Here is a 72089-nt window from a genome sequence, read left to right as displayed (position 1 = left end):
CATTAAGTCTCTGTCCCTCATCTCCAATATGCAAAATTACCATCATCTCCCTCCTCTGGTCTAAAGCTAATCTAAAGCTGAAGCTACCTGTGGTCTGAATTTTATCCCTTTCTGCCTCCTCATGGGCCTTACTACATCAGTGAACTCTTTGGTATCATTAATGTCTCCCTCTTGACTTACACCTCAGAAGCTTCTATACCAAGTAGGTCTTTGTTCCCTAGACTTTTGCCTCACCTGGGAAATATCCACTCGGAGCATCACTTCAGGTTGGCATTGTTAAAATAAGAAAGTCAGAAAAGGGGAAGTATTTTTAGGAACAGCTATTTGGGCCTTTAGGGGTCTTGTTTTGTCTTGTTTAAGATTTTATTTGAGAGAGAGCATGAGCAGCAGGGCAGAGGGAGAAGGACAAGCAGACTCCCCTCTGAGCACGGAGCCCAATGCAGGGCTTGATGCAGGGCTTGATCCCAGGACCCCGAGATCATGACCTAAGCCGAAGTCAGATGTTTAACTGGCTGAGTCATCCAGGTGCTCCTAGGGCTTTACTTTTTAGTACAGAGTTTGATGGGCTATTCCAGTAGAAATGTAAAGTAGGAGGTTTGGAGATGCACACATATATCTTTAGGAGAGAGATCAATCCTAGATATCCAACTTTCTTCCTTGCTCTGACACATTGAGGGCAAATAACTGTCCATTAACTTGGATAGGACAGGGATGGGGCTTATCCCAAAGTACTTCTTTTCCTAGTATTTTTCTACAAAGGGCCTCTAGATTTTGGCATATTAAGATATTTATTTTAAAGATATGTTCATGGTGTTGAAAACCCAGATGTTACAACTTTGAATTTCATCTCAATCTCCAGATATGGAATCCATAAAAATTTCTCTAGTCATAGAGCAGAAAATGACAGTGTAACTCTGGATCCTTATTAGGATTTCTTACATTTTTTGTATAACTGAGGAAACCCATAGAGTCAATATGCAGCCATGTTTATTAAAAGAAAGGCTCCCCAAACTCTTATTAGAGAATGACTTTACTGGGACACCTAGCTGGCTCAGTCAGTAGAGCATGCAACTTTCTTCTTTTTTTAAGATTTTATTTATTTATTTGACAGAGAGAGAGTGAGCACAAACGGGGGGACAGTAGGCAGAGGAAGAAGGAGAAGCAGAAGCAGCCTCTCTGCTAAGCAAGAGCCTGACTTGGGGCTCAATCCCAGGACCCCTGGAGTCATGACCTGAGCTGAAGGCAGAGGCTTAACCATCCGAGACACCCAGGTGCCCCAAGCATGCAACTCTTGATCTCAGGGTTGTGAGTTCAAGCCCCACATTGGGTGTGGAGTGTACTTAAAAAAATAATAAAGCAGGATTTCCTTCCTTCCTTCCTTCCTTCTTTCCTTCCTCTAGGGCTTGCTTTAAAAAAAAGAAAAAAAGAAAAAGAAAATGACTTTACTATTTGTCTGGGAGTCAAAGTGAATTATTTTCTAGATGCTTCAGCCTACCACCTCCTAACAGAATATCACCTACATTTAGAGTAGAAGCAAGCAGAAGCTGAGAAATGCTGATGAACTTTGGGTAGCATGTCTTTAGCCTTTGGTTTAACTACTCCTCCGAAGTTTATCGTATTCTAAATTCCCTTTGATAAAATTGAGCTTTCTCTGATGGATAATTGCTGTCAGTATCAATTACCTCACATATATTTAAAAATTATATCATGCTGCTTTGAACTAACATAATCAACAGACTTTTCTGATGACAACACACTGGTTATAAATGGTTATAAATACCATAACATGCAGAGAAAGGGGAACCCTGCTACACTGTTGGTGGGAATGCAAGCTGGTGCAACCACTCTGGAAAACAGCATGGAGTTTCCTCAAAAAGGTGAAAATAGAGTTACCCTACGACCCAGCGATCGCACTACTGGGTATTTGCCCTAAAGATACAAATGTAGTGATCCGAAGGGGCGCGTGCATCTGAATGTTTATAGCAGCAATGTCCACAATAGCCAAACTATGGAAAGAACCTAGATGTCCATCAACAGATGAATGGATAAAGAAGATGTGGTATATATACACAATGGGATACTATGCAGCCATCAAAAGAAATGAAATCTTGCCATTTGTGACGACGTGGATGGAACTAGAGAGTATTATGCTTAGCGAAATAAGTCAATCGGAGAAAGACAACTATCATATGATCTACCTGATATGAGGAAGTGGAAATGCAACATGGGGGGTTTTGGGGGTAGAAAAAGAATATATGAAACAAGATGGGATCGGGAGGGAGAAAAGCCATAAGAGACTCTTAATCTCACAAAGCAGGGGGGCAGAGAGAGGGTGTTTGGGTTATGGACATTGGGGAGGGTATGGGCTATGGTGAGTGCTGTGAAGTGTGTAAACCTGGCAATTCACGGACCTGTACCCCTGGGGCTAATAATACATTATATCTTTATTTAAAAAATTATTAAAAATTAAATCAAGTTTCTGTTATTAAAAATAAATAAATATCATCACAAAGTACACTTGAGCATTCATCAGAAACATGAGGATTTATGTGAACTAATAGGATGACATTCACCAATGTGCTTGATAGCTGCAGTGCAGCTCTGCTAAATGGTCATGTCTTCTTTTTGAATCATGGGTCTTATACAGGATTTGGATGGACGAAAACTTAGAAATAAAAATATTAGAATTATAAGACATGAATTATAAGATTAGAAGAGTCTTCTTTTTAAAGGTCACCTATGGTTGAGATGTCAGTTAAGCATCTGCCTTCAGCTCAGGTCATGATCTCAGGGTCCTGGGATGGAGTCCCAGGAGTCCTACATCAGGCTCCTTGCTCAGTGGGGAGCCTGCTTCTCCTTCTGCCAGCTGCTTGTGCTCTTGCTCTCTGACAAACAAATAAATTAAAATAAAATAAATACAAATAATTAATTAAAATAAATAAATCTTTATTTTTTTATTTTATGTTTTTAAAACTTTTTATTTATTTATTTGACAGAGAGAGAGAGATAGCAAGAGAGGGAACACAAGCAGGGGGAGTGGGAGAGAGAGAAGCAGACTTCCTCCTGAGCAGGAAGCCTGATTCGGGGCTTGATCCCAGGACCCTGGGATCACGACTGAGCCACCCAACTGCCCCAAATAAAAATCTTTAAAGAAAAAAAAAAGGTCACCTTACTCTTTCAGGCACTGGACCATAAGTCATTCAGTAGGATGAGATTTTATAATATGTTCTTTTTTTAATTAAAAAAAATTTTAGTAAAATTCTTAAATTCCAGTCTAATTAACATACAGTGTTATCTTCGTTTGAAGTGTACAATATAGGTGATTCAACAATTACTCATTACATTACTCAGTGCTCATCGTGATGAGTGCACTCTTTAATCCCTATCACATTATTTCACCCATCCCCAACCCACCTCCCCTCTGGTAAACCATCAGTTTGTTCTCTATAGTTAAGAGCATGTTTCTTGGTTTATTTCTCTCTTCCTTTTTTTCCCCTTTGCTCATGTTTTTGTTTTGTTTCTTAAATTCCACATATCAGTGAAATCATGTATTTGTCTTTCTCTGACTTATTTCACTTAGCATTATACTCTCTAGCTCCATGTTGTTATAATGGCAAGATTTCATTCTTTTTTATCACCAAGTATTTCACTATATAATTAAAATGGAATATATATATGAATATTTTACACACACACACACACACACACACACACACACACACACACCCCACATTTCCTTTATCCATTCATCAGTTGATGAACACTTGGGTTCCTTCCATATCTTAGCTAGTGTAAATAATGTTGCTATAAACAGGGGTGCATAAATCCCTTTGGATGAGTGTTCTTGCATTCTCTGGGTACATACGCAGTTGTGAGATTGCTGGATCATAGGGTAGTTTCATTTTTAACTTTTTTGAGGAACCTCCATACTCTTTTCCACAGTAACTATGCCAGTTTGCACTTCTACCAACAGTGCACAAGGGTTTCTTTTTCTCTACATCCTCTCCAATACCTGTTTCTTGTGTTTTGATTTTAATCATTCTGACAGGCATGAAGTGATATCTCACTGTAGTTTTGATTTGTATTTTCCTGATGCTGAAAGATATTGAGCATCTTTTCATGTGTCTGTTGGCCATCTGTACACAATATATTCTTATTTCCTTCCCTTTCTTCCTTCCTTTCCTCTCTTCTTCCTTGTCCTCCTCTTTACACAAACATTTACTGAGCACTTACAACATGCTGGGTCCTATGTTAAGTATTACCTAGTATTTAGTATTATTTTAGTGATGAACAATAATCAGTTCCTATCTTTAATACTATCTAGTAGGAAAAAGAGAGAACATGTTACTACATCCAGGAGACTAGGCAGGACATCTATATTCCTTAACTCAACTGAATGACCAGGAAATATTTCTAGGGAGGTTATGCTTAAATTCACCCTTTAAAGGATGAGTAGTAAGTAGCCAAACAAGCAAGGGGGTACAGAAGAGATATGATGAACAGCATCATGGAAGAGTGAGAACACATGGTGAAATTATAAATGGTAACATGTTAAGTGAGCATATTGTGTGAATGTGGGTAAAGGAGTGTCTGGTCACCTATTCTGATGATACTCCAGTGAAAATAAAATTGGGCCTTAATTTTAACCCTCTTCTTTGGCAGAATCCTTTAAGAAACTGGCAAGAATAAAATCTGATTCTATATCATTTAATTAGATGGGCCTTAATATCAGATGTAGGATGAAGAAACTCAAAGGAAATTTTTCATCTCTTCAACTTTTAAGAGTTACTCTTACTAATTGCTGAGGGCAATGGTTATTAATGGGAATAGGCAAGGAGCAATGTCTCAGTTATTCTCAGCCAACCTTCCTGACAGTATTTCATTCAAATCAGAAGGATGTTAATTCTATTTTTCATAAATTAGAGGAGTATGACCAGTTGTAGCAAGCAGAATCCCAGCCTCAAAGAGTCAGTTGGATTAGCCTCAGGAAATCCTGATTTTTATCCAGCGTGGCCCATAAACTCAATTATTATATTCATAAGAGAAGTTCTTTAAGGACTGAATATTAGCTTCATTTTGCATTCAAAGTGATGGAAGTGATAAGCCTTAAAACAGGGTCACATGATTTTTAGAGCTAATGGCACTGAGGTCTCGCTTCATTTCTCCCTCTTGATCTCTAGCCTTTCCTTTTGACCCTCATCCTTCCTCTCTGCTCGCTCTTTCTTTCTTTCTTTTTTGTCTGTCTGTCTGTCTGTCTAAATTTCTTCTCAATTTATGTCTTATGCCTACCAGTGCCTCTTCGGGCATTTAAATTTTTCTGCTAGCGATTTGGGTTTCTAACATTTTACCTAAAAAAAAGATTTCACATAACTCTTTAGACTGCTCACTTGTCAAGGAATGTCCAATAAATTCCTCTTATGATTCCTCACATATTCCCACACCTGACAGAACCACACCTAGAGGAATGGGATTATTATTGTTTCTGTGTCACTCAGGAGCAAGTCTTTTGTGGAGGATCCTGTCATCTTCGGCCCTGCCCTGTTCGGCACTTTTAATAAGGATGTGTATGAAGACATAGATGACAGAATCAGTTTCCGAAATGATCTCAATTGGCTGGAATGCTGGTATGAAATCAGCTAGCTGAAATTTAAATCAGGCCAATGTGAAGTCCAATGTGTTAAATTTAAAGAGAACCAGCAGAAACTCAAGTCCTGACTGGGATTCATTCATTGGACTAGATTGGAGGGTTTTAATTGAATATTAGCTTAATATAAACCCAAAGCATGAAGCAGCTGTTAAAAAGCCTAACATATTATTAGACTGAATTAAAAGTAGGGTCCAGATCAAAGGAAGGAGTTGTCGTATTGTACTCTGGGTTGTCATATCTGAAACTTGATTTTCTATGGTGAGGCAAAACAGGTAAGGTAGATGGAGGGGGAAGGAGAGTGAGAGGTCAGAAAACTAGAAGAGGGTCTATATACTATGTCAGATGAAAGTGGTGGAAAAAACTTGGAAAATAATGAGTAGGAGGAGACTTGCTATCCCAAGGTTCATGTGAGCCAGACAACAACTCAAGAGGAATGTAGTAATAGCTCTGTCCTCCCTGTGCTCCCTGTCTCTGCCCAGTTCCTTTTATCCCTGTGAGTTCTAAAATGAGTTAAGACTTCTTCCATCCCTGGCCCTAGCTCTAGAGCACAGATTTTATCTATCATGACTAAGGTATGGGAGGGGCTGACTTCATGGATATATGATTTGTGCTCTTGCACAAGGCTCTGCACTTAGATGGACCCTGTGCTTGGTTTAATGTTTCCTTGAAATTCATAACAAGTTTCAAATGAGGGACCTGGCATTTTCATTTTCCACTGAGACCCACAAATTATTTAGCCCATCCTGGGTGTCGAAAACACCCTTTTCTTCTTAGACCGATTGGAGTTTCCTAGAAGGAAGATTTGCTGTGAAAATGAGTTAACAAATAATGTCAGCTATACTAATACCTAGAAAAGAATAAAATTGCAGATTACAGGTTAATCCCAAAGTGAACTAGAACTCAACCAAAAAAAAAAAAAAATGTGATAGCATCGTTAAGGGGGTCTATAGCTTCTGGCTCCCTTCCACCTCATTTTTAGTGGCCCTGAATGTTAAATTAAGGTATGTACATGATCTGAAATGGATTTTGGTTTGGCAATAAAACCAAGATGTAAGATCTATAATACAGGGTTTATGCCAGTAATGGACCCTAGGTCACTGCCTTGAGCTTCATTACCACTCATCACTCCCCTGTTTCTTACCTCTTCCTTCTGCCTCTTTCTACCCATTGGAGATTGGAACTCTGGTTTCTTCTTCTTCTTCTTCTTCTTTTTTTCCCCCAGGTTTTATTTATTTATTTGACAGAGAGATAGAGAGCACAAGCATCCAGAGTGGCAGGCAGGCCATCTCCAAGTATGGCTACTAAGGGAGAGGGAGAAGCAGGCTCTCCATTGAGCAGGGAGCCTGATATGGGGCTCCATCCCAGGACCCTAGGTTCATGACCTGAGCCAAAGGCAGCCACTTAACGAACTGAGCCACCCAGGCACACCTAGAACTCTGGCTTCTTAAGTTGGACTCCCTTTACTTTCTGTTTACTAGTCAATTAAAATGGCCATTTACACAAATTGGAGAATCTTGTCTTCCTCACCAATTATTGGCATCATGTAAAGTTGCCAGATTTAGCAAATAAAAGTATAGGATGCCCAGTTGAATTAGAATTTTTAATTAAAAAGTGGATAATTTTTTAGTATGTGTTCCAAATATTGCATGACATATACTTAGAGTAAAAAAATTGTTGTCTTGCTAAAATTCAAATTTATTTGAACATCCTGTGTTTTATCTTGGAACCCTAGCGTCATTGACACCTGTGGACCTTTGGGCTGCCCCAAATATCTGTGATATGCCTACCATCTAATTTCCTTGGAATCCATTGCCATGACTTCAGTTTTTTTGTCTCCTGATCTTGTTTAATGCCAAATCCTCGCTCCTGCATTTTCTGCCTCCTCTCTAATTCCCATGTCAGCAGAGAGTAGAAATGCAGAAATAACTAAGAGATACATCCTTAGTTTATTAAGCAACCACTTATCTTTCCCAATTCATGTTACCAATTCTTCCCATTTACGGAAGCTCTCCTTCATTTCCATCTCCAAGTATGGCTACTAAATTTTGCAACAGAGATTGTGACTGTTCCCCCCAGCAACCCTGGCATCCTTACATGTCCTTCCTCTCTTCATGTTGTAGTGTGAGGGAAAGAATGAGCTATCTGTGGTAGAGTTGGAGTTGAGCAATGCATGATGTTGGCAGGGGGCAGGGGGCAGCAGGAAGATAAAGAGGTACAGGAGAGTGGAGGCAAGATGAGCGATGGGGCTTCTGGGTGGTTTAGTCAGTTAAGCATTGCACTGTTGGTTTTGGCTCAGATCATGATCTTTGGGTCATGAGATTGAGTCCCCCCAACCCTGCCTTCCACCAAACCCTGCATCAGGCTGTGCACTGAGCATAGAGTCTGCTTGAGATTCTCTCTCCCTTTCCCTCTGCCCCCACCCCCACCACATGTGCTCTCTCTCTTTCTCCCTTTCTAAAATAAATAAATAAATAAATAAATAAATAAATAAAAAAGATGAGTGATATCCCTGGGGCTGGGATAGAGAGTGTGTGACAGCTCCAGATGTGTGTATCAGATGTGAAAGCTGAGTAGAGGCAGGGTATGTGATTATACACTCAGTAATATTTAATGTAATATTTCTTTAAATAAAAATTAATGCTTTGGATGCTGAACATGTTTTAAAATTAGAGAATGGTAGGGTGCTGGGTGACACAGTCAGCTGAGTGGCTGAGTCTTGGTTTCTGCTTCGGTCATCATCTCAGGGTCCTGGGATTGAGCCCCTCATTAGGCTCTGTGCTCAGCACAGTCCACTAGAAATTCTCTCCCTCTGCTCCTCCTCTGATCATGCGCTCTCTGTCTTACACTCTCTCTCCAAAATAAAAACAAATAAAATCTTTAAAAAATTAAATTAAATTAGATAACCGTGATGGTGGTATAACTCTATGAATATACTGAAAACCACTGAATTGTACACTTTAAAAGGATGAATGTTATGGTATATGAATTATATCTCAATAAAGCTGTTATTAAAAAATTAATACAAAAAAAAAACCCCATACGACTTCATGATGAACAAAATACCAAAATTTTAATGAAAGTAAGGATCAGGCTGGAACCCACCCAAACCCCAAGAGCACTGGTTTCTAGATCTCAGGACCACCAGTATTGCCTTAAAAAGGTGGAAGAAGGAAAGAAAAGGGCCTGCATACAGCAAGGGGGAACAAATACTTTCTTTTTGTAGTTTCAATTTTTCTTTCCTAAGCCACAAACACTAACTTTCCCTGAATTCTTCTTTGAACAGTCCTCTCCACGTTTGTTCCTTCCCCTTCCTTTCTCTGCTGCATAGCCTACAGTGGAGCACAGGGGAGCACAGGGGAGATGGGGAGAGAAGCAGGCCAGGAGCAAAGTTTGGATGGATTGAGAAAATCAAGGCTATCCTGTTTATTTCAGGACCATCTCTAACTCTGGCAAAAATGTTTGTAATAAAGTGAGAAAAGCATTCAATTAACAAACGGAGGAAAGTACTCAATTAACAGGTTTTTAAAAAAATATTTTATTTATTTATTTGATAGAGATCACAAGTAGGCAGAGAGGCAGGCAGAGAGAGAGCGGAGAGCGCGATGTGGGGCTCGATCCCAGAGATCATGACCTGAGCTGAAGGCAGAGGCTTTAACCTATTGAGCCACCCAGGCATCCCCTCAATTAACAGTTTCTAAGGGAGGAAATGTAAGGAGGGAGAAATGCCTCAGAACTGTTTGGGGTAGAAGATGGGGTCATAAGAGCATGTAGGTCAGCCTGATTGGCAAGCTAAGGAGACCAGCCTTGCTACCAAGTCAAAGAGAAGGATTTGTTTATCTGGAGAGGATGGGTAGCAGCGAGCCAGGACAGAACAGTTGGTTGTGACAGCGGAGGAAAAAGAGGAACCGCTGGGGAATATATGAGGCTGGGTTCAGCGCAGGCTGATTGATCAGGAGAAAGTTCCCCTAAATCAGGACTTTTAAAAACAATATGTAAGGTGGCTTTTAAAAGTTGTTTAATGTGTTCTCTGTGTTGTAAACTCTCCCCTCTATAAGCCCCTGCTCTTAAATAAAATCTATGTGTATGAGTGGGGTTTGTGGGGGAACCAATGAAGAAACTGAATTTTGTGGACAGAGTGACCTGCTCAGAATGGAAAATGGGGCAGAAATAGCCAAAGCCCGGCATGCAGCAAAGACTGAAACGTAAGCCCCCTGCACTGTGCAGAAGAAGAAGTGACACCAATATTGCCTCAACAGATTCAGTTTACATATTTGGGGCCCAATTCTCTAAGGTTCGTCCTTACATTATTACTTGACACATTTCATGGGGTTTTTCACAGTCAAGATATTAGAATCTATATTAAGCTCAAGATCTCAGCTAGATAAACAAATTTCTTATTTTCCTAATAGATGTTCCAACTTAAGGGCAGATATTTGCAATATATACATATATATACACACATAAATATATACATATTTACCTTGTATATATGATTCTTTTCTTTCCACATTAAAAAAGGTTTCCCATTGGGGCACCTGGGTAGCTCAGCCATTAAGCATCTGCCTTCGGTTCAGGTCATGATCCCAGGGTCCTGGGTTCGATCCCCACATCGGGCTTCCTGCTCGGTGGAAGGCCTGCTTCTCCTTCTCCCATTCCCTCTGCTTGTGTTCCCTCTCTCGCTGTGTTTCTCCCGGTCAAATAAATAAAGTCTTAAAAAAAAAAAAAGGTTTCCCATTGAAAACGATAGTTTAATATGAACCATGATAGACCCTGTAGTTTCATAGCACTTAAGAGGCATGAAGATAACTATCTATTGGCTTTTCTTTACTCATTTCTTGTTAATAAGTCACACCCACCCCCCCCCAACCCCACCCCCCAGCCTAGAACTTTCTGACTATAGCCCTATTCTGTTTTACAGTGAACAAGCCTCAAAAAGACTCACTCTAACCCAAATCAGAAATTCTAGAGTTAGGTTTCCAGGCATCAGTACTTTTTGAAAGCTTCTGAGATTTTTCCAATGTTTTGCCTTGGTTGAAAATTATAGGGACTGAATCTTCAGAGGCATATGTATTTTGAAAAATTCTCATCCCCTCCTATCAGTTGAGATTTATTTAATTCTATGGATTGAATAACTAATTATTTAAGACTTACTGTGTTTTTCCCCTCACTATCACTTGTCAAAAGCACAACCTAAGGAATGAGAATTTAGAAACCAAAGTATTAATCATGAAATAGCTTGATTGTTTAGTTCCTAATAATAATTTGAAATACTCCATTGATAATTGATTAATTCATTAATTTGTTCATTAACTCCTGCATTCTTAAGCACCTTTTATGTGCCCATACTCTTCTAAGAACTGGTGATATAAGGGCGCCTGGGTGGCTCAGTGGGTTAAGCCGCTGCCTTCGGCTCAGGTCATGATCTCAGGGTCCTGGGATCGAGTCCCACGTTGGGCTCTCTGCTCAGCGGGAAGCCTGCTTCCTCCTCTCTCTCTGCCTGCCTCTCTGCCTACTTGTGATCTCTCTCTGTCAAATAAGTAAATAAAAAAAAAAAATCTTAAAAAAAATAAATAAAAAAAAAAAAAAAAAAAAAAAAAAAAAAAAAGAACTGGTGATATAAGAGTGAACAAGATTCACTCCCTACCTTCAGGAAAAATTGACAAGTTGATAGGCAATTACAATATAGTGTGATGCATATTAATGAAAGAGTAAATACCTAGAACCCTGGGTGCTCATTGAAGGGCATTTTAATGAAGCTTAAAGGTGAAAAGTTTAGAAAGTACTGCCTAAACTGAGACTCAGTGGATGAGAAGAACTCAGTCTGAATGTAAAGACACATGAGATGAATAGTGCAAAGACCAGTAGAATGAACAAAATGAACCCAACCAAAGAGCTCTCAAAGATCCGCAAGTAGTTGGGCAGGATTGTAGCTTAAAATGAGGCTGAGCACATAAGCAAAATCAGATGATGAAAGACTCTATCCGTCACATTTTGGAGTTTACACTCTATCTAGGTGGGGTGTCACAAAGATTTTTTGAAAGTTGGAATGACTAAAATTGAAAATATTGACAACACCAAGAATTGATAACTTGATATGCAGTAACTGGGGTTCTCATAAAATGCTCTACAACCCAGTAGTAGTTCCACCCTAGGTTACATACGAAAAGAAATGAGTGCATGTGTTAAACAACTGATATACACAAAATGTGGAAACAGTTTTGTTCATATTATCTAAAACCTACAGATGGCCCAAATAGCTATCAACAGGAAAAAGGGTAAATAAATTGAGGTATATTCATAGAATGAATGACTACATAGCAATAAAGAAGAATGAACTACTTATATATGCTACAAACTGGATGAATATCACAGACATTGAGTAAAAGTCTTGTACACAGAAAAGAACCTACTGTATGATTCCATTTATATGAATTTTTAAACTAGACAAAACTCAACTGCGGCGATAGCAGTCAGAATACTAGTTACCTTGGAGGTGGAACATGAGTCAAGTGGGGGCATGAGTCAGCCTTCTGGCATGCCAAATGTTTTGCATCTTGATCTGGTAATCATAACTGAAGATATATCAAGTCATATTTAAGATTTGGGCACTCTACTAGGTTACACTTTGGGCACTTCACAAAGTTAACATCTTTATTAAGTTATAACTCAATAAAAATTAAAAAGGAGAGTGCCATAACAAGATTAGCATTTTGAAGTGGCTGCTCTAGTTGTAGAATGGACTGGAAGCAAGAAGGAAAATGAGCAAAAATATCAGTAAGAGAGTGGTGGCCTGCCATAGGGGATGGATGAATTTTACATGTAAAAGGTAAGGAAGAGGGGCGCCTGGGTGGCTCAGTGGGTTAAAGCCTCTGCCTTTAGCTCGGGTCATGATCCCAGGGTCCTGGGATGGAGACCCACGTCTCGTCTCGGGCTCTCTGCTCAGCAGGGAGCCTACTTCCCCTCCCTCTCTCTGCCTGCCTCTCTGCCTGCTTGGGATCTCTGTCTATCAAATAAATAAATAAAATCTTTTTTTTTTTTTTAAGGTAGGGAAGAAGCAGCTTGGTATTTCTTCTATGTGGTCAATGAGAGAGAAGGAAGTGTTAAGAATGGTTCAGAAGGTTCTGGCTTAGGCAACAGGACAGATGATGATGACATTTCTGAGAGAAAGAGCACAGAGGTGGAGCAAACTTGAGGTCATATTCAGTAAATGAGAAAAGGTCTGGGAAGGAGAACTGGGTGTGACCAAGGCAGGCCATCCACTCTCTCTGACTGGTCTGATGAGAGGGTCATAATCTCGATTTGAGTCACCTGCATTTGGTTAGCACTGGAAGGACAGGCTCCAGCCAGTCAGAGTGGTTGAGGGAGGTATTAGGAGCCTCTATCACCTTGTGAATAGGTATCTGTGGTTTGAAAACAGGCCTGTGAAAAATAAAGATTGATTTAGAGCAATGGGCCTCAAGTTTCCAAAATGTCAGAAAATGAAAAAGTAAGGCAGGTTTTGCCAAAGGAAATAAATATGCAGACCATTTTCACACATGTGGTAAGGAATGCAGATCTTGGGCCTTTGAGAATGAGTTTATGTGGTTGGTTGTGTGGAATGAGGGGTGAGGGGAGGCACTAGTGCTCTGGGGCCCAACAGACATAGGTTCAAACCCCACCTCCACTACTTACTTAGGTTATGACTGAGGGCAAGCCAGTTAAAAATCTATAAGCCTCAATATCTTTATTTAAAAATGTAGCAAATATGAGGCGCCTGGGTGGCTCAGTGGGTTAAAGCCTCTGCCTTCGGCTTGGGTCATGATCCCAGGGTCCTGGGATGGAGACCCACGTCTCCGGCTCTCTGCTCGGCAGGGAGTCTGCTTCCCTTCCTCTCTCTCTGCCTGCCTCTCTGCCTACTTTTGATCTCTGTCAAATAAATAAATAAATAAAATCTTTTAAAAAAAAAATGTAGCAAATAATGAATAATGTCCACACTCTTAACCTGACTTACAAAGTCTTTAAACCCCGAAGCAGGGTGAAAGACTATTGTAGGTTGGGTTCTCCCTGGAAGCTGACTCAGAGATTAGCATGCAGGAAATTTCTTAGGGAGTCCTCTTGGGTACTGTGCTATATCTACGAAGGAGAAGGGGAGAAGTAAGATTGAACAGAGTAGGAAGTTAAACTGTGATGTGGTCACATTGGAGGCCTCAGATACCAATATGTCTCCATCTGAAGCTGGATGACCTGTCAGAATTGTCCTAAATTGGAGCAAGAGAGCTGGGTCTTTATATCCCACAGTGATCATCCATTGGCTATGGGTTCCTGGGAAGAGGACATGACTTTAGATGAGGCCATCCACATATTCTACAACCTCCAAGGCTAATGCCAATCCCTTTATAGAACTTGGACTCAAACTCACCACTCCATGTGCCACACCCTTGCGTATTCAGGACCTCACACTTAATTTTCTCAGCTTACTTACTAATTAATCATGTTCTTCCCTTTCATCCCTTTCTTTATTTGGCTTCTATGACACTGAAGTCTTCTAATTTTCCTCCCACTTCACAGGTTATTCTGTCTCAGTTTTCTGTGTGGGTTAATTCAGTTTGCTAACTTATAAACATCTGAGTCTAAGTGTCTTCGAGTTCAGTCCGTAGGCCTCTTCTTTGTCAATGCTGATGATTTTATCAATCTGTTTGATCAATGCTGATGGCTTTTCAGTCTTGGGATAAGTGGATAGAATGATATTTCAGTATAATTGGCTTCCTTTCTAATACTATAATATTTTACATCTAAAAAAGGGATCCATAAACATCTCTAGATTACCAAGGGGTTCTGTGTCATACAAAAGGCTAAGAACATATACATCATAATTTCATTTAAGCTCATAAAGTTTATTTACATGTAGATGACCCTCAGGTTTATATTTTCAATACTTGGATCTTATCCCAGTTATTTACTGCGGTGTAACAAATTGCCAAAAATCATAGTGGCATAAAACAACAACTGTTCTCTTTCACAATTTGGTAGGTGAAGAATTTGGCATTGACAAAGATTAGCATTCACTTGGCAGATGGCCAGGTCTGGAGACTCTAGGACAGCTTCACTTTGGTAGTAACAGCTGGAAAGTTGAGCTTATCAGAGATCATTGACTGAAATGCCTACTGGAGCCTCTCCAGCATGATGGTCTGAAAGGGTGAGATTTTTTATGTGGAGGATGAGGGCACCCTAGAGTATGTTCCAGTAGGCCTCGGTAGAAATAGCAAGGCTTCTCATGGCCTAAGCTAGGGTGTTCCAAAATGTCACTTGTCTCAATTACGGTCCACATTCAAGAAGGGAGGAATTAGACTCTGTCTCTCAAAGGGAAGGGAAGCAGAGAATCCATGGCCATCTTTAATCTATCACAGATGCCTAATAGGTATCTCACTTGTAACACATCTAAACAAGACTCTTAATTTCCTCTCCAAATCTGTTCCTTATGGTGATCATCATCCCAGTGAATCGGACAACTGTTCACCCAGTTTTCTTAGGCTCTGCATCTTGGAGCCATTCATGACTGTCCTCTTCCTCTCATACTCTATCCTGTTCATTAGCAAATCCTGTTGGCACCACCTTCAAAATACATCCTAAGTCTAACTGCTTGCTCACTTCTCCACTGTTCCTGTTCTCACAGAATCTATTTTTTTTTTAAAAAGATTTTATTTATTTATTTGACAGAGAGAAATCACAAGTAGGCAGAGAGGCAGTCAGAGAGAGAGAGAGAGAGAGAGGAGGAAGCAGGCTTCCCGCTGAGCAGAGAGCCCGATGCGGGACTCGATCCCAGGACCCTGAGATCATGACCTGAGCCGAAGGCAGCGGCTTAACCCACTGAGCCACCCAGGCGCCCTCACAGAATCTATATATATATTTTTTTTTTTTTAAATTTTTATTTATTTATTTATTTGACAGACAGAGATCACAAGTAGGCAGAGAGGCAGGCAGAGAGAGAGGAGGAAGCAGGCTCCCTGCTGAGCAGAGAGCCCGATGCGGGGCTCGATCCCAGGACCCTGGGATCATGACCCGAGCCGAAGGCAGAGGCCTTAACCCACTGAGCCACCCAGGCGCCCCCAGAATCTATATTTTAATGGAGAAGGCAAACCATAAAAAAAAAATATGTACCCTAATACAATCCACATCATCTCTTTCCTGGACTGCTTTAAGAGTCTCCAGCTGGATTATTAGCTTCCACTCTTATTCTGATGGACTCTTCTTCACTAATCAACAGCCAGAGACTAATCAAAACTATGTCACCCATGTGCTCAAAATGTTCCAGTGGCATCAAATCTGAAAGTAAAATCCAAAATCCTTACTATGACTGTCAGAGCTTTATACTCTCTAGACCCTGACCCTTACTGTGACCAATTTCCTACCTTTCTTCCCTTCACTTACTATACTCCACCCCCACTGGCTTATGTGCTCTTCCTCCAAGAAGCCAAAGGTGCTCTTCTGCAAGGCCTTTTCCTTGCGCATTGCACTAAATGGAACTCCCCCTATTTATATATTTACATGGTTTACTCCCTCTCTTTGTTCAGATCTTTACTCAAATGTCAACTCTTCAGAGAAGCTCTCTGGACAGCTGCAGAGATATTTACTCTTTGCCCCCTCTACCAAACTATACTATATATACATTTTTATTGCCTGCATTCTCTATTAGAATACAGGCTCCATGACAAAGGAACTCTGCTCACTGCTATTTCCCCATTACTCAAAACTGTGTCTATTACATAATAGGTACTCAACAAGTATTTGTTAAATGAGTGAATAGATAAAAGTGCTTAGTCTGCTTTGGAGCCAGAAGAGGATTTCAATAAAATTTTGGGAGTAATTTGGCTCAATATGGAGCAGCCACTTTCCCTAATATTAATAACAAGGAGATTCCATTGCAAATCCAAGAAAGGTATAAAATTTGTGATTCTGCCTCTCATTCATTCTCTTCTAGGGATCTAACAATAGTCCTTCTTGGAAGAATTATGAATTGCCAAAATTAACACAACGATTTTCCTTTTATTCCTTCTTCAGAATACCGGATTATTCCCCCCCCCCCTTTTTAAGGTTTTATTTACTTATTTGAGAGAGAGAGAGAGCATGAGAGGGGAGGGGTCAGAGGGAGAAGAAGATTCTCTGCTGAGCAGGAAACAGATATGGAACTCGATCCCAGGACTCCAGGATCATGGCTTGAGCTAAAGGCAGTTGCTTAACCAACTGAGCCACCCAGGAGCCCCAGAATATTGGATTATTTCCTCTTTCCTGCTTATACATTTTATAGTCCTCTGACAGGATTCCAGTTCTACCGATAAATGTATGTATCCTAGGCAAAATTACTTGGTAATATAAACCATGGAATACATCATTAAGGCCCATGTGCAAGATGAGCTGATCAACGTGTTAGGAGGGCATAGACATAAGAAAAGTTTGGGAAACTGACTTTAACATAGGAAGTTATAAATGCTGGTAAAAATTTCCCTTTCCTAAGCAGTCTTAAGATATAACTTAGCTCCCATTTTACCATGTATGCTAAGTGGTTAAATATCACAACCTAAAAATATTAAATTCTATCTTTTGAAACACTAAAAGCATTGTGAACACTAGCAGAAACTGTCAAAATTAGTTTTTTCAGAACTCTGTAAGTTTTACCAAAACCAACAACCATCTGAGGAGACATTATTTAAGAAAGATGGCTGAATCTGAGTAAGAACAGTTTGTTTTATGAATATTCATTTGCCCTATTTGCATACTTTGAGGTGAATGGAAGCAAAACTACAATATCCCAGAACTTATGAGGAATACTAAGGCACTGCAGAGAGAAATTTACAGCTGTAAACATCTATATTAAAAAAGAAGAAAGATCTCAAATCAATAATCTAAACTTCCACCTTAAGAAACTAGAAAGAAAGGGGTGCCTGAGTGGCTCAGTTGGTTGAAAGACTGCCTTCAGCTCAGGTCATGATCCTGGAGTCCAGGGATCCATTCCCTCATTGGGCTCCCTGTTCACCAGGGGGTCTGCTTCTCCCTCTGACCCTTCCCCTCTCATGCTGGCTCTCTCTCATTCTCTCTCTCTCTCTCTCTCAAATAAATGAATAAAATCTTTTAAAAAAAGGAAACTAGAAAAAAAGAAAGAGCAAGCTAAACTCAGTGTAAGCAGAAATAGGAAACTAATCCACATGAATGTGGAAATAAATGAAACAGAGATTTAAAAAATAGAGAAAACCTGCGAAATGAGAAGTGGGTACTTGGAAAAGATAAACAGAACTGACAATATTTATCTAGACTGGCCAAGAGAAAAGAGAGGACTCAATTACTAAAGTCGACTGTGAAAGAGGGGACTTCGCTACTGAGCTTACAGAAGTAAACAAGGATTACCAGGGAGTTATGAATAATGGTTTGTCAACAAAGAAGATAATCTAGATAAAATAGAAAAAATTCCTAGAAAGACATAAATTATTGAAACTGATTCAGGAAGAAATAGAATATCTGAATAGACCTATAACAAGTAAAGACATCAAAATGATAACTTTTTTTAAAAAGACAAAAAACAAAGAAAAACTCAAGCCCAGATGGCTTTGCTAGTGAATTCTACCAAACATTGAAGGAAGAACTAACACAAATCCCTCAAAAACTTTCTAAAAATTAGATAGAGGAGGTAATGCTAACCAGTTGTTCTATGAGGCCAGTATTGTCAATACCAAAACCAAAGATGTTGTAAGAAAATAAAACTACAGACTAATATTCCTTATGAATATAGGCATAAAAATCTTCAACAAAATACTAGCAAACTGAATCCAGCAATATCTAAAGAGGTTTATACAACATGACCAAGTGGGATTTATTCCAGGAACACAAGGTTGGTTTAACATCTGCAAATCAATCAATGTAATACACTGTATTGATAGAATAAAGATCAGAAACGGTATTATCCTTTTAGTAGATGCAGAAAATGTATGTGACAAAATTCAGTACCCTTTTATGACAAAAATATTCAAGTCTGGGAATATAAAGGAACTTCCTCACCCTAATAAAACTCACAGCTAAGAGTGTAACTAGTGGTGAAGGACCGAAAGTTCCCCACTCCGCCCCATAATCAGGAACAAGACAAGGATTTCTGATTTTGCCATTTCTATTCACATTATGTATTATACTAGAGGTTCCAGCTGGGGCACTTAGGCAAGGAAAGGAAATAAATGCACTCAGATTGAAGTGGATGAAGTAAAACTTTTTTTTTTTTTTTCCTAACTAAAACTATTTCTATTGGAAGATCATGATCTCACATATAAAAATCTTAATGAAATGACAAAGAAGCCAGTAGAACAAATAAACAAGTTCAGTAGGGCTTTATGACATAAGATCAATATATAAAAATCAGTTATATTTCTAAATATTAGCAATGAACAATCCACAAATGAAAAGAATTCCACTTACAATAGCATCAATGAGAATAAAATACTTTGGAAATAAATTTCACAAGAAATAAAATACTTGGGAATAAATTTAAGAAAGGAAATGCAAGACTTGTGCACTAAAAAGTAGAAAACATTGTTGAATGAAATTAAAGAAGACCTAACTAAATGGAAAGTTATCCCATATTCACGGATCAGAAGACTTATATTAAGATGGTAGTACTACCCAAATTGATCCAGTGCAACCTCTATTGATATGTCAGCTGTCTTTTTTTGCAGAAATTGACAGGCTGATCCTAAAATTCATAATGAACTCAGGAGCCAAAGCAATTTTGAAAAAGAACAAATCTGGAGAGCTCACATATCCCAATTTCAAAATTACCGCTAATCTATAGAGATGAAGACCACATGGTAATAGCAATAGAATTGAGAGTCTAAAAATAAGTCCATACATTGATGGTCAACTGATTTTCAATGAGCATGCCAAGACCTTTCAAGGGGGAAAATTGTCTTTTAAAGAAATGGCGCCAGGAGCAACTGGACGTCATGTACAAAAGAATGAGATTGGACTTCTATGTCACATCATATAAAAATTAATTTAAAAAATTAAATCAAATTGGATCAAAGACCTAAATACAAGAGCTAGAACTATAAAAGATGAAAGCAGAGGAGGGAGTCTTGTGACCTTGAATTAGGAAATAATGTCATTGATACGATACTAAAGCACAAGTGACAAAATTAAAAGTAGATAAATTGGACCTTAAAATGAAAAACTTTGTGTTTCAAAGGGCACCATCAAAAAAGGAAAAAAGACAACCCACTAAATGGCATAAATGTTTACAAATCATATATCTGATAAGGGATTTGTATCTAGAATATATAAAGAACTCGTACAACCCAATAATAAAAAGATAAAAAACCAATTAAGAATCAACAAGGGAGGGGCAACAAGGCTCAGTGGGTTGAGTCTCTGCCTTTGGCTCGGGTCGTGATCTCGGGGTCCTGGGATCGAGCCCTGCATCGGCCTCTCTGCTCAGCGGGGAGTCTGCTTCCCCCTCTCTCTCTTTGCCTGCCTCTCTGCCTGCTTGTGATCTCTGTCTGTCAAATAAAGAAATAAATAAAATCTTTGAAAAAAAATACTAATTTAATATCTGTCTCTATAGATTTTGCTATTCTGGTTATTTCATTAAAATAGAATTATGCAGTTCATAACTATCGTCTTTCATAGCACGTTTTCAAGGTTTATCCACATTGTAGCATTTATCACTACTTTATTCCTTTTTCTAGCTACATAATATTCCACTATATGGATATACAACATTTTACTTATCCTCTTATTAATTGAGTTGGATTTAGATTGTTTTCCTTTTTTTGGCTATTATGAATAATGGTATAATCTTTGAAAGAGTGAGTTTTATGGTATGTGACTATAACTCAATAAAGGTGTAATAAAAATAATAAAAGTTGAAATAGGTTAAATGGGATTTCATATTTAAGACTTTCTAGAAATTTTCCATTGTTTGAGAAAAACTCTGTAGTGAACATTGTGGTTATCTCTCCAGTTCTATTTTTTCTCCATTCATTACATAACTGCTATGCAGTTTGAGTGTGATTTCCTCTACTACCAGCTTCAGTGGGTCCTGATTTGACCATTTTAGTCTCTTGCCATAGCCTAACCCAGTTAACAAGTGACATCAACGGTTTTTGTTAGGTGGGTTTGAATAACTAACACATTTTCCTTCTTCTTGCAGGGAAAACTTTCTTTTTGAAGGGAAAACTATAAGGTACAGGTAACTGTTAGCTGCCATCTTACAACCATGAGAGAAGTCAGCTGGAAGATAAAACTGACACATTGAGAAGGAAAAAGCCAAGATTATTACAGAAAAAATGGAGCTAGAGCCCTAATGGAGCTTTGGCTAACTCCTGAGTCTTTTATTTTTTAAACACTTTTATTTATTTATTTATTTGACAGATCACAAGTAGGCAGAGAGAGGGGAGAGGGAGAAGCAGGCTCCCTGCTGAGAAGAGAGCCCAATGCAGGGCTCGATCCCAGGACGCTGGGAGGCAGAGTCTTTAACCCACTGAGCCACCCAGGTGCCCCCTCCCGTGTCTTTTAAATTGTGTGTGGCCACATGACTAATTTGCTTAAGGTAGTCTGAGTTTACACCAGTTCTCCTGGCCTGATTGGTAATTGTGCCCACTTTCTTTCTTGAAAGGGTACCGATTTAGACAAATCACTTATATGGTCAAATTCCCTATAACTGGATTTTCAATTACCTATCAATTCAATTCTTAGTTAACCAAGGCCAACTGTTTCTCAGGTTGCATCCATTTAGACTGTTTTTGGCTGACTCCTGGTGTGCTCCCTCAGATTATTCAGTTGTTTAAAATACTGGGAATCACAAAGGAACCACATGAGACATCTTGCTTTCCTCTCATTTTACTCTTTCTTCAGGTCCCAGGACTTCTCCATGAAGTCTTTTTAGACTTTCCTAAACAAAAATAATCATTCCCAATCCCAAACAGTTTCCCTCGTGCCTCTTTATCAACACTTATAAATTTCATATAATGATCTGTTTTCATGTTTATCTTCCATAGTACCCTGCAAACTTCTGGGGGGAAAAATGATTATATCAACTTTAACTTTATATCCAAAGCATGAGAACAAAGTTCTCCTGCAGCATAGTGGGTTTTTTTTTTTTTTTGAAATTTGTTGAGGAGTAAAGGAAAAGGAATAACTGAATAGGAAAGCCATTTATTTACCTTGTTATCTGAACAGTCTTGTTCCTATAATTCTGCTCAGTATTTTCCATTGTACAGTGACTGGCTCTTAATGATGTCTCCCAAACCCAAATGATTACAAAATAATTACAATGGGCTATTGAGATTAGGGATCAGCTTAGTATAAAAAAGGCCCCAATAGTTGTTTCTATTTCCTGGAATTGAACAATGGACTGTTTCATGCTTCTTCACACTTGAGATAACACTTCAAATTTATGCTCACAATAAAATAAAGGTTTAAAAATAATCTCATAGGATTTTTGAACCACAAAATTGCTAGGCTGGATGGAGGGCTCATCTTCACACATTCATTCTTAGTTTGGTGCTATGCAAATGTTGGAATTTTTTTTTTTAAGATTTATTTATTTATTTATTTATTTGGGGGAGCAGGCGGGGGGGGGGGGGGCTGGGTGGAGGGTAGAGCACAAGCAGGGGGGCAAGGCACAGGAAGAGGGAGAAGCAAGTTCCCCACTGAGTAGGGAGCCTGAAGTGGCACTCCATCCCAGGACCATGGGAACATGACCTGGGCCAAAGGCAGATGCTTAACTTACTGAGCCACCCAGGTCTCCCATTGTAATCTTTTTTATTTTTTTTTTTAAACCCAGTCTGAGCTTTAAAAAAAAAAAAAAAAAAAAGTATATATATATATTGTCATTTAAACCCGACTCTGGCAGCTTTGCCTTCTATTAATCCTGATAGCCTGATGCATTTTATTCGGAGTATTTTAAGGTATTATTACACCAACTAATGTGAACACTTATTTGATATCACTGTTTCTTACATGTCAGAAAACCCCCTGTATATCTAAATACCTTCTTAATCTTACTCTTTGCTTGGTATAATATATATTTCAAGGCCTGAAATAAAAGGAATTTATTCATGGAATAAAAGTATCTTTGTTTGTTCTTTACTATTCAATTATATTGTTCCTATTCCATACAATTGTCATTGAGTTGCACTTGTTTCTGATTGACTAAAACAGTTATGTTGGCAAGAAAATGATAGCTATAGGATATTCTTACTTGTGTAAAATGCAAGACTTAGGGAATGTTACATCCTTCTATTACAGATAGACTGATTTGCTAAAAAAAATCCTTATAATTTTATTTTTTATAGGTAAAAACAGTAGAGGGAGAAGTGGAGGAAACAAGTGATCTAGATGAAATTAGAATGAATGAACTCTACTAAGGGATAGTAAAACTTTCATAGAATTTACATGTGGTTGAAACTGTTCTGAATATTTAAAATATGTTAACTTTATGCCTCATAACATATAGCTAGTAAATGGTAGAACTGGGATTCAAACCCAGTCATTTTGACCTTCACAGTGGATGTGTTTAAATCATAGCCTACACTAAATTCTAAAACAAAGCATTCTTTTTTTTTTTTTTTTTTAAGATTTTAAAATTTATTTGACAAAGCAAGAAAGAGACCACAGGTAGCCCCACCCCGATGAGGGGCTCGATGTGGGGCTCCATCCCAGGACACTGGGATCATGACCAGAGCTGAAGGCAGATGCCTAATGACTGAGCCACCAGGCACCCAAGACTATTCTTTTTATTTTTTAAAATTTATTTATTTTTTAATTAATTAATTTATTTGACAGATAGAGAATACAAGTAGGCAGAGCAGTAGGCAGAGGGAGAAGCCGACTCCCCGCTGAGCAGGGAGTCCCATGTGGGGCTCGATCCCAGGACCCTGGGATCATGACCCAAGCAGAAGGCAGTCGCTTAACAGACTGAGCCACCCAGGCGCCCCAAGACTATTCTTTTTAATTCTTCTACTTGTTGTACTCTCTTAGATGAATTGTTCTGAAATGACGGCATATTTTATGAAATTCCTCTTAACTGAAACAAAAAATGTAAAAAGAAAAGAGCAAGGTGTTTAAATGGCCAGTGTATCAGCAGAAGTATATGATCTATTCTTAATATATTTTTCTATATCTCTGATGGTGAAAATGACCCTTACAGAACATTGGTTTCCAAACTAAATAATGCTAAACAAAAATCTCCTTTGCAACCTGAACTGAGGATTGATCATCTACTATATATTGTTTAAAATAACTTAATATTTTCTTGCTTATACAAAGACTATTGGTTTTGAAGTCTGATAGAGGTTGGTCCAAACTCCACCTCCCTCACTTACCAGGTGTTTGTTATGTTCTTGTGTTCAGAAAACATTGGCGTCTCATCCTCAGTTCAATAAATATTAGTGTCTCTTTCAATAAACTACCAAGTTTGTTTACACACACATACACACAGACACACACACACACACAGCTTAGGTGAAGTTTTAAACATTATAAACTTTAATAAATTGAATTGAGTCTATCTAAAAAGAAAGCAATTTTAGGGATACCTGGCTGGCTTAGCCAATGGAGCATGTGATTCTTGATCTCAGGGTCATGGGCGCAAGCCCCAAGTTGGGGTTGGAGATTACTTTAAAAACAAAAATAGCCTGGGGCGCCTGGGTAGCTCAGTCAGTTAAGCAGCTGCCTTTGGCTCAGGTCATGGTTGCAGGGTCCTGGGATCAGAGCCCCACATCGGGCTCCCTGCTCGGTGGAGAGCCTGCTTCTCCCTCTCCCTCTGCTTGCTGCTCTGCCTACTTGTGTTCTCTCTCTCTGTCAGATAAATAAATAAAATCTTTAAAAAAACAAACAAACCGGGCGCCTGGGTGGCTCAGTGGGTTAAGCCGCTGCCTTCGGCTCAGGTCATGATCTCAGGGTCCTGGGATCGAGTCCCGTATCGGGCTCTCTGCTCAGCAGGGAGCCTGCTTCCTCCTCTCTCTGCCTGCCTCTCTGCTTACTTGTAATTTCTCTCTGTCAAATAAATAAATAAAATCTTTAAAAAAAAAAAAAAAACCGAAAGTAGCCTAAAGAAAGTAAATCAATCAATCAAAATTCTTTAAAAGTTAAACCAAATTTAAAGCAATTTTTAAAACATTATGAAAAAGAAATTTGTTGACATTTATATGAGACATATTTGCAAATATCTTAAATTTAGCCTCCTTTAAGAATAAACATTAACTCTGCAACCTAGCACACTAGCACACTATGGATTAAAATAAAATCAGATACAAAATTTGAAAAGAAAAATGAGTATGAGGCATATCTTTTTAATTAGCCGTTTGGATAGAAGTTAGCAAAACACCAGTGAATGAAATGAACTCTAGTGCCCTCTGGGCACTCCCCTAGACCACACCCATACGAACAAACACACTCAACCTGCGGATTGGCAGGATCAGGCTCGGAACTGAGAGTTTGCCCAGAACCTTTGTGCGTTTGAAGGCTATACACAGTATAGTATCTCAGGATTTGTTGCTACCCATTTCGTGGGTGACAAAACCAGCGTAAATTTAGCACCTGAGCCAATAAGTAGATAAGGCATTTTTCTAACTAATTGCAAACATGCTAAGAGGGGAAAAGGGAACAAGAATTAAATTGTTTCTTTTGTTACTAACACCACAAATTTCAAACCAATTGATTCTAACTTTGTTTTTGAAACTTCAGATTTCAAAAACTTCTGGAAGATAACCTTTTTTTGTTTCAATTAATCTTATTTAAAAAAATTTTTAACAAGGCTGAAAATTTACAGTATATCTGTCTTTTTATAATAACACATTAACCATATGGCCCTAGATATTTTAGTTTATAAAACCTTAACAAGAAAAGTTAAGGGAAACAAATCGTGATTTTAAAAATGTGTCTATGGAAGATTCTTTGTAATAATGACAAAGATGGAAAATATGTCCAATGCTGACATAAAAATCATGCTGTTGACTGTCAAGGAGAGCATGGGCATTGGAATAGGTCTTCAGGTTGTGATTAGGCAAATTAATGGGTAGTTACTCTCACTCTGTGATCTAATTGTATAATATGAAGGAGGGGTTACCGTAGTTAATGTATACATGTGTATTTTTTCAACAAAGAATATATTTTTTTAAGATTTTATTCATTTATTTGAGAGAGAGAGAGAGGAGAGAGGTCAACGGGAGAAGCAGACTCCCTGCCGAGCAGGGAGCCTGATGTGGGACTCTATCCCAGGACTCCAGGATCATGACCTGAGCTGAAGGCAATTGCTTAACCAACTGAGCCACCCAGGTGCCCCAAAATATTTTTAAAGTATTGGCAAACATGGGAAAAAGGTGAGCAATTTTTCCAGTGACTTGTCTCAATGTAGATTTTTTACTCATTCATTCAACAATTTTTTTTTAAGATTTTTATTTATTTATTTGACAGACAGAGATCACAAGTAGGCAGAGAGGCAGGCAGAGAGAGAGGAGGAAGCAGGCCTCCCGCTGAGCAGAGAGCCCGACGTGGGGCTCGATCCCAGGACCCTGGGATCATGACCCGAGCCCAAGGCAGAGGCTTTAACCCACTGAGCCACCTAGACACCCCTCATTCAACAAATTTTTGAGGGACTAGAAGGTACAAAGCCCTAGTGTTTGATGACAAACTAGCTTACAACATTTTCAATATATTTTTGAGTGGAGTACTTACTGATTTTTTAGAAGATAGACTTTATTTTCTGGAGTTTTAGGGTTACAACAAAATTGAACAGAAATTACAGACAGTTCTCATATACCCCCTGCCCAAACACATGCACCATCTCCGCCACTATCTACAACTCCACCAGAATGGTGCATTTGTTACAGCTGATGAGCCTCCACTGACACATCATTATCACCCAAAGTCCCCAGTTTATATTAGAATTCACTCCTGGTGTTGTAAATTCTGTGGGTTTTGACAAATGTATAATGCGTGTATCTACCATTACAGTATTGTACAGAATAGTTTCACTGCTTTAAAAATCTTCTGTGATCTGCCTCTTTATCCCTAGCCTCCTCCCTGGACAACCACTGATCTTTTTACTGTCTTCATAGTTTTGCCTTTCCCAAAATGTCATATAATCAGAAAGATTCTTTCACTTAGTCATAAACAGTTAAGCTTTCTTCATGTCTTTCATGGCTTGATAGCTCATTTCTTCTTGGTGCTGCGTGATATTCCATTGGACATACCACAGTTTATCCATTCATCTACCAAAGGATATGGCTCCTGCCGCATTTTGTCCGTTATGACTAAAGCTGTTATAAACATTTGTGTGCAGGTTTTTGTGTGGTTATGTTTTCGACTCATTTGTGTAAACACAAAGGATGTGATTGCTGGATCATAGGGTAAGAGTATGTTTAGTTTTGTAAGTAACTGCCAAACTATCTTCCAAAGTGACTGTGCCACTCATAATTTGAAAAAGAGAGAGAGAGAGAGAGAAATTTCTACTTGGTTTTTATCAACTCCTTTGTAAAACAGGAAAACGGCCATTTTTCACCATAAAATCAATAATGCTCATTATAGGAGATCGACAACATAAAAAGACAGGTAAAAAATATTAACACATTTCATTCTTCAAAGACAAATACTTATAATCGTCTGGTGTAATTTCTTTGTCTTTTTTTTCTGTGCATAGCCTTTCAGTGCCACATTTCACACTTGATTTATCTAGAGTCTCACCAAAGATGGTGTTTTTCTTAGATACAACCCAAACCAGGAATCCTGATTGTTGAAAATGTAACTTAAAAAAAAAATGTAACACCAACTTTTCAACACAGGCTGACGGGATAAAATGTAACTCAGTGTCAACTTGCCAAAGATAAACTGTTTTGTTTCTCTGGAGTAACTTGTGTACCTGTGTTCTCCCAGCCTCCTGTGCTATCTCTTCTGGGACATGGAGCTAGAACCAATACAATTTCATTTCAGTTTCAGTTTCTAATCTGCTAAATATTTTGGTTTGGGTTTGGTTCAAGCCAAAAATGTGTTCTAACTACTTGGTATTGAGCGAGCTATTTTGAATTCTTTTCTTGTTAAGGTTTTATAAACTAAAATATCTAGGGCCATTAAATGACAGATTTGAATTTTGTCTCTGAAAATATTGCTCCTCAAAGTACGTGAATTCTAATATAGGCTAATGCTACTGGTTTGTCCCTGGAGAGAATCAGAAGCCCTGACCTTGGTGAATTAGTTTACTAAAAGAGAGGAGGGCTCTTCAGACGACCAAAAAAAAAAAGTTAACTGCCAAAAAGTAAGACCATTGGACAGGGACTTTGTTAGATTCCTATGCTGCTGAGCTATGTGGAAGAAATGTACACCTTTACAGTATCTGTGGACTGTTAGGATTACATATTCATGCATATTAATTTTAGAATACATAATACTAATATTCTATAGATACTATAGAATGATTTGAACAAGACAGTTTAACTAGGCCTAAGTACAATATAACTGATCTTTAATCTACTGATTATACTCAAGCATACCAGTTGTGTTAAGTCATACGAATATGTGCTTCTTTCGCCTTTCTTGGCCTCATTTTCCATGTTATTCATACTGTATAAAATCTTTTGTTGTAAGTTTCCAAAAGAAACATTTTGGAGAAAAGCAGAATATAACACAATGCTTTAATTGACCAAATTGATACAGTTCACTGAATCTAAGGGGGCATTCATTGTAAGACGCATTGTTATTTACATATGATCAAGAAAAAAACATCCACCAGTTAGTGTTACTATGAGATACACTTCCTTTTCAGAAATGTTAAAATAGGGGCACCTGGGTGGCTCAGTGGGTTAACCCTCTGCCTTAGACTCAGGTCATGGTCTCAGGGTCCTCAGCCCCGCATCGGGTTCTCTGCTGAGTGGGGAGCCTGCTTTCCCCCCTCTCTCAACCTGCCTCTCTGTCTGTGATCTCTGTCAAATAAATAAAATCTTAAAAAAAAAAAAAAAGAAAAAAATGTTACAATGTGTTAAATTGGGTTTTCTCTTTCTTTTTTCAAAAATTATTTATTTCTTTGAGAGAGAGTGAATGAGCGTGGGGGATGGGGTAATGGACAGAGGGAGAAGCCCGATGCTGGGCTTGATCCCAGGACCCTGAGATCATGACCTGAGCCAAAGGCAGACTCTTAACCAACTGAGCCACCCAGGTGCCCCTAAAGTGGTATTTTTGCCCCCCCCCTTTTTTTTTTTAAAGAAGGGAGAGGGGAGGAAGGGGAGAGAATTTTAGGGAGGTGGTACTCAATCTCACAACCCTGAGATCATGACCTGAGCTGAAACCAAAAGTAGGACATAATCAATTGAGCCATTCAGGTGCCCTATGCTAAAGTATTTTTTAAAGTGAGCCCTAGGGATACGTGGGTTGCCCAGTGGTTAAGCTTCAGATTCAGATTAAGCTTCAGATTTTAGGGTTGTGGGATCAAGGCCCTGCATAGGGGGTAGGAGTCTGCACTCATTGTGGGGTGTGCTTGAGATTCTCTCTTCCCCTTCTATCCCTCCCCCTACACGGGCGCTCGTGCGCGCTCTCTCTCTCTCATAAATAAATAAATAGATAGATAACATCTTTTTCTTTTAAAAGTGAATCTTAGAATTAATGAACTACAATGCTGGTGTTTTGAAAATTTCCATTTGTAGTTAATTTGCTGGTAGTATTCTATCCCGCTACAACTTTAGTTCATCAACCAGTAACTCTGAACAACAGAAGTTTCATTTGTAAACATTGTTCTTTCTTACTGACTTTACCCCAGTAAAACAGAGTCTAGTGAATGCAGTACTGTTTCTCAGTACAGACATTAATTTAAACTCTTCTCTGATTCTAGCTTACTGTTCAACTGTAAATTAAGGTAGTTCATTTAATCAATATCAAACATAATAAATAGCAAGGATAAAGTAACCAACTTCTTTTCAAAATTGAATTCAATTCTGAAATCTCTCAAGGGAGGTCATGGATTATTTAAAGGAAATCACTTGAAATAATAAACACCGTCTAAACATAAAACAATCAAGGAACAATATAAACTCATCCAGGCTAAAGAAACAAACAGAAACATTTAATACGAGATTAAAACATCTCCCTGAACTGATTTAAAATTAAGATAAAGGCTAAATTAATTTACTATCCAAAGCGCCACCGCTTCGTTACATTTTAGAGCAGAGCTGTCCACATGCGTAATTTAAAATTTTCTGGTAACTAGCCACATTTAAGAAGTAAAACAACAAAAGCTGAAATTAGTACTTTTTAATTTAACCCAATGTATCAAAAATATTGTTTCGACATGTCATCAAAACAAAATTTATTCAGGAGGTGGTCTTTGACATCCTGTGCACGGTTCAGACGCACAGGGCGCCTCAATACCTACCGGCCACACTTTAAGGGCTCAATAGCCCCGTAGGGCAACCGTATAGGACAGTAGCCTTAGGGGACTTTGATACTGATTCCTGATATTCCGAGTTGAGAATTTCTCTTACACCACACACTGTCTCCATGGTGCTTACAGATCTGTGAGGAGTAAGATTATTTTGCTCTCGGGTCGGTTGCGATCCACGACAACACAGCATGAAAAGCAGTGAGGGAGGAAGGCAATGGGACAGCCAAGCGCCCAGGAGCGTGGCTTGGAGGAGGGCCGAAGCCTCTCCGAGCAGTGCGGGCCGGAGAAGCGGCAGACACAGCTTTGGAAGCTGGATTTCGAGACAACTGGGGCGGCCGCCTAGAACTCCGTGTCTTTCTGCGGGGCGCCCGGAAACACTGGAGCCCGTCAGAGGGCAAGCGGCCTTCGGGCCGGACACAGGGTCACGTGCCGCCACCGCCGAGGGAGGCCGGCGCGGCGCCGCAGTGCTGGCCGCCCCGGGGCGCCGCCGCCCGACGCCGAGCGGGAGGCGCGGCCGGAGACTGGAGCCCGCGGGGAAAGCAGGCTCGCGTCCGGCAGAAGCCTCCCGGGGGCGCGCTCCCGACAGGGACGGTGACGCAGCGGGCGCGCGGGCGGCCGGGGTGGGCGGGGAGCCGCGGCGCGCACCGCCCCTTAGAGGGACGGGCGCCGCCGTTCCGGTGGGCGGAGGCGGGGCGGGGCGCGCCGGGGAGTCGGAGCGCTGGCCGCCGGTTTCGATTAGTGCGCGGAGCTGCGGCGGCGGAGCAGGGTGCGGAGTTGTGCGGCCCGGGGCCGGACGGCGAGGCGGCTGGGCGTTGGCATCGGGGGCGCAGGCGCGCAGGGTTCGGCCGGCGACCGCGAGGGTGTGGAGAGGCGAGCCTGAGCGCGGGCCGCGGCCGCTCTGACCACGGAGCCCGGCCACCGCAGCGCCCGCAGCCGCGAGCGCGCCCAGGACCGAGCGCGAACGAGTGCGCGCGGGCGGGGCGCGCAGGCCCTGCCCGCCCCTTCCGTCCCCACCCCCCTCCGCCCCTTCCTTTCCCCACCTTCCTCTCCGCTCCTGCGCCCCCGCGCCGGGCGCCCACCCTGTCTTCCTGCGGGAGCGCGGTCCGCGGCGGCGGCCGGAGCGGGCCGGGCCGGGCCGGGGGATGGCGCTGCTGGACCTGGCCTTGGAGGGAATGGCCGTCTTCGGGTTCATCCTCTTCTTGGTGCTGTGGCTGATGCATTTCATGGCCATCATCTACACGTGAGTGAGGGGCTGCTGGAAGAGCCGTTGGCCCGGGGGCCGGGGCCAGGGCCACGGGGTGAGAGGGTGGGAAGGTGGGAAGCATTGCGCTTTGGAGAGGATTGGATTCGGGTGGGGGTGGAGAAAGCTAATGCTCATACGGTTCCCCCCATTCCCTTTCCCCTTAGACCAGCTGGGGCGGGGGTCCTTGAGGGGGAAAAGTGATGAGTGAGGGCAACGTTTTGCTGGCTGCGGGAGACTGCACGGCCAAGGGGGGAAGGAGACTGTGCTCTTTCTACGTGTCGGGCGGAAGGTTGCTTGCTTGGTTTCATTGTGTTGGGAATTCGTTTGATTTTTCATCTGGGCCAAGATGTATAGTATGTTGTTGCTGTTGCTGTTTTTTCGATCTGGACGACATTTCTATTATGATGATGATCGTTGCCACTCTACTGGGGGCTGCACACAGCTACCCGGAGACCTCCCTGTGGATTTTCTTCTTCCTGGAAGAGCGCTATGCTTTTAGATAAGGTGTGGAGCACCTGTCCAGCTTAAAAATGTCCACCAAACCTCCGGGCTGATGTTACAGCCTTGAGTAGTCAGGTCAGCTTGTACATTTCATTGTGGTTTTCTTTCCTTTCGTCCAATTCCTTATTTATAGTGTTGTTTAGATTTGTCCCCTCCTCACTCACACCCCTTTTTCGTTATTCAACAAATAACTCCTTGAGGCCTACTAGATGCCATTCACTGGGGACACAGTGGTGAGGAGGAGAGAATTCTTGGCCTCATAGAGCTTACATTCTAGAAGGGAGAGACAGATAATAAAAATTCGAAGAAGGTTATTTCATATCGTGCAAAAGTCTGTGAATAATATAAAACAGGGTGGTGGGATGAGTAATGACAGAGGGTATGTAGCTGGTTTGACATTTCAGTTTTTTAAATGTTTTTAAAATAAAATCTGTTTTTCTGAAGAAATGGAAGAATCGCATAGAGCACTTTTTTGATGTGGACTCACTGGCATTTTAGCCTGAAAAAGAAAAAAAAAATGACTATACGTAGTAATCTTTATCACCAACTAGAAGAGGGTATGTGTTAGTAGAGGAAATGGAAGGACGTTTAAGAAATTTGTTGCTTTACCCCCCTTTCTTACTACAGAAAAAATATGCTTTTTCTTTTGGAAATTCTGCATTTTGCTAGTATGGAGTGGCATTTCCTGGTATTAGAGAAACATGCTACATTGTAGAAGACATACCAATTTGGATATTGCTGATACTAGTTTTTATAGTTTGTGAGCTGTTGTCGCTGGACACTTTGTGGAGTTCTTTTTTAATGTATGAGTTCTTAAAAATCAATTTTGTTACTTTTTTCCAATCATAAAAATTTTTTAAAAATGCTTAATATGTAAAGAATTTAGACAATACAGAGGGGAATAAAGAAGAAAGTTAAACACACATCAAAACTCCATTACCTTGTTAATCTTTTGTGACTGCTCTTCCGTGTGTGTGTGTGTGTGTGTGTGTGTGTGTATGTGTGTGCGCGCGCACACCTGTAGAGAGAGTGAGAGGGGAGGGAGAGAGAGGAAAGAGGAGTCGACATGATTATTGTTCTGTAGCTTGCTTTTTAAAATTAATCTATTTAGGAAATGCTTTTTGGGAAGCTCTTTTGTACAAGGCACTATTCTAGGTACTTGAAGTAAGGTTGCAGAACAAGACATCCAGGGTTTGCCCAACCTGTTCACATGGAGTTTCCATGTAAAGTGTTATGACCATTTTTTTCCATGTCAATAAATGTATGATCTCTGCATCATTTTAAATAGATGGTGACATTTTTGTTTACGAGGTACTAATATGTATTTGTTGTTATTAGTTGACATTTAGGTTGTCAATTCATAGAGATTACAAACAACACTAGGGTAGATTCATTTGTGTATATTTTGAGAGAGGATGTCCTTAGGTTATGTCCCTGAAAGAGGAATTACTGGGCCAGAAGCCTGTGCATTTTAAACTTTGATACATACTGCCCTGTAGAAAATTGTATCTGTTCATAGTCCTGGTAACAATGTATGATGGTACCCATTTCCCCTTACTAAAATATCAGGCTCTTCGCTGTTTCCTGTCTTTTATTTTCATTCCTTTAATTACTGGTTCCATTGAATGTTTTCCATATATTGACATGCTAGTTACATTTAGTTGTAAATTATATACTCATAATCCTTTGTGCTGCAATCCATTGCCCCATTAGTCTTGATATGAAGATTGTTTTTCTGTGATAGGTTGCAGGTTTTTTCCCCTAGCTTTTCTTTTCTTTTCTTTTCTTTTTTTTTTTTTTTTTTTTTTTTTTGGTCTTTCAACTATGTTCATATATTTAACATGGAGAAAAATATGTGTGCCTGTGTTTTGGGTTTGCAGGGCTTTTAAAAAAATGTTTCTGATTTGTGTAATTTTATATGTATTTCTCCAATTATTATATAGTTAACATGTTTTTCTTTAGTAATCTAAATTTTCTTTGTTTTGTATTGTTTTTACATTTTATCATGTGATGTACTCATTTTACTTCATGGTATGATGAGAGCCAGACCCTTAATTTTAGGTCCACCTAAATATTTAGCACTTGTCCTCGAATCACTTAGTGGATTATTATTTGATTGTTCCATGGTTTTGAAATACTGTTTTTATTATAGACTAAATTCTTCTGTATACTTACATATATGTCTCAAGGCTCCCAGTGCTGTTTCATTGATCTGTTCCTGTACTAGTATCCACTGTTTTAATTAACGAAATTTATAACCTTACTACTGGTGAGGCAAACCTCCCATTCTTTTCCAAACTTTATTGGCTTTTACACATTTTTACATTTTTACTTACACATTTTTACTTAAAGGTGTAGTTTAAATTTTTTTTCAAGACCCTAAGTAATTTTGTTTTTTAAGTGCAATTTTTGAATCGGAATTGTTAAATTTACAGCTCAATTTGGGAAAATTGGACTTCCTTCAACATAGGACTATGGTATATCCCTTCCTCAATTATATATACATAATGATAAAGTCATACTTATTTAATTAAAATGAACGCTAGCGATGTAGCGTGATATTCCAAGTAACCTGTGCTGTTAGACTGAGACAACTCCATAGTTGTTATATTTATTTTGTGCCTAGTGATGCACAGCAGAGTTTTCTTTAAATATTTTTTTGTTTGAGAATAGTGCAAATACCTAGGTTAGTTAAAATACTATAGAGAGGCTTTGTATTTATTTTCCAATACCTCATGTAGTTACCTTTGTGACCGATAGTAACAGGATCCTGAAAATAGAGGAAGAAAATGCAATTAGTTTATAAGAGCTTATGATGAACAGCTAATTAAAGGAATCTTGTGAACACCTTTCTGAAATGGGTAATTCAACATAGAGCAAATAGTCAGCAGCTTAATTTATGTATAAATTAAATCCTGATCTCTCTCCCACCCCCCACCATTTTTGGATAAGTTCCTTTCTTTTGGTACCACCTTCAAAATTACTTAGGTGTTTGGTCTGATTACTTTCTTAATGAAATAAAAATACATCCCAGTTTAATGAGTTATTTTTGGCAGAGGAGTATGGTTTGTGGCCCACCCCGCAAAATGTCTTTAGTGAAATTGCAAACTAGTTAGCTTAACATTTTGATGAGGAAAGCTAAAGAACACTGGCAACAATATTTTGGTTAAAACAGTGTGCTGACATTCTGTATTTTATTGAAAAATAAAATTTCTAAACACATGTTCCTTGTCTCTCAAATCTTTTTTGAAATAAGGTAAAGTGTACATAAAATAAGCAAATATTGAAACTCTCCTACTTTGCACTTGTAACTGGTGGAGATAGAACCTATTTCAAAAACTTGTATTGCACCATTATCTGGTTGTCACGTTAAAGAGATGAATCACGGACCCCTAACTGTTAAAAGCTATTAAGTCATGGAAATATTATAGTAGATGGCTAAGGAAAGCTAAAAACTTTAAAAAATGAATTGATTAATAAAGTTAAATACAGTGTTTAATGGTATCTAGTTAATTTAGATTCAATGTTCTATTGAATTGTGTCCCCTTAGAAAGAGACTTAGCTAAGTATTGGCCTGTGTTAAAAAATGGAGTTCAGGGACACCTGGCTGGCTCAGTTGGTAGAGCATGCAACTCTTGATGTCAGAGTTGAGAATTTGAGCCCTATATTGAGTGTACAGATTACTAAAAAAGAAGAAACTTAAAAAAAAAAAAAGGAGCTCAATATGATTAATGCAATAAATAGTTCTTGCTCAAGTTACTCAGATTTTACAAATGTCTCACAATTCCTGTAAGCCTGCAGTTTAAAAAAATAAAAAATGAGGGGTGCCCCGGTGGCTCAGTTGGTTAAGCCTCTGCCTTTGGTTCAGGTTATGATCCTAGGACTTCTGGGATCAAGCCTTGCTTGGGGCTCCTTCTCCACAGGAAGCCTGTTTCTCCCTCTCTGTCTGCCTGTCATTTTGCCTCCTTGTCCTCTCTTTGTTGTATAAGTAAAATCTTTTAAAAAATTTAAAAAATTGAGATAATTTATAAGCTAGAAAACCCTCTTTTCTTTTTTAAAAAAGATTTTATTTATTTGAGAAATGCGACCATGAGTGGCGGGGGTAGGGCAGAGGGAGAGAAAGAAGCAAACTTCTTGCTGATCAGGGAGCCCGATGTGGGGTTCCATCCCATTACCCTGAAATCATGACCTGAGCCAAAATCAGGAGTGGGTTGCCCAGTCCACTGAGGCAGCCTTCCTTTCCCATTTTCATACTGAACTGATGCTTAGTCATTTTGTAATATATTCTAGATGACAGACTTTTGTGGGATTACTGCCTCTAGCATTCAAGATAATAGTGAGATTAGAGCCTAAAATTCAGGGCTCTTATTCCCAAGATTTTTTTTGTCCCCTAAAAATAACTAATGATTCTAACCTCAGGCAGAATTGGTTAAGTGATCTTTGAGTTTTTTCCTTTTTGAGAGCTAGTGTGGTTTGATAGCTTGGGAGCAGCAGTGAAGCCCTACAGAAGTCTGGAACCAGTAATTTTCTTCTCTTTTTAGCCCTTGGGAGCCATATTGCTTCATGATAAGAGTATCTGAGCAAGGCACCTTGCCTTTTTCCCTCCATCTCCCTATTTTTTCTTTTCTCCCTCTCTTTCCATTTCTCCTTCTCATTGGATTATAGTATTTTGTCCTGTTTGTAAAGTTCTAATGTTCAGTGCTAGGTTTTATCTTTTTAAGTGACAGGAGGTGCCAGGCTAGTGTGGAAATACTTCTTGTATCTGTAAATATTAACTGCCCTCTAGTAGAGCAGAGGTCTTTCCCTGGAGTTTCCTTTCAAGTTCATACTACCTTTTCAAACCTTCTTAGCACAGCAGCTTTTATATTTGCTGCCTAGCTTTTTAGTGGAATTTAAATGCTTATTGTATCAGATGTCTGTGAACATCCTATCAGAAACGAATTGTTTTTAATGTAAATTTTAGCATTTCAAATGTTATTTTTAGATAGCTTGATCTTTGCCTTAAATTCAGTAATGCATTGGTGTTCTGAGCGGTAGTGGAACCCGAGTTGAGAGTTTCTTTTCTAGGTTCAGTTCTGAGGATGCTTTTGGACTTTGGTCACGTGTTGCTCTGTCAGGGTCATTGCTGCCAGGACAACTTCCGGGAGAATGAATGAAGCGATAGAGCCCCCCGCCCTTTTAAAATTATTTTATAAACATATAATGTATTATTAGCCCCAGGGGTACAGGTCTGTGAATCACCAGGTTTATACACTTCACAGCACACACCCTCCCCAATGTCCATTACCCCCCCCCACCCCGCGGTCCACCCTCAGTTTGATTTGTGACATTAAGAGCCTCTTATGGTTTGTCTCCTTCCCGATCCCATCTTGTTTCATTTTTTTCTTTTCCTACCCCTCAGACCCCCCACGTTGCATCTCCACTTCCTCATATCAGGGAGATCATATGATAGTTGTCTTTCTACAATTGACTTACTTCGCTAAGCATAATATCCTCTAGGTCCATCCACGTTGGCGCTAGAACCCCTTTAACCTGAGCCTGGGAAGATACCAAATTTAGACGATAGTGTGATTGCTTTAAAAAGCAAAATGACAGTTGTAATTCAGTGATTAATATTCTGTGATGGTTTGTTAACTCCATCATTCCACCCTTTTCCTACATCAGGAGGGCAGTACCCTTTATCTCTACTCTAGGTAAGTGAAACTGTCTCTGTTCACTGGTATCTTTACCCACAGCCATGCTCGGTTTCTACTTTATTTTTCTTAAGCCTTATCCTCCTGGAGCACTGATACTAGACCATGTGCTTAAAATTTTACCATGGTTCCCCCACTGCCTTCAGGTTAACATTCAGGCTCCTTAACAAGAGACGTGCATAGTTCTTTGAGAACTGAGCCCTTGTACCTAGGTCTTCAGCTATGTGTGTGTGTGTATTTTTTTTTTTTTTAAGATTTTATTTATTTATTTGACAGAGAGAGATCACAAGTAGGCAGAGAGGCTGGCAGAGAGAGGGGGAAGCAGGCTTCCTGCTGAGCTGAGAGCCCAGTGCTGGACTCCATCCCAGGATCCTGAGATCATGACCTGAGCCAAAGGCAGAGGCTTAACCCACTGAGCCACACAGGTGCCCCAATTCTTCAGCAATATTGAATTACTGAAATTCCCCTGTATATGCTGTGTGTTTTCTTTAGAATTCTTTTTCCATCCTTTCCTCCCCCCCCCCCCCTTTTTTGGTTTAACTTCTCATTCAAGTTTGTTTACACTTTAGCTTTTATTTTTTTTTTAATTTAAAAAAAATTTTTTTTTTTTTTTTTTTTTTTACAGAGTTCACAGGCAGGCAGAGAGAGAGAGAGAGAGAGAGAGAGAGAGAGGGAGGAGGAAACAGGCTCCCTGCTGAGCAGAGAGCCTGATTCGGGGCTCCATCCCTGAGACCCTGGGATCATGACCTAAGCCGAAGGCAGGGGCTTTAACCCACTGAGCCACCCAGGCGCCCTTAGGCTTTAGCTTTTTACTGTGTTAAGTGGCTCTTCCTCCTCCTCCTCTTTTTCTTCTTCTTTTTTGAGATTTTATTTATCAGAGACTGATAGGGGAAGTGAGAGCAAGCAGGGTGAGCAGCAGGCAGAGGGAGAGGGAGAAGCAGACTCCCTGCTGAGCAGGGCGCCTGATGTGGGACACCATTCCAGGACCCCCGGATCATGACTGGAGCCAAAGGCAATACTCAACCGACTGAGCCACTCAGGTGTCCCAGGCACCTCTTTTTATATTTTAGTGCTTTGAATTTATGTATCTAAATTGTAAATGTGTGCTCAGTTGTCTCTTTTTCCCAATTAGATTGTAAGCTCTTGAGGATAGGGGCAGCGTCTTATTTACTGTTCTATGTCCAGTGTGTATTAGGCACTCAGTTACTGCTGGTTGAATGAATGAACTCTGAATTTTTTCCAGTAGTAATGATGGATTTTTCAGTGTCATTAGTTTAGTGTCATTTGGTCCTTGTGATCTGAGGTAGGTGGTCAGATTTGGGGATATTTTCAGTAGTGATGGGCTTCAGTGAAATTTATTGGATCAAATGGAATCTTTATTTCACTATTTCTAATGAATAGCAAGTTAAAATAGGAAACAGGGTTCTGTTAATGTTTACTTAGAAATCTGAATCCCTCCCCCTCCCCAGGATTTTCCTATGGGAATGCCTGTCTGGTGATAAATAATCTTTACGCTAAGATCTGACTTTGAGAGGGTGCAGAACCCAGTGCCCTCCTTAGTTGGTGTGCAGATCATACGTGTCCCCGCTTTTCCTCCATTCACAGAATTTATTTTATATACAGAATAATTTAAACATCACATTCTGCTTTAGGGAATTTTTTAGAAGAGCATTGGGATAGTCCCATTAGTTTCCTTTTATTTGAAAAGAGTGTAAGCATATGGTATGTTTGAGGGTCTCCTATGTTTCTGAGCACTGTGTACAGGGACCATAGCTTCTGCTAGGCGCCTGGCTTGCTTAGTTACTATTAGTGAAGCTCTGTGCTCTTATCTATTTCTCCTACACTAGGGCAGCTCTTTTGTCCCCAAAGAATTAGTGAGTTGGGGGGCACCTGGGTGGCTCAGTGGGTTAAAACCTCTGCCTTCCGCTCAGGTCATGATCCCAGGATCCTGGGATCAAACCCTGCATTGGGCTCTCTGGTGAACGGTAAGCCTGCTTCCCCACCTCTCTCTCTGCCTGCCTCTCTGCCTACTTGTGATTTCTGTCTTTAAAATAAATAAATAAAATCTTAAAAAAAAAAAAAAAAGAATTAGTGAGTTGGAGTGTTTTGGGTAAAAATTAATAAAGATCTGTGACTTGTTTTCAATGGTAATAGAATCTTTTGTATGCTGTGTTATGTAAGTCTATGGTCCAGTGGAAATAGTTTGTGTTTTCCCGTAACACTCACTCACTGTTGGTTGTGTGATGTGTTCCGTGGGGAAGCTTGTGTCTGCCGAGTTCAGGTTGTACCAGAAGGTGTGCTTTGTGTTGCTGAAGAATCCCATTTTGATGCAGTGCTGTTGTTGAAAAGATCCGTGCATTACGGAAGTAGCATGAGTCATGACACATACTCATCATAAACACACGGTAACAGCCTTGCAGGGCACAGTCACAAGTAACAACAACAGAAGCCTTTAATCATGGGAAATCGCAGGCAAGGACTCTGAAGTAGGGGACCTGCTGATACAGCAGTCAGCCTCATTTCACATATTCGCAAGCTTGGAGCAGAGAAGATTAATTCTGAGAATCAGATAAAGTGGTTCATGGGAGCCACCGAGCAGAACTGTAAAAAAAAGCACGGTCTGGGGCTGGTAAGCAAGGTGAACTTTGCTATCAAAGAATCCACGTTTTCCTTGGAAGCCTTGCAGGAGGATCTTGGGCTGCCTCTCCCGGAGGTGTCTCTTTGCTGTAGATGCTGCTGCCCGCCCACGGAAAGGGCACAGCCTGCCCACCCTCCCGGGACTTTCCCTTCACACCAGGCGTGCCTCCTGAATGAAATTAGGAGAGGAGCCGGCAAAATAAATCATTTGAAGTGGTACGCCCTATCAAATGAAAAACTTGAGAGGAACAGGGAGGGGGAACTACAAGCTTAGAAGGATGAAACAATAAGCCATAGAAAGAGTAACAATTTTAGAGACTGAGCTCTTAGGAAATAAAAATCACCCAAGATAAAAGAAGGCCATTCCAGCAGCTCAGAAGTTTTGAAAACCCTAGTGCCAAGAGGCGATTAGATCTCATCAAGCTAAAGCTGCTATAAAATCCAGCAGAACCTCCAAATATTTGAATATTTCTTAACAGGCGCTTTGAGTTCTTTGAAGTGTTCCCTGAATAGATGTCCTTCTAGCTCACAGTGGAAAGCAGGGCCCTGAAGGCCTCTCTCTTTTTTGCGATTCATCCCTCACGACCTTTCGGACTTCACTTACTCTGAGGAAGCACCCCAGCTCCCGTCACCCTACTGGCAGGGACACCCCTGCAGGTGCCCGTGCCTGCTGTCAGCACCCCCCCCCCCCATGGTGATGGGTCTTAATTACAGGAAAGTGAGTTTTGTGACAGAGTGATTACCTTCTGATTGAGACTTTAATTCAGAAATCATTCCTCGGGAGTGACATACAGAACTTTTCCTGTGCTTTCTGTCTCCCTAGCATTGCTCAGTCACATTTCAGGATCATTTTAATCTTTAAAAATGAAACAAATCAAGGGGCGCCTGGGTGGCTCAGTGGGTTAAGCCTCTGCCTTCGGCTCAGGTCATGATCCCAGGGGCCTGGGATCGAGTCCCGCATGGGGCTCTCTGCTCAGCAGGGAGCCTGCTTCTCCTCATCTCTCTCTCTGTCTGTCTCTCTGCCTATTTGTGATCTCTCTCTCTGTCAAATAAATAAATAAAATCTTTAAAAAAAAAAATGAAACAAATCAAAAACATTGACTGGATGTAGAGGAGGTGCATTCCTTTTATATCCAGTGTGTTCCTGAAAATTTGATCCAGTCAAATTTCTGAAAACCAAATGGACATAGGTGTTAGGGGAGATTCTGTTTCATAAAGAACTAAGATTATTATCAAAGTCCCAAATTCATGGTTCTGCTGGGCCCGAGGCCTGGGACATGCTACCATTGGATTGAGGGCTTTCCAGGTGCTAGGGGTGGTGTGGAGGGGCCTCCGCCTGACCTGGACTAGCAGGAGAAGGGTGCCTTGTAGCGTTTGCTCTGGGTACCGCCCTGGGCATGGTGATTTTATGGTCAACAAAACACTGTCATCTGGAATCCCTCAGAACGTCTCCGTCCTAGAAGGCAGTGTGCTCGGATTACATAGTAACTGGGAGTTACTCTGCTCATTGTGTCTGGCCTTCTCTCCACTCTGTGGCAAGCTCTCCCTCTCGCAGAGCCAAGGGAAGGGTTCTTGTAGCACTAGAATCCCACATTTTCAGTGAGGCTCTGAGGGTAGAGGAATTCAGAGAAGCCAGGACTGTGCAGCACCTCTGCCCAGTGGAGAACGTTTCCAGTGGTTTGAAAGGAGAGCTCAGGCCACTCTTCAGTGGCTCATTGGTGATATTTATGTTCCTCTCTGTTGTACTTCTTTTGTCTCTGTGCTTTTGGATCATATGTAGAACTTTAAATTGGTTCCTAAATACTGGGCACAATTTTAACTTATAATACAATTTTAGCCTAAATGCTGCATATAATTTAAACTTTGCGTTAAATCTGTCTTACGCCCTCTTTCTACTTTGCTTTAACCATGATTTGGGACTTTTGATGATTCTCCTTTCCCCTTTTATCTTTCTTAATACACAAGGATTGTTTTATGTTTTAACCCCTCCACCCCCACCCAGAGAGCTTGGCTGGCTCAGTCATTAAGCATCCAACTTGATTTCAGCTCATGAGGTCATGATCTCAGGGTCACAAGACGAGTGCTACGCGGAGCCTGCTTAAGAGTGTCTCTCTCGGGGCGCCTGGGTGGCTCAGTGTGTTAAGCCTCTGCTTTCGGCTCAGGTCATGATCTCAGAGTCATGGGATCGAGCCCTGCATAGAGCTCTCTGCTCAGAAGGGAACTGCTTCCTCCTCTCTCTCTGCCTGCCTCTCTGCCTACTTGTGATCTCGCTGTCAAATAAATAAATAAAATCTTTAAAAAAAAAAAAGTGTGTCTCTCTCCACCTGCCCTACACCCCTCAAGTGCTCATGCTCTCTCACTTGCTCTCAAAGGAAAAAAAAACCAACAGACACCAACATGGGGGCACCTGGCTGACTCAGTCCAAGGAACCTGACAGTCTTGATCTTGGGGTTGTGAGTTTGATCCCCATGTTGGGTATAGAGTTGAATTAAAAACAAAATCTTTAAAAAATAAAAGTATATTTAAAAACCGCAACATAATGGCTTAATATTTAAATATCTATGAAAGAATCTTTAAATATATATATGAGTTTCCAGTTATTCAATTCTGGTGAATAGGCCTCATCAATGTTTGACAATTCTAAATCTCTTACTAGAACTATGGTAACTCAGAGAAGTGAACTATGGTAACTCAGAGAAGTGAGAGATGTCCTTGAAATTAGCAGTTTTAAGAAAAATTGGCAGTACTAGCTATCATTGAATGCTTACTGTGGGGCTCAGTCTCCTCTATTTCTCACTACTAATTGTCCACACTTAAAAAAAAAATGAGATATGGGGCGCCTGGGTGGCTCAGTGGGTTAAACCGCTGCCTTCGGCTCAGGTCATGATCTCAGAGTCCTGGGATCGAGTCCCGCATCGGGCTCTCTGCTCAGCAGAGAGCCTGCTTCCCTCTCTCTCTCTGCCTGCCTCTCCATCTACTTGTGATTTCTCTCTGTCAAATAAATAAATAAAATCTTAAAAAGAAAATGAGATAAAGAAGTATTTTACCAAGGATACTCAGTTACGTTGCTGTGAAACTGGCATAAAAATCCAGGCAATCCGCTCGAGCCGGGGCTCTGAAACCAGCGTGCTGCTCTGTATGGCCAGTGATAACCTAAAAATAACCCGGGAAGTAATCCACAAGGATAGAGTATCTACGTGGGACTTTGCTTTGAGGTTCTGATAACTGGCGACACCGAAAGTTCTGTGGAGGGACCCCCTACTCCTTTTCTGTAGCTTTTCCCATTCTCAGGCCACTTGAACTGCTTCACCGCGGCCTTGTTCTGCGCCGTCCCGGAACGGCTGATCTTCCTTCGCTTCCAGCCCTTCTTGCATCCTTCTCTTGTCACAGTTACCTAGTCTTCCCAAGTCCATGGTCTCAGCTCGGCCTTCCCTTTGGAGTCCCCAGGGGGAGGCCTTTAAAAAAAAAAAATACTGCTTACCTTAGCCCTAGACATTCTGATTTAACGGTCTGAGCAGCAGGCTTTTTTTTTTTTTTTTTTTTTTAAATAAAGCCTCAGGTGATTTTCTTGTGCAGTCAAGGCTGATAACAACTGCCCTAGGCTGTCTGCCCACAGTTGTGGCCTCCACCTGTTATCTCTTGGTGTTGTCGGATTCTCCCTCTTGCCAGAACTCCAGAGTTCATCACTCCATCAGCTTGCCCCTCGCCTTCCCTCCTGTCAGTCTGCCTTGTTATCCTGAGCCCATCTTACAATTTATAGCTTTTCAACTTTCAAAATCCCGCAGAGGGCAAGCACACAGCCCCATGGGTTAGTTCTGTGACACATTCATGGTCTCAGATCTCTGCCGAGCCTTCAGCGCTGTCTGGCAGTGCTTTCTTTCTTTAGCTCCTGTCACCCATTACTGGCAGAACCTCCTCGAACTCCTCACCCTTCTACCTCAGTCTTGTCAGATTTTCCTAACTCCTGCTCTACACCATGGGTCCCCGCGTGCCATGAATTATTTTAAATGCTCTCTCTTTACCTTTGGCTGGCTTGTTCCCCTTACTCTGTGTGCTCAGGTATTAAAGAAGAAAATTATTTTTCCAAAATTAAACTGAAAAACCTTTCTCCATCTAGTTCCTTTGGCCAGAGTAACTTACTCAGATCAGATCTCAGGAGAAACTGTTACCACGTTGCACTTCTCATTCATTTGCTTCTCAGCCTGTTTTCAATGACCTGCCCCTGCCCACGGTGCTCCAAGGGCCCCAAGTCCACCCAGTGGGGAGAATTCCAGTTCTTGTCTTGACCTCTCAGCTGCATTCACTGTTGCTCTTCCTTGAACACTTTTTTTTTTTTTTTAAGATTTTATTTATTTATTTGACAGAGAGAGAGTGATCACAAGTAGACAGAGAGGCAGGCAGAGAGAAAGGGGAAAGCAGGCTCCCTGCTGAGCAGAGGACCCCTCCCCGCCCCAATGCAGGCCTCCATCCCAGGACCCTGAGATCATGACCTGCCAAAGGCAGAGGCTGAACCCACTGAGCCACCCAGGTGCCCCCCTTTGAACACTTTCAAAAAGAGAAACAGCTTAGCCAAATAAAGCCTTCTTTACTAAATCCTTTTTTCCTGCCTTTCTGGTTCTTGGGTTACTCACTTACAGTCCCCTTCGTGCATGACCGGCCCTCTCTCTGTTCCGTTGATCTGTGGCTAACTGCTGATGGCACACTTTGCCCACAAGAGCTCATGTATTTAACAAACTCTGGAGGGCTCCATATTTTTGTCTCTGAACTATCCTTAACTTCTGAGCTCTGTATATGCTTATTTACTCTTATTTAGTAGGTGTTTTTTTTTCTTAATTGAGATACATGTACTGTTCATTATTATTTTGCTGGAGCCTGGAGAATTTGTAGTCTGCTGTAATGTGGCTCACTGCTGGCCTGCATCAGAATCATTTGGGATAATAACTGATAACTGGCTTGTGAAAATACAGATTCTGAACTTCTGCAACTGGTCCATTAAACTGCGGCTTTTACCGCGAGGCATTATATATGTAAATTTTGAAAAGCACTCATCTCCTGGCCTGGAAATCGTTTCTAGGCAGTAAGCCTGGGCCGTTGGAGAGCTTACTTCATTTGTTTTCCATGTCGCAGGAGCCCGGATCCTCCTTCACCGTATGTCCGGTTATCTTAGAAAACCATTGTTTGCCAGGGGCGCCTGGGTGGCTCAGTGGGTTAAGCCTCTGCCTTCGGCTCAGGTCATGATCTCAAGAGTCCTGAGATCGAGCCCCACACTGGGCTCTCTGCTCTGCATGGGGCCTGCTTCCTCCGCTCTCTCTGCCTGCCTCTCTGCCTACTTGTGATCTCTGTCAAATAAAAAAATCTTAAAAAAAAAAACAAACCAAACCATTGTTTCCCATGTTTTGTCTGGTTTTTAAAAAATTGCTTCAGGTGAGCAAGCAAATCCAGTCCCTATTTCTTCATCTTGTCCAAAATTTTAAGTCCAGGGGTGGGGTGGGGTTTAGGCCAGGGTTTTTGATACTTGTGTAAAGACAGAGACAAGGCTGCAGACTGTGTGTATTAGCCCCAAATTGGAAATAACCCAAACGCCCATCAACGGAAGGTAACTAAATAAAGTGTGGTGTATTAATACAAGGAATACGTGCTGTAATAAGAATGAAAGAACTAGGGGCACCTGAGTGAGACAGTCGGTTGAGCGTCGGACTCTTGATTTGGGTTCAAGTCATGATCTCGGAGTCATAAGCTCGAGCCCTGTGTCAGGCCCCATGCTCTGCAAAGTTGGCTTGAGGTTCTTTATCCCTCTCCCGTGCCCACACTCCCTCTTGAAAATAAATAAATATTTTTTAGAAAGTTAATCAACTGTAACTAAATGTAACAGCAAAGTTGAGTCTCACAAACATTGAAGTCAAAGAAACCAGACACAAATGAGTACATCCTGTGGGATTCCATTTAGATAAAATTTTAATGCTGGTAGAATTAGTGTGTTGGAAGTCAGGATAGTGGTTACCCTTGAGGAGGAGGGTAGTTAGTTGGGGACATGTCAAGGGCTTCTGGGGTTCTGGTAACAATTCTGCTTCTTGATTTGGAGCCACTGGTTACATGTGTGTTTCACTCTGAGGAGATTCATTGTGCTGTATACTTACATGTGGTCTTTGCTGTATGTGCGTTACCCATCAATAAAAAATACTGTCCTCCACCTTCTAAAAGAAGGACAGGCCCACAGCCAAATACATGATTTGGAGGAAGAACTGGATTCCTAGTGTAGAACCTGAAGGATCCTGACACAAAGCAAGTCACCTGCTTTAGGCAAGTGGTGGCAATGGGCACTCATGATAAAGCCGTGGCCTGCATGTGGATGCATGTGTTAGGCTCAAGTTCAGTTCTGAGTGATCTAGAACTCCTGCCCTGAGATACCAAAGTTAACACTGGTTTGAAACCAGTAGCCCTTGTAGATCCTGTCAGAGCCACCCCACTTGGAGGACTCCACCACTCGGGCCACTTGTTGAGACTCTGGGCAGACAAGCTGTTGATCATATTTTGAAAAATACTGATTGGTTTACAAAACACTGGCTATGGGCAAGGCACCCACCAGCATTATTTCTCCAGGTGGCAAGCCAAGTTAATATATTTCTTGCTTTAGAACATAGCTTGATTGACTATAACAGTTTTATATGGGGAAGAGCTTCTGTACATGTGCGACTCCCCCATGCGACCGCAGCCCCCAGACAGTCAGGAATTCCCCTGTTCATCGCCGTTCTCACCAGTGCACAGGATAATGGCTGGGGTACATTTGGGGTTCAGAAGTGATTGTTCAGGAGGGGGAATTGCTGAGTAGTCGTGGAACACCACTGTGTGGTAAGCACAGTGCCGAGTGACTGTGTGTGTGACTTAATGGATATTTTACTGTTTCTGATAAACTAATGTGTAACAAGGGGCTTTCTCAGTTGTGTTACATAAATCGAAAGAGTATTCTCCAAAGTAGGAGTCCTGTATCCTAGAGTATACGCCATGAGATGACTCCTTGAGGTATGAAATACTGGGGGGTGGGAGAGGAGAGATATGGGAGAAACACAAATGGGAATTTTTTTTTAAAGGTCCCATAATACAGTCTGGGTTATCGTTATTTTGAGTAGAAATTTCATATACAGTATTAACCAGTTCTCTTCATCATAAACTTGGAGACAGCTTCATTGCTGTTGGGTGAGTCAGAATGTGTCTGATAAAACATTGCATTCTTGATATGAAAAGATCTCCAAAGGATAGAAGGTATATCTGTATTAGCATTTAAAGTAAAATGTCTTAATAAAAAAGAAGGGAAAGGGGAAATGGAATCCATTCTAGACTGTTTAACACTGTTTAAGTTATCCTTGTTGTTTTTAATCTGAAGACTTGCCAAATTCAGTGGGTTAGTAGGCTGGGTTTCTCTGTGTTGGTCATGAACTCGTGCATGTTTTGATGAATTTAATAGCACGTAATGATCATGCAGTGGGAAGAGATGAAAAATTCCTGGGATTTCAGGCCTTTTTATTTTATCCTCCATGTCTCACACTGTTCCATGATTTCAGTGTCTTTGCGTCCCATTCACTTTGTGCCTTCAGGATGTGGCCCATCCTGAATAATTTCTTTGAATCTAGATTCCAGTTCTCCAGTTCTCTTTTGAACTGTCTATGCATTCTTCTGTCCTGTCTATTGAGTCTCTAGTGTCAGTGATTATAATTTTTATTTCTCTTGGGTTTTGTTCAAGCAGCGCAGGTAGTTTGCCTTATGGGTTCCAAACCCATGTGGTTGGGTGTTCTCTTGGAAGACTTTTTCCTTTTATTCCACTTTATTCAGGAGTGAATCCAAGAAGGCAACATCCCCATCTTCCTACTGTGGGCCAGCATTTTTCTACTTTGCCTTTCAGAGATTCCGTATTTCCATAAAGTGGACAGAACAGAGTTCCCTCATTCTTGCCTTCATCTCTGAAACATCACGGACCAACAGATGGCCCTGGGCCAAACAGCCAGCTCTCCCTCACTCAGAGATTTCTCCTCATTTCCAACCTGGGAGGTTCCTTTATTTTCCTAACAGTTCTGTTACATATTTTAAAATGTGTTTTTAATGCATCTATATTAAACATTATAAATATTATGTAAGAATTTGTATGTGTGTGTTGGCTTGTATATGCAGTTTTTTTTTTGTTTGTTTTTGTTTTTTAAGTTTCTGGAAAGATGAGTAAGAAACTAATAATGCTGAGCCTGGGGGGCAGGGGTGAAAGGGAGACTTCTTTCATGTGACTGTCATAATATCGTCAGTGATTTGAACCATGTGAATATTACTGTCAATCAATTAAATATATAAACTTTTTTTTCTCCAGCAGTCTATATGTTCTGTATTGGATAGGTTTCTCCAAATATCTCCAGTCTGCCATTTTGTTAGGTATGGAATAGTGGTCATTTTTGTGGTTATATAAATTTTTCTTTATTTTATTATTTTTAAAATTTTTTTTTTTTTTAAATATTTTATTTATTTATTTGACAGAGATCGCAAGTAGGCAGAGAGGCAGGCAGAGAGAGAGAAGGAAGCAGGCTCCCCGCAGAGCAGAGAGCCCGATGTGGGGCTCGATCCCAGGATCCTGGGACCATGATCTGAGCCGAAAGCAGAGGCTTTAACCCACTGAGCCACCCAGGCGCCCCTATTTTTAAAATTTTTAAAAATTTTTATTTGTTTACTTAAAAAAGATTTTTATTTATTTATTTGATAGAGAGAGAGATCACAAGTAGGCATAGAAGCAGGGGGAGGAGGGAAGCAGGCCTCCTGCGGAGCAGAGAGCCCCACATAGGGCTTGATCCCAGGACCCTGGGATCATGACCTGAGCTGAAGGCAGAGGCTTAAACCACTGAGCCACCCAGTTGCCCCTATTTTATTGTTTTTTTAAGAGAGAGAACGCATGCGAGAGTGGCAGCATTGGGGAGCAGGAAGAGAGAGAATCTGAAGCAGGCTCCATCTCACACTCAATCTTATAACCTGAGATCATGACCTGAGCCAAAATCAAGAGTTGGATGCTTAGCCAACTGAGCTGGTTAGGCACCCCTTATTTTATCTTTTTAGAGAGAGAAAGAGAGTACATGCATGTGTGTGGGGTTGAGGGAGGGAGGGAGAGAATCCTAAGCAGGCTCCATATTCAGCACAGGCTCAATCCCATGACCCTGAGATCTCATGACCTCTGAGCTGAAATCAAGATTCGGACGCTTAACCAACAGAGCCACCCAGGTGCCCCAGTGGTTATATAAATTTTAGATCGTGGTTTTTACCTCTGTCCAGCCTCTCGATGAACTTGCTAGATGAATATTTTCCAAACTATCTATGGCAGAGGATCAGCTCTTTAAAATTTTTCCAGTCTGGCACGGACTGATACTTCGGTAAACTACAATAAAAATAAATACTGATCACATGCTTGGGTGGCATGTAAATGTCAGATTGCTGTAAATGTTTCTAAACGCTTTCTTTCCATTTCTTCTCATGGCAGACCAGTAAAACAACTTGCGTACTAACTGCACTGTGGAGCACTACTGGAAATGGCGTCCCATTATTTTCCAGCTTTTGGGGGCTGTAGCTTGATACGGATACCATCTTGTTCTTTAAAAAAAATCTCTTACTGTTTTATTTATTTATTTTTTTAAAGATTTTATTTATTTATTTGACAGACAGAGATCACAAGTAGGAGAGAAGCAGGCAGAGAAAGAGGAGGAAGCAGGCTCCCTGCTGAGCAGGGAGCCCGATGCGGGGCTCGATCCCAGGACCCTGGGATCATGCCCCGAGCCAAAGGCAGAGGCTTTAACCCACTGAGCCACCCAGGCGCCCCTCTCTTACTGTTTTAAATGTTTTCCATTGTAGGTAACCCGTTTTCTTTCTGTGAAATGTCCTGTGGCCTTATCTGAAACATCAGATGTTCTCTGTGGCACATCCCTGCCCTTCAATTAGCTGAGCATGAACACATGGCTCACTGCTCTGCCTGACGTCAGTGGTGTACTTTTCAGAAGTCATTCATGGATTAATAGTGTATTTCATCAAATCAGAGATGCATTGATGCTGGCGTTTTCTTGATCTTCTAGAAGGTTTCGTTGGTTGGTTTTCATGCTACTAATTTAGGACTGCCATCTGGCTGCCACCAATTGTTAAGATGCCTTCGATTTCAGAGATGTTAAAATGTGGAAGAATGTGTGTCTTAAAATATCTTGCGCATGGTCCCGTGATTGTTCTAACCTCTAATTACTGTTGAGTGCTTGGAGACTTGCTTATAAGAAAGAGGAAAGACTTCAGTGACTTCCTTTAGAAAGATCACCACTCTACCGAAAGGCATCTCTTCTCTTTGTTTTCACACCACGAACATTAACCAGGGCACATTCTTTTTTTTTTTTTTTTTTAAGATTTTATTTATTTGTCAGAAGAGGGAGAGAGAGCGAGCACAGGCAGACAGAATGGCAGGCAGAGGCAGAGGGAGAAGCAGGCTCCCTGCCGAGCAAGGAGCCTGATGTGGGACTTGATCCCAGGACGCTGGGATCATGACCTGAGCCGAAGGCAGCTGCTTAACCAACTGAGCCACCCAGGCGTCCCAACCAGGGCACATTCTAAATGGCGTGGCTTCCCTCCTTAGGAGCCCTGTGCTGTCGTACCCTTGGGATGGACCAGCTCGGAGAACCTTGGCCAACTGACTTGTGTTTTGGTGGCACTGGTGTATCTTCCAATGTCATTAATAGACATTTTGCTCATCATAGAGATTTTTTCCCCCTTAATTTTGAAATTCACTCCGTTCCACTCCTGCCGTTCTGATCTTGTGAATATCAGGAGGTCTGCTAGTTACCCCAGCTTGCCATGCTGGCAGCGTCATGCTTCTTTCAGTTGTGTGTTGTGTGGACTGCTTCTTACAAGTATTTCTCAGATTTTTCTGGTTACATTTCTCCCTCTTTCTGGGGAAGATGGGGATTCCCCCCCACCACCACTACTGTTGTTGCAGTTCTTGGTCCACATAGATGGCAGGCTGGGAGGAAGGGCAGTTAATATGTGGGCTAACTATAATTCAGTTCTTCACCATGTATTTATTTATTGGCTGCGTACTCTCTGCTGGGCATTGTTCTCGAAGCATAAACCACAGTCTTAAGCTCCAGGCTTCATCTGAACATTCATTCTGCTTAGTTCCGGTTTTCCTAAACTGGACATTTATCTGGTTACTTTCCTTCATTTTCAGATAGCTTTTTAAAACTGAGAATTTAATAATTTCTTCTTCTTCCCTTTTTTTTTTTTTTTTTAAAAAAAGATTTTATTTATTTGATAGAGATCACAAGTAGGCCGAGAGGCCAGCACAGAGAGACGGGGGTGGGATGGTGGGGAGAAGCAGGCTCCCTGCTGAGCAGAGAGCCCTATGTGGGACTCGATCCCAGGACCCTGAGATCATGACCTGAGCCGAAGGCAGCAGCTTAAACCACTGAGCGACCCAGGCGCCCGAACTTAGTAATTGCTTGATAGCTTAACACATTAGGCTGATTTAGCACTAATGTGTTCTCCAGAAATGATGTATACATCCTTTGCTTTTTAGCCGATTACACCTCAACAAGAAGGCAACAGACAAACAGCCATACAGCAAGCTCCCAGGCGTGTCTCTTCTAAAGCCACTGAAAGGAGTAGATCCTAACCTAATCAACAACTTGGAGACCTTCTTCGAATTGGATTACCCCAAAGTAAGTACAACCTTGTACTCATTAGGTATGGATGAGACCTCTTTTTTTGAGGTGGGGGGACTTTTCTCTTGTGGTAAATGCTTAGAGAGGCATCTTAAAAAAAAAAAAAAAAGATTTTATTTATTTATTTGGCAGATAGAGGTCACAAGTAGGCAGAGAGTCAGACAGAGTGGGGGGGTGGGAAGCAGGCTCCCTGGAGCAGAGAGCCCCAGGGCTCAATCCCAGGACCCTGAGATCATGACCTGAGCCAAAGGCAGAGAGGCTTAACCCACTGAGTCACCCAGGTGCCTCCTCTTTTTAATTTCTTCCCTCTAATATTCAACCTGTAGTTTCTTAGACAATTTACTAAATCAAGAGATTATGTATCTAGCTTTATTGTAGCTTTTAAAATTGCTTGAAACACTGGTTTTGAAGGTGTCTTTACATTTCAGGCAGGTAGTTGCTTGATTTTTCGGTCCATGTGTATTTTGCTTGTGTCTGTTTTGACCCTCAGTGTCTCAGTTTGTCCATAGTTTTTGCCATTTGGAGGCTCTTCCCCTCATTTCTTTAGGACATCTGAAATTGTGAGAAGGAAAATAAGATACACACCACATTTCTCATGGTGACAGGTTTTCACACTCATTTCTTTCCTTTTAGCTTGTACTTTTCTCAGTAGCATCAACGAAAAGAATAGAGAAGACACAGATGTGATGTAGACTTAATACAACTCTTACTAAGTATGTAGACATGAATATAATTTGGTTATTTTTTTAGTGTTGTTTTTTATATTAGTGCTTTTAAGTTTTGGAAGTCTAGGTGTTTGAAGCTAATTTGAAGCAAAATAGTTACTTCTTCTAGTTTGTGTGTGTGTGTGTGTGTATGTATGTATGTATTTAATAATTTTAGAGCTCTGATTCATGCATGCAGTACCTATCCAATAAATTGAATATGTAATTTTTTAAAAATAAGATTCATACTTGATTTTTTCAAACTAAAAGTGGAGAAAGTATCCTTTTGTAATTTAGAAAGAATGATACAAATAAATTAATTGCAAAATAAGTTTTGCAATAAGAAAAATGGGAGGTTTTTAAACCTTATGTAAGTAAGTGCAAAGAGAATTTTTCTACTGAAAAATACTCATTATTATTAAATATTTTATTGATTCTAAGCTAGAATCATATATTTGTCCTTGTGAAATTTAATGTCACATTTCAGTTGTTTAATCATCATCCCACCCTTTCCCCCCATTCACCCACTCTGAGAATTTGATTATGGACCTTTTATTTTGGGTCCTTGGGAGATGATAGTCATGGAATTGAATTGGTCATGGAAGTTAATGTGGGCTTTAGTTGTAGAAAGAGTGTCTAAGAATAACCCAGGAATATAGTATCCATTAATCCTGAACATTTGGGATAAGTCAATAGTTGATTTCTTCTTCTGAATGGAGGTTTTTTTTTTTTTTTTTTTATTACAATTTGATATTATCTCAAGAGCTCTAGTTTTTTGCTTCTTTTTCCATTTTTATCATTGAGGTATTTAAATCGATCGTGGAGAAAATGGTTTTGATATATACTATAAAATGAGGAAGCACATATATAAGAGATTGTTTTAATTCTTTTTTTCAGAACTTTACTAATTATAAAAGTACTGTTTGTTAGCTGTGTAAATAGAAAATAAAGAAAGCGGAGGGAAAGTGCTAAGGACCTGTAATCTAAAGGAAAACTTGGACCTCATGGCATTTTTATTGGCTTTTTAAAAAGACCAAGCCCAGTGGCAAATGTTCCACAGGAAACTGAAGTTAAACCACTGAAATCCCACAAATCTGAGTGTGAACAGGCAAGTGGCTGTGTCACCCAGGAGGCATGTAGTCCTGAAACGAATATTTGTGTGACTGCCAGGCCCAGTATACTTTACTATTGGCTTTTTGTCGAGGGCGAACGTTGTTTTCCAGAAGTATGTCTGGTTTCAGTCCGGACATACGATTTTCCTGCTAATTTGATTCAGAACATTATAGACCACTGTAGAAAAAGAACATGTTGAAGTTCATAACTTTTATTTAATTTGGGGTACGTGCAAGAAGATTTACTACTGGTACTTGCCCTGAATTTCTGGGCTTAAATTTTGGTGAGAAGCGTTACTGTACTAATTACCCTGAAACATTTCTGTACTTGGCATATCTTGTCAGTCCACTATTTCAGGTTGTTTTGTTTTAAGATTTTATTTATTTGAGAGAGAGAACGCATCAATGGGGTGAGGGCAGGGACCTTAAGCAGACTCTGCACTGAGTGCGAAGCCTAACTTGGGGCCCCATCCTAGGACCCTGAGATGATGACCTGAGCCAAAACCAAGAGTTGGGACACTTAACCATCTGTCACTCAGGGGCCCCAATCCACATTTTTGGATATTTATTCCTTGGGGTGTTAAAAAAAAAATAAGAATGAAAAAGTCATATAATTGATTTTCTGCAAAACTGAGCACTTAGCTTGGGTCAGTATAGACTGCATTTTGAGGGGGAGATTCATCCACAGAGGGAATAAGTAGCAGTTAGCTTTACGTTAGTAAATTCTGGCCCTATGAAGAGTTTTTAAATTAAATGATCAGAGTTATTACAAGAATGAGGCTGTGGTAATAGTGGTGGGTTTCCCCCCCCCTTTTTTTGCAAATACAGAATTGGTTTAAAATGTTACAAGTCTGGTGCCATGTTTGGACTCTTTATTGCCAGTGGTGTAGTTATCCTTAACAGGAATTATTTCTTACTGAATGGTCTTCTAAACAAAGAATTAGAGAAGACAGAAAAGCAAATCCATTTTCACAAGACCAAGCACAACATATGTGGTGAAACTAGTAAATCTGCAAGATAGGAATTTGCCAAGTAAATTTGGAAAACAATATAGACAATTTCTTGAAAATAAAGAAGTATATAACATTACCTGTCTAGACTTTGAATTCAGAGCTGTGTTCTTACAAAACATCTCCTTCCTGGCATCTGTCTTTCACTCAGAAGTTATCCTAAAGATGAATGCATTAACTTAATAAGTGTATTAATCACTCCATGCCAGAGAATGTTCTAGGCATTTGGGCTCTAAATATGTTATGTTGGAAAATTCATATTCTGCTGTCATCCAAATAGCATCATAAAATTTTTCTGTAAAAATGATGTGTAGTGGGGCACCTGGGTGAGTCAGTGGGTTAAGCCTCTGCCTTCGGCTCAGGTCATGGTCTCAGGGTCCTGGGATCCTCTTCTCTCTCTGCCTGCCTCTCTGCCTATTTGTGATCTGTGTCTGTCAAATAAATAAATAAAATCTTAGGAAAAAAAAAGATGTGTAGTTATTTGTAGAACAATTCAAGATATTCCTACTTGATATGCAATATAATTAATGTCATTAAAACAGTTTTCTATTTTAAGAGGATGTTTTATCTTATTTGCTGTAGTACACAGTTTATATTCCTAATGTCTACAGGGCTGAATCAGTGGGGTTTTTCTAATGTTATTTATATACCTAAATCTAATACTATATATGCACCATAATTTATTCATGCATAATTTATTCATGAATTTATTAATAAAAGCTGAAAAGTAGCATTCATGATTATTGCGGTTTTCAGATACTCAATTCTTAAATATCAAAGGGCTGAATCCGTATTTGTGGATTTCCTACTACACCTCTCTTGTCCTCAGCCTTTTATTCGTTGCACCGTTTGAAAAGGGAAACAGAAAATTAGCCACTTTAGCTATATGTATAGTAACCTTAGTAAAGAGTTGTCGAACACTAACATTCTCATTTAAACTACTTCGAGGTTTATTACTAGACTTTATGTATTTATACTATACTGATTTATAATGGAATTCACTGTATCTTACAGCCCTTTCAAATCCATAAAGTAAGTGTTTTCTTGAGATATTTTTAAAGAGTAATATTTTTAAGATTTTTTATTTATTTATTTTGACAGAGATCACAAGTAGGTAGAGAGGCAGGCAGAGAGAGAGGGGGAAGCAGGCTTCCCACTGAGCAGAGAGCCCAATGTGGAGCTCAGTCCCAGGACCCCGAGATCATGACCTGAGCCGAAGGCAGAGGCTTAACCCACTGAGCCACCCAGGCACCCCTAAAGTATAATATTTTTAATAAACCTTATGTTTTTGAACATATATACTTCTGCCCGATCCTTTAGATAATACAGAAATATCCAGGGGCGCCTGGGTGGCTCAGTCAGCTAAGCCTCTGCATCTTAATTTCGACTCAGGTCATGATCTTGGGGTCATGAGATCGAGCCCACGTCAGGCTCTTCGTGCAGAGTCAACTTTGTCCCCTTCCCTGTGCTCCTCTCTCCCACCCCCATCTCATGCACCCTTCTGTCTAAATTAAATAGACAGTCTTCTAAAAATAATTTCAGAAGAAATTTTTTGTATCCTTTAAAAAAGCCTTTAGCCAATTTGATATGTTCGGTCTGGCCAGTTGCAGGGTAGTTGGAGTGACTTAACTATTCAATTACAGAGATTCCTAGCGAATAAATGTTCAATCAGACTGAAGGCACAGGTGAGTATCATAGCTGAAAAATGAACTTCAGGTTAAAATCGAATACTTTAGAAAATATTTGAAATGCTTACCTCTTATTTGGTATGATTTTCAGTATCAGAAACAAGCAAAAGTTAAATGTTTAGTAAGAATCTGAACATTTCTTAGATAATGTGAATTGAGTTTTATTTGCACTCTGGCTAATCAGGTGGTTTTTGATTTTCATTTTAAGAGGTATAATCAGTAAAAATAAAACTTCAATTTTTTAAAGATATTTATTTTAGAGAGTGTAGGTGGGGTTGTAGGAACAGAGGGAGAGAGAATCTCAAGTGGACTCCCCGCTGAGCACGGAGCCCCATGTAGAACTCCGGCTCTCAGGACCCTGAGGTCATGACCTGAGCTGACACCTAACTGACTGAGCCACCCAGGTACCCCTAAAATAAAAACTTTAAATCTTGCATTTGAAGAAAGGTCAACTCTGCCTCCTTTGAAATCATTTCTAGAACTAATATTCTTCAAAATTTTCTTTTGCTAGGGGCAAAAAAAAGCTAAGACTGACTTTTTGATTATATTTTATGGAATTATATCACTTACGAACATTTCCTTTCACCACATTAGCTCATACCTGCAAAACAGCATAAATTATAAAAGCATTAAAGAAACCATGCGGTGTTGGGAAAAACGAGGAATTCTTTACCGCGAGCCTGGCTGAACAGCTTGCTCTAGTACGAAAGCCAATAGTTACGTTTACCCTTTGGAAGTTCACTTAATCTTTCTGATCTTCATTGTTAAGGACAATGCCTTTTGGCTGGTTCAGCCAGACATTGTTTTGAGAGTCGGGCTGGGAGGATGACTGATGCTTTATAGGACTTAAGAGTCAACCCTTTGGGAAGTTCAAGGGTGTGGCCAGAGTGGTGTCCTTCCCATCCTCAGATTTTTATATGGTCCCTGGAGACTGGGTAGTTCTAAAGTTGTTTTCAGTACCTCCTCAGTGGCAGTTTTGGTCCGTCATCATTGGACAATAGGTAGGTAGTTGATAGAATGTATAATAATAGTAGGTAGAAAGTATGAGGGAAGTATAAATTGTTTTCCCCTCTACTTAATTATTGAGAAAACATTTTCTTTCTTTCACTTAAAAAATCGTGTTACCTTCTTTGACTTTAGTCCTGGCCATTTTCATACTCAGTCACTAATTTCTATATTGCCAGTTTTTTAAAAACAATTTTTTTTTTTTTAAGATTTTATTTATTTATCGGGGAGGGGGGGAGCGAGCACAGGCAGACAGAATGGCAGGCAGAGGCAGAGGGAGAAGCAGGCTCCCTGCCGAGCAAGGAGCCCTATGTGGGACTCGATCCCAGGACGCTGGGATCATAACCTAAGCCGAAGGCAGCTGCTTAACCAACTGAGCCACCCAGGCGTCCCTATATTGCCAGTTTTTGCTGGGTTTCCCATTTACCTGAGCTAGTCGCTGTATGTTAGACACATAAAAAGTTATGTTCTTAGCTCTTTTTATTTTTTAGGACACATAGATTTTTTTTTTTCATGGACATAATTAACCTCCCGCCTCTGCTTAAAAATGCCCACCCCATATTACAAAGAGGATTGGTAGGAAATTTGTCACAGGGTCAGCATGAATTTAGCAGCACTCTTGAAAAAAAAATTCCTGCTTGGAATACTTAGCCCATAAAATATTATAGTAGCATCTTTGTATGTGAAAGCAAATACTTTTTTAAAAAATTTATTTATTTATTTTTAAAGATTTTATTTATTTATTTGACAGATCACAAGTAGGCAGAGAGGCAGGCAGAGAGAGAGGGGGAAGTAGGCTCCCCAATAATCAGAGAGCCCGATGTGGAACTCCATCCCAGGACCCTGGGATTATGACCTGAGCCGAAGGCAGAGGCTTTAACCCACTGAGCCACCCAGGTGCCCTAAGCAAATACTTTTTTAAAAACTTAGTAGTGGGATTCCTGGGTGGCTCAGTTGGTTAAGCAGCTGCCTTCGGCTCAGGTCATGATCCCAGCGTCCTGGGATCGAGTCCCGCATCGGACTCCTTGCTCAGCAGGGAGCCTGCTTCTCCCTCTGCCTCTGCCTGCCATTCTGTCTGCCTGTGCTCGCTCTCTCCCCCCCTCTCTCTCTGATAAATAAATAAAATCTTTAAAAAAAAAAAAAAACTTAGTAGTTTACTAAATGGTAGGTTAAAGATTAAATACTCAAGGTATTTGATAAACCTGGCTACATGTCAGAATCATCCCCGAGTTCTAATTCAAAAGTTAGAGTGGGGCCCATTATACTCTACTTTAAATAAATATCCCAGGGTAACAGACATAGCCAGTCAGGTGCAAAGAAATGACTCCCTAACCTACTAAGTGGAATAGAACCCTGGGTATTTCTTTTCCATTGTTAGATGGCTAACCATACTTTTCAGGATGATAGATTTTCTTTCCCTTTTTTTTTTTTTTTTTTTAAAGATTTTATGTATGTATTTGATGGACTGATCACAAGTAGGCAGAGAGGCAGGCAGAGACGGGGGGGGGGGGGCAGACTCCCCGCTGAGCAGAGAGCCTGATGCGGGGCTCCATCCCGACTCTGGGGTCATGACTGGAGCCGAAGGCAGAGGCATTAACCCACCGAGCCACCCAAGCACCCCAGGATGATAGATTTTCAATCAAATTCTATTTTATTTCAGAACTTACTATACAGCAAAAAACGAATCTCGTTTTGTCCTTTTCATGTGAAGAGTTTGGGGAAACCCTTTAAATCATAATGGGAGTTGATATGTAATTTATAGCACCTTCACGAAATAATAAATTCGGAGACCGAGCTTCTAGAGAACAGAGTGGGTGTTTATTTTGTTTGCTTTCCATGTTGCTTTTACATGGAGCTACTACTCCTGGGCACCCAGTGAGTGTTTGGTAAAGCTGCAGTGATGGAGGCCACGGAGAAGCTCGAGATGCAGTTTAATTACGAGGTCCTGCCTATCTGGGAATGGCAAGACTTCAGCTGTCAGGGCTGCTGGGCCTTTCCTTATCTTTTCTGCTTGCAAATAGGCCCCTGTTCAGGGAGAAGCTGCTCTCTGTTAAAGCAGCACTTGACGTCTTAAGTGTTTGCATCCATTATGAGTACTCTCTTAACTTCTAAACTCTGTGTGTACCATTGCTTGTTTTTCCTCATGCCTTTTTTCAGTCAGTAAATACTAATAATGTGCTTATTTTTGTAAGAGATTAATTTACATAAAATGTGTTCTTTGACTAGTATGAAGTCCTCCTTTGTGTACAAGATCACGATGATCCAGCCATTGATGTATGTAAGAAGCTTCTTGGAAAATATCCAAATGTTGATGCTAGATTGTTTATTGGTAGGTAAAAATTAATTCTGCAACAACCCTTTTGCTTTAATAGTATTAAGTATCAGTAATCTTTGCATTAAACTAGAGTGAAGTTACTAGCATGTTTGCTTTATGCATGTTGGAGTAGCAGTAGGATGTGTTTATATCCTTTTAAGAAAGCTTTAGTTCTAAAACAAAGGGTTTTTTCCATTTCTGGAATTAACAAAACAACAAGAAAAACCCTACTCCCTCACCCCCCACTCCACCCCCACTGCCATTACCCTGTTACGTTTTTCTCAGTCAGATATGAGAGTCTGGTTTTTCTTATTGTTGTTTCTTTAATATTTCCAACCTGTGGGCTTTTCTATATCTTATTCACTGTAATTGAGAATGAGTGATAGAATTTGCTTTTATGATATGACAAAAAGAATATACATAGATATTTTGTATAAAGGATTTTTTCAAAAGCCTATAGGCTTATTCTGAAGACTTGTAGAGAGATATTTGCTATTAAACATTGATTCGTACTACTGATACATTAATTTAAGAATCAAAAAACTGATCCTAATACATTTTCAAAGAAATTAATTCCCTTTGAGAATGAACAATTTCTTTCTAAACATATTGTGAAGAATAAGGAACGTCCAGCATAATGTTAAAAGTATGTTTGTTTAAATTATTATGTGAAAGTACTTTTCACTTCTCTCTACCCTGTATTTGTATTCTAGAAAATATTCTCAGTGTTTCATGAATCTTTCACTGTTGCACTTTACATTTCTAGGTGGCAAAAAAGTTGGCATTAATCCTAAAATTAATAATTTAATGCCAGGATATGAAGTTGCAAAGTATGATCTGATATGGATTTGTGATAGCGGAATAAGAGGTGAGCTTCTTTTTACTTATTTCATAAAACTATTCCTTTGATGATAAAATGCCAAAAGCAATCTGAAAATATATTTATCAGTCCTTTTTGTTTGCCTCATGAAGTAATTAATTTCATCTAATTCATGGTAAAATATCAAGTTATACTTACTAAGATTAGGAACTTTTTAATGCTAACCTAGACTGTTAGATGTATAAAAATATCTTTGGAGAGAAAATTCCAGCTATTAAAAAAAAAGTTGTGATCCATTTTACAGTCCCTTTTACAAGATTTTTCATAGTTGTAAATTTTGCCTTGTTCATGCTACCCTTATCTTCTACTTTATTTTATTTATTTTTTTTTTTATAAAGTCAAGGAAATTTATTTCCTGAGGTCATGACACAGGAAGTAGACTCAGCCACAGCTGTGGAGCTCTCAGAGTGGAGGCCAGAGCCTTACTGACAAGCTGGATGAGCCAGGAGGCTTGTAGGGAAATGTCCAATTACCTCTGTTAGTGTGCACAACAGCGGAACGCCGTCCCAGAGCAAAAGGTGTCAGGAAGCAGATCCTGAGCGCACACAGGGGTTGGCACGCCCAGCTTCACTGCGAGACCTCGGGGAGGGGGAAGCGTCAACAATTTATGGAGGGTCCAGCTGCTGAGTCAGTTTGAAACAAACCATGTGTGGTGGGGTTTGGGTCAGCAGGCTGGAGAGGTTTCTGCTTTCTGATCATTATACTTTAATATGTTTGACACCAATAATATACTCTCTCACACAAAGGGACAAAAATTAATAGGTGAATATATTACCAGAATACGTACATAGCTTATTTTAGTAGGAAGACGTTTACATACTGAAATTATAATTTGCATCTTAGCATTTTTAAACATTTATATTCTAATCACCAGTTTCTCAACCTTGGCATTCGGGGCCAGGTAATTCCGCTGTGGAGGCTCACCGTGTGGGATGGTGAGCCAGCAGCCCTGGCCTCTACACACTGAATGCCAGGAGCACCAAACACTGGCTCTGAGCATGGCTAACGTTTGCTGCAGGGCAGCCGTGGAGAACCAAGGCTCTAGAAGATGTGTATTGAAGGTCCAGATACACTTCATAGAGTAGATTTCGTTGGTGAAGACTTGAGGGAAGTAAAGTCATTTAAAAAGACAGGAGATGTTTGCTGTTTGAAGAGGGGACCATGATTTAATTTCTTTTTATTAGTTTTAAAAAGCAGATTTGAAAATTAATGGAAGTGTGTCCTGCCTGATTCATCAGGACCAATACAGATCACTCAGTTTGTGGCCAGAGATGGTGTTCATTCTTCGTGTTTGCTATCCTAAATTATTTTTATCGTATCGTTTTCATAACATACATATGCATCTCTGTGGAGTATCATCTCATTCAGTTCCCGCTCTCAATTTGACAAGATAGGACATCTCATACCGTCTAGGAAAAGTGGAGGCTCATTTCCTGTGGTTTGAGAATGCAGGAACCAGCGTTAAGGACTGAGGTCCTTTGATCTTTGCTCCTGTTCCTTTTCTGTTAGGACACATTATCTCTAGTCGAGTTTGGAGGTTCTTAAATAGGGGGAGTAACGTTTTCAGGGTATAGCCTGTTTCTGATACATGTTAAGTATATATTAGACTGAAAATGTATCATGTAAATTAGGTTATCATGTATTAATGCCTTTTTTGAGATTTTGTATTCCAATTAGGAAAGTGATGGACAATAGTTTTATTATATCCAAATATAAAAAAAAGACTTTAGTAATATCTCACAAATACATTTCATGTTAGTGGACGCTTTACTAAAAGGAATTTCTTTTCTCTTTCCCTTGTCACCTTTTTGTCTTGTAGTAATTCCAGACACACTCACTGACATGGTTAACCAAATGACGGAGAAAGTAGGCCTGGTTCATGGTCTGCCTTATGTGGCAGACAGACAGGGCTTTGCCGCCACATTAGAACAGGTAAGTATTGTGGTCGTGTGTCATATTCTTACTGTCACGTCCCTCATCTACCAGAAACCTGAGACTAGTTTAAGTTTGAGAGTTGGGATGAGCTTCCCGAAGTTAACTGTAATGAAGTCTGCTTTAACCTGCTGGCATCCTCAAGATGAGAGTAGTAGTTTTCTTTCTTTCTTTTCTTTTTTTTTTTTAAAGATTTTATTTATTTATTTGACAGAGATCACAAATAGGCAGAGAGAGGGAGAGAAAGGAGGAAGCAGGCTCCCTGCTGAGCAGAGAGCCTGATGTGGGGCTTGATCCCAGGACCCTGAGATCATGACCTGAGCTGAAGGCAGAGGCTTTAACCCACTGAGCCACCCAGGCACCCCGAGAGCAGTTGTTTTATTAGTGAAGACCTCTTTGGATACCTGGAATCACAGCTGAAGTTACTGCCCTCTGGCAGTGAGTGGATGTGCACGGGAAACATCCTTGTGGTCTCATCACCAGCTGAACACAGTATATTCTTTCTCCTTACGGCTCTCTCTCTCAGTTCTAGAGTCAGGTTCTAGACTACTGACTTACATAAAAGCACATGGCATGTGGTTCTTTCAGAGATCCAATATGAAAAGAATCTTTTTTTAAAATATCACAGAATATTTTAGTTTTTAAAGATTTTATTTATTGGTTGTCAGAGAGCGAGAGAGCACAGGCAGGGGAAACAGCAGGCAGAGAGAGAAGCAGACTCCCCGCTGAGCAGGGAACCGGATGTGGGACTAGATCCCAGGACCTTGGGATCATGACCTGAGCTGAAGGCAGATGCTTAAGGACTGAGCCACCCAAGGCGTCCCCAGAGTATTTTAAATATACAAAAAAGGGAAAATTATTTGTAGAAATCATTATAAAATCCATTTGATGTCCTACTTTTTTTTTTTTTTTTTTTTTTTTTTTTTTTTTTTTAAATTTGAGAGAAGAGAAAGCATGCTGGAACTTGGGGGCGGGGTGGACAGGGGCGGTGTTGGCACAGAAGGAGAGAAAGAGGGAGAAGCAGACTCCCGGCTGACGTAGAAAGCCTGACATGGGGGTGGCCCTGGATCCCAGGACCCTGAGATCATGATCTGAACCAAAGACAGGTGCTTAACCTACTGAGCTACCCAGACACCCTTACTTGATTTTCTTTTAAAGATATTTCTAAAAGTTACATGAGAAACTTACTTTGCATTTTCCATTTTTTCCCCTCTTTACCCTATAACAAATAGAAACTATAGATTGTGGACAAATATAAGAAACAAAAAAAATAAAAAATAACCCATAACTCTACCAGGTTAGAGAAGTTTGTTTTTTTCCCTATGTGCATTTTTAAAAACAGTTTGAGATGGTACTCTAAAAACTGTGTGTATCTGACTTTTGTCACATCATTAGCTTTTCTCCTTATCATTAGAAACCTTTTTTTTTTTTTTTAAAGATTTTATACATTTATTTGACAGACAGAGATCACAAGTAGGCAGAGAGGCAGGCAGAGAGAGAGAGGAAGGGGAGCAGGTTCCCTGCTGAGCAGAGAGCCCAATGCGGGGCTCGATCCCAGGACCCTGAGACCATGACCCGAGCCGAAGGCAGAGGCTTAACCCATTGAGCCACTCAGGTGCCCCCTCGTTAGTAACTAATTATAAAAGTGATTTTTATTTACTGTATCACAGTCTATCATATGTATGTTCTGTGCCTGAGTTAACCATTCCTGGGTTGTTACAAATTTAGGAAGAAAAGCTTGCCTTAATGTCATCAGGGAAGGATACACTGTTGTAGTCTTTTAAACATATCAACTTGCTTTTAAGCATATCTGCACTTACATTATTTTATATTGGAGTCTTGTGATTATCACAGATCTGAGGGGGTAAAAGTACATTGTGAGTGGAATTTAACCTCTGGCAATTGGAGTCAGGAGCTCTTAATATTGCCCATGAATATATTTGTCCTATTGTAAGAAATTGTTAAGTCTTTAAATACCAGAATTTTTGTTTAGTGAGAGAAACTCTGAGTAGGTACTTCAAAATAAAATACTTTCTATTCTTACATGCCACATAGTATTTTTGTTTTAGAAATATCCAAGTTGATGTGTGTCGCAGTGGTAATCCTCTCCCAGATCATGGTCAGTCCCTTAGGTTAAATTTAATCCTTAAAGGGCCCTTTTGTGGGACGCCTGGGTGGCTCAGTTGGTTAAGCAGCTGCCTTCGGCTCAGGTCATGATCCCAGTGCCCTGGGATCGAGTCCCACATCAGGCTCCTTGCTCCGCAGGGAGCCTGCTTCTCCCTCTGACTCTGCCTGTGCTCGCTCTCACTCTCTCTCTCTCTATGACAAATAAATAAATAAAATCTTAAAAAAAAAGGGGGGGGCCCTTTTGCCTTACTCAGAGTGAAGGAAGGGAAGTGGAAGGATTATTCCAGTCTGTAAAGAAATCCTGGGAGCCATTGATATAGTTCCTGTTTCCGCCTCATTCTTAAAGCCCCACATAGTAACTGCTTAAGGAATTAAGATGTGGGCATCTGGACGTACTTACTTGGTTCAGTTCAGTCCCACAAACACCAAAGGTTCACTGTAGTCTGGACATAGGGTAGGTGACAAGAATCATCTTCTTCATTACCCCCGATAATTCCCTTGTTCCACACTGTGTGCATAGCTGCTGCCATTGAGAGAAATCACCCTTCTCCTTTCAAGCGAATTAGAAAAGGCAGTATATCTCAGATGTAAATAATAGGGTTTTATGCCTCATAATTAGGGTGATGATCATTTTATTCTACCACTGGTTTAGCAACTTGCATAGTTCATGACTTCAAAGCATATCTAGGGAAAGGGGGAGTAAAATGGGAGAAAGAATTTTAGTATCCACCCTGTTTATGGAAAATTCATTGAAACATAACACTGGGGGAATTGGGGAAAAGCTTGGTGACTTGGGCAGAAAGCAGCTAACTATGAAAGGAATTAAAATAGGATTGTCCTGTAGGTCGATATACTTATAGGTGGTGTTTGTATGTGTGTACGCACGTGTGAGTACATGTGACCTACAGTCACCTACATACACCTGTATGTGTTGGTGTATGTGTGTAGTTACACTAACGTCTGTATAAGATCTGTATATTTTTCTTCATAATGGTGCTAGTAAGAATAGTCAGTCTAAGGGGCACCTGGGTGGCACAGTCAGTTGAGCCTCTGACTCTTGGTTTCGGCTCAGGTCATGATCTCAGGGTGGTGGGATCAAGCCTCCCATTGGGCTCCTTGCTCCGTGCGAAGTCCGCTTGAGATACTCTCTCCCTCTGCCACTGCCCCCTGCTCACATGCTCTCTCTCTTGCTTGTTCTCTCTAAAACAAACAAACAAACAAAAGGAATAGTCCATCAAGTAAGAAATTACTGATTGTCCGCTACATGTAAACATTATTTTGTAATAACTTTTATTCTGGTAGTTTATATAAGAATAATAAGATAGTCATACTTAAAGGAAGTTTGTTAGGAAAAAAAAATTTATGACTACCATAGTGTTTTGTTTTGTTTTGTTTTGTTTTTGCCAGAGATAGAGAGAGTGAGTACACACAAGCAGGCAGAGAGGCAGGCAGAGGCAGCGAGAGAAGCAGGCTCCCTGCCGAGCAAGGAGCCCGATGCGGAACTCAGTCCCGGGACCTTGGGATCATGACCCGAGACGAAGGCAGTGGCTTAACCAACTGAGCCACCCAGGCGTCCCAACTACCATACTTTTAACATAACATTCTGATTATACATATATGTTTTTGCTCTTGTGTTGGCAGGTATATTTTGGGACTTCTCATCCAAGGTCATATATCTCTGCCAATGTAACTGGCTTCAAATGTGTGACGGGAATGTCTTGTTTAATGAGAAAGGATGTGTTAGATCAAGCAGGAGGGCTTATAGCTTTTGCCCAGTACATTGCTGAAGATTACTTTATGGCCAAGGCCATAGCTGACCGGTAAGCAAACTAAATTACATCAGGCTATAGTATTTTTAGTATCTGACTTATGTTGGTTGATTGTATTTGTTAAACCTATGGGTTAAGGGGCTGTTCATTTCTTGCTAGTGAGTACAGAACAGGTAAATATTTTTAGGAAGTAATTCCTATTATTCATAGATATGTTATGAAAGAAATAACTGAGGAAAATAAGTGCTCTGATTCTTTCACATTCTTTAGTGTGGCATGACATTAAAAGGAAGCTTCTCTGTGATTATAAATTTACATTATTATAGATGTGAATTTCTATGTGTTTTAGAAGAATTGAAAATACTAGTGCGGTCATAAGCCAGCAGGTGAAAACTGAAAGAATATGATTTTACGTTTTGAAATTTCTCCGTAGATTATGTGATGCTTTGCTAAGAAGCCACCTAACAATTCACAGAATGACTTAAACATTTCTCTGTTACAAGATACTCATTTGCTTTTAAAGGGGTTCATTGCCTTGTGTGATAATTTAGTAAAGATAAGACTTTGAAAATTGAGGTGTACTTTTAAAATTCTTAAATGATGTTATTCAACGTGGCTCATAGTTCCTTAGTGTTTCCCATGAGCTATAGAATGCTTTCTGTTGCATTTCTTACCGAATAGCCTTGTTGATGCCCACGTGTCACACATAACCCCCAGCCCACAATTGCATTGGTGGCTTTTGGTTTTGGTTTTGTTTAGTAGTGATCTGGGACCAAGCTATGAAATACAGAACCCATGTCACCTAGCACTTCCAGAATGTCTGTGTTTTAAGTTTCTTAAACTGTGGACTGAGGGGTGGTAGTTCTTCCAGCAGTAGATGGTGCTGTCACGGAACCTATGTAATTGCTAAAACATCGTAAGGATGATACCCCCCAGCAGGTGCTAATCCTGAGAACTAGGCTCCGGCCGAACACCAGCAGTTGCTTTCACTTTATAGTGACCAGTAAATGCATAGTCAGTCATGCCTGCATGTGTTCATCGTCTTGGTACATTTTATAATTGCCTTAATTTTCAGAGGCTGGAGGTTTGCGATGTCCACTCAGGTTGCAATGCAAAACTCCGGCTCTTACTCCATTTCCCAGTTTCAGTCCAGAATGATCAGGTAAATCAGCTGGTTTTCTTCTTTTTTGGCTAAAAGAAAAGGGTGGGGGAGGGTGTGATTTTTACATGGTCTAACTCGGTATTTAAAATACCTAAAAGGCAAATTTTACTTAGTTCTAGAAAAGAGAGTTTAGCATCTTTATTAAATGTATTGTCTAAATATATTTTTTTTGCTGTGTAACCCTGAAAGCATTCCGTGAAGAGCTGTTGAGGTGGGTGGGGGTGGGGTAGCTGGGTGATGGGCTTTAACAGGGGCACATGATGTACTGAGCACCGGGTATTATATGCAACTGATGAAACACTAAATTCTACCTCTGAAACCAGTAATACAGTACATATTAACTAAATTGAATTTTAAATAAAGAATTAAAGAGATGTTGAGAATTTGATTCTTTAATGTGCTGATCTCTATTTTCTAACTTTCTATTATTTATTTGACAGAGAGAGAGAGAGATCACAAGCAGGCAGACAGGGGTGGGGGGGAAGCAGGCTCCCCACCCAGCAGAAAGCCCGATGTGGGTCTTGATTCCAGGACCCCGAGATCGTGACCTGAGCCGAAGGCAGAGGCTTAACCCTCTGAGCCACCCAGGCACCCCTGTATTTTGACTTTTTTATTTGTTAGAGTGTAGGCCATACAAATAAATTTATGGGCTTTTTTCTTTGATAATACTAAATACAAACAGAAAAGAGTTTCATTAAATACTCTTTAAAGAGGAGGGCCTTTATATAACAGGATAAAGAGCTGATCATTTGGGGGGAAAATTGATTAGTCTTGTAACCAGGGTGGTGGTGTTTAAGGAAAACCTTTTTTTTTTAATTTTTAGGTGGACCAAATTGCGAATTAACATGCTTCCTGCTACAATAATTTGTGAGCCAATTTCAGAATGCTTTGTTGCCAGTTTAATTATCGGATGGGCGGCCCACCATGTATTCAGATGGGATATTATGGTATTTTTCATGTGTCATTGCCTGGCATGGTTTATATTTGACTACATCCAACTCAGGGGTGTCCAGGTATGTGGATAGGCATGAAAAGGTTGGCAGTCATTTGGAGAACTAAAACTATTTTCATTTAGAAAGGGTTGAAGCAGTCTTTCTGAGCCATTCTTTGGCTTCCTACCAGAGGTTAATAATCAGGTTTAAACATTACTTTCCTTAGTAGAATGCGGATTCAGAGCTTAACATAATTTTCAACCTTCTGTTGGTAGTTACACTATGACTTTTTTTAAGGCTCCCCCCAAAATCATGTTAATAAAATGACTCTCATTAAGTCTCCCCCCAAAATCGAGTATTCAGATTAAACTATGTCAGTCTAGCCTTGATTTTAATGCCTTTTCTACTCATCGTTAACACTTTTTAATGGATACAGCTTGGCAGTTAAATTATATCAAGAAGCAGGCTTGATTTTATATAGTCTCTATATTAAGAATGAAACTGAAGAATTTTCATTTTTTTAACTGTGTCTAGTTCGACAGTTGGTCATTCAGTTCTGTGTGTTTTCTTTTTTTCCAATCCCCAGGGTGGCACACTGTGTTTCTCAAAACTTGATTATGCAGTAGCCTGGTTCATCCGTGAATCCATGACAATATACATTTTTTTGTCGGCATTATGGGACCCTACCATAAGCTGGAGAACTGGTCGCTACAGATTGCGCTGTGGGGGCACAGCGGAGGAAATTCTCGATGTATAACGACAGCTTTGTGACTGTACATAAAGGAAAAAAGAGAAGTATTATAAATTATGTTTATATAAATGCTTTTAAAGATCTACCTTCTGTAGTTTTATCACATGTATGTTTGATATCTGTTCTTTAATTTATTTTGCATGGCAATTGCATCTGTGAAGAAAAAAAAAAACCCACATCTGTAGTCTTGGCCAAATGGTACACTTTATTTTGTGGAAGTAATGAATCAAGAGAACTGGTTCTAGGAACCTGGGTTTGGTTTTTGTCGTTTGTTTATTTTTAAAAAATAAATAAATATATATATATGACTATATGAATGCTCTGCAACAAACACTATGACAGTATCCTTCAGTAGAGAAAGTTTCTTATTTGTGAGTACACTCTGGTAGAACATTTACAGGACGGCAGCAGCTTTGCTTTGGGGTTTAGGAAAGACCGGAAAGCAATCCCTTTACGCATCTAAAGTGAAAGGTGTGCAGTGAACAGCCCACAGTGAGGTACTAACTAAGAAACTTTTTCATGCTCTATGCCTACCTCTTGTAGTTGTTGCAGAGCAAATATAAATTGTAATAAGGTAGCTAGGCCTTGCAAAAACAAATGGGAAGACTTTAAAAAATAATAATAATAAAAGAGCTGGAGTCTAGTATTTATATGAATCTGTGAGAGATATTTTTTTGGTCTCACTGCAATGAACCAAAAGTGGCTGAGTTTGGTTTTTAATTGTAGCCATGTATGGAAGGCATCCTTTTGACCAACTCTTGTTGGTTCTGTCTTGAACCATTGTTAATCACTGTGCTGGTAAACCTTTCCTTCCCGCTCCTCACCCGGCCCCACCCCATCTTTCCCCAACTTTTTTTTTTCTGGGGGGTGGGGGGGGGGCTGGGGTGGTTTTGTTTTAGTGTGAGTGGATGTTTTGATAGTTGTGAGGAAAAATGCATTTCAGACACATTTCACACATGAGCTATTTTCTTACACAGTATGTCTTATTGTTAAAAAGAATGTAATTTCATGATACAGGTATTTAATATCTTTTTTAAGTAAGTGAATATTCTAGCCATCAAATAAATTGCAGTAGAGTATTAAGTGGGGACGGGGTGAGTTTTACTCTTAAAATTAATCAGTATCAAACTAAGTCTACTGTGTGTGTTTTTTTTTTTTTAAACTCTTACAGTTAGTCTAGTCTTATTTAAATTGGATTTTTGTATTCCAGTTTGTATGACGGAATAGACTAGATCAGCGCTAGTTGTAAATGCATGCTGTCTTTTACTCTACTCTCCCCATCCTGCCGCTAAACTTGCTTGTCAGGTTGTGCTTAACTTGTGGTGAACTGGACTAGTTTTTATTTTTTATTTTTATTTTTTTAATAGGCAAAATTGTAAGGGACAGTGCATAAGCCTTTTTTTTTTTTTTTTTTCCTTTTTTCTGTAGTGGAATTTTTGCTTTTTCTTAGGATTGGATGGCATGTTGTCCTCATGAACGCCTGCTGCAGGGCTTGACGCTGGCAATACGGCCACTTTAAATTCTAAGTTTCTCCAGTTTCCGTGCCAGAGCATAATGTGTAGCCTATCAGCAATAATTACGTATTTCTAGAAAATGGACACATTTTCACTACACTGAGCCAGTTTATTTGTCTAATGACTAACATACATGGTTTCCATTGTAATGTATCTATTAATGTGTATATACTATGTATACACATTATGTATAAGCTTTTCTCTGGGCCAAACTGCTTCATTTAAAAAAAATTTTTTTTTCTTTTTTTGCGCCTTATGACGAATTTGTTTGGAGGGCATTTTCTTCATGAACAAAGGCTTTGATGCATACTCCTTTCTATGTGAAATGGGTAGTATTGTTCCCTGAGGAAAGTTGCACAGTGAAAACCAGTCTAGTTGTGACCCACTTTGTGTTTTGTTTTGTTTTTTTTTGTTTGTTTTTTATCTCTATTACACAAGTTGAATTTTGCTGAATATGTTTGTAATTTGTTGGTTTGTTTAATGAAGTTTGGTTGAGGCCATCTTTTGCACTGCTGAAGTGAAATCTTGCTTATTACTTAGCTTTTTGCTAATCTCAGTATGGGCAATGTAACAACAAATCCAAATGGCTGGACAGACTTCTTGTGTTTTGTAAATATAAAAAATGACTGTTCTGTATGTGTGTTATGTGATAAAGTGAAGCTTCAGGCTTCACTTAGAGTGATTCTTTGTTTAGCAAGTTTAGAGTGGTGATAATATGGTAAGAAATACTATAAATGTTGAAGAAAGCATCACAACAGAACTGTAGGAGTCCAAATTTAATAAACTGTTTAAAAAAAAACCAACAAGTGTCTAGAATATACCACGTTTTATTATTTAAAATCATTGTATTAAGTTTTTTGTTCAAAATAAAAATTTGAATACAATCAAAACATTAACAATAATGTATTGTTGTTTACTGTCTTTCCTTCTTTTGGTATTTTCACAAATAACACGTTCCACCATTCACATCAGAATTACTGGGAGAATTCTGTCGGGTGATAATTTTGAAATCTTCCTCTTTACCTGTGCTACAGTCATGCTTTGGCATAACATGGGGCTTTTGTACATTGATTGCACATTAGAACCACCTGGAGAACTTTAAAAAAAAAAAAAAAAAAAAACCCAGATGCCTGGGCCCCACCCACAGAGATTCTGGTTGTTATTCTGGGGTGAGGCCTGAGCTGTCCTTGTTCTGAGCAGGCAGACCTGAGAAGCACTGGCCCAACCTGGAGAAGAGACCCATGGGCCCTTTTTGCCCACCCCCGCCCCCCAGCCTTAGCTCACAACCTGACTTGGCCTCTTAGATGTTACCACTCCAGTGGCTGGGAAAGGCCCAACCAAGGAAAGGGAAGGAGTGGCTCTGGGGCTGGAA

General features: G+C 40.1%; 1 protein-coding gene across 2 annotated transcripts; it reads left to right on the top strand.

Moving 5' to 3' along the window:
* The first annotated feature begins 30948 nt into the window (after nucleotides 1–30948).
* On the top strand, nucleotides 30949–71619 carry UGCG (UDP-glucose ceramide glucosyltransferase). Of its 2 annotated transcripts, XM_059141782.1 has the most exons (9): nucleotides 30949–31269; nucleotides 51673–51814; nucleotides 59563–59665; nucleotides 60417–60518; nucleotides 62350–62462; nucleotides 66231–66409; nucleotides 67434–67520; nucleotides 68344–68533; nucleotides 69039–71619. In XM_059141782.1, exons 1-9 carry the CDS (start codon nucleotides 31172–31174, stop codon nucleotides 69207–69209), a joined length of 1185 nt encoding a protein of 394 aa, XP_058997765.1. In that variant the 5' UTR covers nucleotides 30949–31171; the 3' UTR covers nucleotides 69210–71619. The 2 variants fall into 2 exon arrangements, with proteins under 2 accessions (XP_058997765.1, XP_058997766.1); XM_059141783.1 differs by lacking the exon at nucleotides 67434–67520.
* The last annotated feature ends 470 nt before the right edge of the window (nucleotides 71620–72089 follow it).

This window comes from Mustela lutreola, chromosome 12, assembly GCF_030435805.1.
Source record: "Mustela lutreola isolate mMusLut2 chromosome 12, mMusLut2.pri, whole genome shotgun sequence".
Taxonomy (NCBI): domain Eukaryota; kingdom Metazoa; phylum Chordata; class Mammalia; order Carnivora; family Mustelidae; genus Mustela; species Mustela lutreola.
The sequence above is the reverse complement of the archived record's forward strand: the minus strand, read 5'-3'. Positions and strand labels throughout refer to the sequence as shown.

What these genes read in the sequence shown, in the direction of transcription:
- UGCG (XM_059141782.1), top strand. Translation starts at nt 31,172, where the DNA reads ATGGCGCTGCTGGACCTGGCCTTGGAGGGAATGGCCGTCTTCGGGTTC. An exon ending in TCGAATTGGATTACCCCAAA is followed by an intron (nt 51,815 to 59,562) that starts GTAAGTACAACC and finishes TTCTTTGACTAG; the next exon opens with TATGAAGTCCTCCTTTGTGT. An exon ending in TTGCCGCCACATTAGAACAG is followed by an intron (nt 62,463 to 66,230) that starts GTAAGTATTGTG and finishes TTGTGTTGGCAG; the next exon opens with GTATATTTTGGGACTTCTCA.